Source organism: Homalodisca vitripennis, chromosome 2 (genome assembly GCF_021130785.1).
Source record: "Homalodisca vitripennis isolate AUS2020 chromosome 2, UT_GWSS_2.1, whole genome shotgun sequence".
Lineage (NCBI taxonomy): Eukaryota > Metazoa > Arthropoda > Insecta > Hemiptera > Cicadellidae > Homalodisca > Homalodisca vitripennis.
The window spans coordinates 25,287,405-25,359,493 of NC_060208.1; the positions used below are offsets into that span (position 1 = coordinate 25,287,405).

Here is a 72,089-nt window from a genome sequence, read left to right on the forward strand (position 1 = left end):
AAGTTAGATTAATAGTTAAAAATCCATAGTCTTCTTTCCAAATTTTATCACACAATTCATTAAAGTGGTTAAAACTCATATCAGATCCCACATAATTGTTATAAAATCTTTCTCGAATAGTGATCATCTTGCTTAAAAACACACAACATATTCAAATTATTTCTAATAACTTGTTTATCAACCTTTGAAAAGCATTGGGAAAGATAGATACAAGATATGTTTTTGTGACGAGACATTACGAAATATTCCTTAATAAACGTCTTGATTTTCTAAAATACAATCATCAAAAACGATTAACGAATTGGGTTTACATTCGCTTAATGGAACTATGTCCTCAGAAGCATTGTAAAAAATGTGATAATTTCTTTGCTTAAGTTCTTCTCAATATTTTTCAAATCTTTCTTGTAATTTTTTATAGGCGTCTTGTTCTAAAGATTTACTAAAAACATACAAATTGGAATAAGGAATCAACCTATTGTAGATAAAATTCAATAATAAAGTTGTTTTTCCACATCCACTTGAACCAACAATTAACAATCTGATTGGTTGATCTTTCTTATTTTCTTCAAACGTTTGAAGTTTTATCTGATCTTTTTGCTTTAAAAATTTCTCCATTTAAATAGAAGATTTTCATCTTGAAGCAACGCTTGCGAAAATGAAGCTGTTCAAGTTGACTTCAGAAAGCTTAAATTAGTTTTTAAAACTTGGAACATCCTATACACTTAGAGGAAGAATCAAATTATTTTATCGTTTAAGCGGCTTTTATTCTGATAATTTTGTAATAAAATATTAGTGAAAGTTCTCCTTATTGTATAGGATTTAGTGAGAAGAACGTAACAAAATATTATGGTTTAAACAAAGGATATTATACTTTCGATCAAATAAAAAATTCCCTTAAAAATTATCTGAAAACATTCAAACAATCAGATAAATCTTTTAAACTTTGACGAAAACAAGTTTGAAATGCAAAAAAAATTATCTCTCTAATAAAATTCAAATAAAATCACCAGTAAGAATAATGTTTTCAGCAATTATTGTAGATTTATTAGGGTTTGTTCAAGAAACTATTGAGCCAAATCAGGTATATTTAGGAAATAAAACGCCAAAATTTAGACCGTTCGATGTAATTGAAGTGCACTGCAATCTCGTTGAACCTAGTTTGAAAATCATACCGAACATTTACACAAAGAATCTGAAATTTTGTACACTTTTTCCCAAATGTTGCTTATGGATCAAAAATCAGTGAAAAAACCGAATGAAATAGACTATATTCCAATTAGAAAAAATATTAAAAGAATTCAAAAAATCGTTCTAACTATACAAGGACTCTGAGGAAATTTATTAAATAATGAGAGTAAAACAACAAATATATTTAAGATTTTTGAAAGAATGATGAATCAAGGGGAGCTATGAATAGCTTACCTTCAATTTTCAAGAAAACAACTTTTGAATGTATAAATTACAAGAGTCTATGCCATAGACCCTTTCAAAATCTTCATCCTGACACTGTTTTTATCAAATGAATCTGGGCTTTATTCTCGAAATAAAAATTACTAGTTAAATTTCTTTTCTATCTAAATGGAAGTCAGTTGTGAATCTACTCAAATTCAATAATAAAGAAATTTTAACATTTGTTGACGAAAATAATGAATTTTGGTTTAAGGCGAAAGATGTTGCAGAGGTGTTAGAATATAAAGATACGAAGAAAGCAATTAAAGAACATGTCAAAGAAAAATATAAAAAAAGCTTCGAAAACATACATTCTGAAGGTAGGGGTGATTCGCCCCGCCTTCAAACTTTCAAAAAAACACTGTTTTCATAAATGAAGCAGGCATATATTCTTTAATCTTGAAATCTAAAATGAAAATAGCAGAAATGTTTCAAGATGGGTTTTAGAAGAAGTTTTTACCAAGTATTCGTAAATTTGGTGTGTACAAACTTGAAAACGAAAATAAGCAGTTAAAAGATGAAATAAAACAGTTACAAATTTCAGGTCAAATGAAATCCTTGAAAATAGAGAATCAAGAATTGCGAATGGAATTAATGAAGAGAGATATGATATGTAAAAAATTTTGATAAGAAAAAGCACATGTTTTTGTGTTAATTAAGAAGAATCACATGTGGGAATGGCCTTATTACGTTATCAGAGCTCAGAAACGAGAAATACCAAACCGATTAAAACATCTAAAAATAAATTATCCTGAATTAGAGATTTTGTTCATTGATGACGAACCAAATTCTATCAATCTGTATAACCAATGAAAGAATCTTTGAATATTTTATACAACGGAAATCATTTTACTACAAATATGGCAGAATCTCGACTGATTTATAGAATATCTAAATTACACGATGAAAATTGTTTCTAAATTTTTACTAAAAAACTCTCGATTTATTATATTTTGTTTGTAAATGTTTAGCATAAACTAGGTAACCATCGTAGAATTTTTTTTTTCATATTCACAAGGCATTTCGTTTTTATAACTTTCGCTGAAAATTTTTTTAGCACAATCTTTGCAAAAAAGCATCTTTTCTATCTTTACTATACTGCAGTTTATTAAATTCAGAAATATTTTTAATTTCTTTACAAAAGTAACAATTTTTTTTCTTCTAAAGTTAATTTGTCCATTTTAAACGTATAATTCCTTACAATAACAGTCTTTTCTATTCTCTTCTTGACACTTTGTACATTTCTTTTGAGACTCCATTTATATAGAAAAAATTATTTACACGATGAAAATGTTAAACTCTTGAATTATGATATTTTGTTTGTAAATGTTTTTTGATAATTATTTAACCATTTTATAGTTCTTCCACATTCACATTGAGTATCTTCATAATATAATCTATGGTGATTCTTCTTTACACAATCTTTACAATATGAGTCTTTCTTATCTCTACTATAGTGATCACTATTAAACTCTGAAATTTTTTTAGTTTCTTTACATTTAAGACATTCTTTTATCTTCCAAAGTTAATTTTTCTATTTTATCATATAATTCTTTATGATATTCCCTTTCACAATCTCTGCAATTATAATGCATTCCATCTTTCCTATTTTTATCTTTATAAAATTCATTTAAATCTTTAAATTCTTTGCACTTTGTACATTTCTTTTGATGCGCCATTTATATATAGAAAATTTATATATTACAGTTTTGACTTCTTCAATTCATATTCATAAAACTTTCCGGTTATTTCTTCATTATTTAAATCTTTTATACTATAAGTTTACAGGATCTGTGTTATTAATTTGATAAATCACAAACGATTTCTCTTGACCAATTGTTCTTATATTTGTTCGAAAATGTTTGTTTTTTACTAACAATTCTTACATGATCATTGACTTTAAATTTAGTTTTCGTGTGAATTTCTGGTGGAACATACTTAAAAACCGACTCTAATAACTCTTTTTCTGCATCATTATTACGTCTTTAGGCTTCATTTTGATTGTGCTATGAACAGTATCGTTATATTTCTTTTACGATTTCTTGAAGAATATCGATCCATTTAAATGTTTTTATTAATCTCAAAAAGAACCTTCATTCTTTCATTTTGTGTTCTGTTATATCTCTCTACAATACTTGATTTCTCTTCGTTTTCAGTATGATAAATCTTTAATGTTGTATTTCCTCAAAACATCGTTAAATTCTTTATTTTTAAACTCTAAAACCCTTATCTGTATGAAGTAGGTTAGGAGGTTTGTGATTGATCCTTATGGCTTCTTTTACTATATCTTCGACAGCTTTTGAAACATCCTTGCCGTTTTTTTCTTTTGATAGCTCTTGACCAAGCATATTTTGAGAAAAGTATCAATAACATTTAACATATACTTGAATCCATCATTTTGATCCGAATAGTTAGACATTATAACTAAATCTGCTGCCCATAAATCGTCAATTCCTAAAGTTATAATTTTTTCTCTTTTTAAACTTTTTTCGTACTGGTGCATGAATTTCTCTAGCTTCAATCTCGATTTCTTCCTTATTCTTAGATTCTTTCTTTACTTGTTTTTCATTTGGATTCTTTATAAATTTACTCTTATGTGTCTTACATTTTGAACATTTTGCTGCAATTCTATACAATCCGTTTTGAGTTTGAACGATTTTAGAATCTATATTTTTCGTTTTTTTCTTGCATTTGTGACAGTGAATTAAATCATCTTCCATTTACATATCAAAGTTTCCAAGTTTATTTAATTCATCTAAAATATCTGTTTTTATATCCATTACGGTAACTGTATCGATCTTATTTTCTAGGACAATTCTCTTATTCATCTTTAGCGTTCAGTGCCAGCTTGTTTATGGTAACAGTGTACAACTCATGTTTATAACTTTTGATGACTGTCATCTCCCTAAATTCTTCTTTATCTTCGAACAAACATCTCTTCAAGTTTTCGATGTTTATTGTTTTATTTACAACGCTTCTCTTAATTCCTTTACACCTAACTGGGTTTTTATCTAGATATTTTGTACGAGTACATCTTAGACCTTAAACCACAAAATTCTTCTAAAACTTCGCTATTTAACTCATCTTTGAATTTCCCTATTACCTTCTTATTTTTAGTAGTGAAACATTTCATGATCTTTTGGATAATCACTTGTATCAAAGTCATCTATATTTTTTCTTTAATAATTTTAAAAGGATCTCGTTTCAATTCTAGAAAATAACTGTCTGTATCCATGTAACACAGATTCAAATCTGGATCAAACTTTCTTTAATTTGTTGTAATAAAACTCGTACATTAGCAATTTTGAGGAGGTCGAGAACTGAAAAAAATCCTATGTAAATCGGTTTGTTAAATTTAACCTTTTGTTTGTACATGTGACTCACTATACAGTTGTCGTCAAAGATGTTAAAGCATTTGAAATTTGTTTTTCTTAGCTTGTTTCATTGAAAATTCTTCATTTTCCAAGCTTAATATCACATCTGTTTCTCACATTTTCCATAGATTTTCCAAAAACTGAGTTGTTCATCAGCTTATAAAAGTCCTTTTCAAAGTCGCTTGTAGCTTTGGTTCTCATGTTTGTGTTTAAAATCAATGTATTCTTTCATAAAAGGCTTCTGATCGAATGCAATAACTCTATTCACATGTTTCAAAATCATACCTTGTTCCAAATAGAACTTCAAATTTCTCGAATGAACAACGTATTCAGTTTTATCCAGTAGAGTTGTGCAAAGTTTGTTTTTAAAATGTTCTGGAGCAAGAGGTAAATCCTTGTGATGTTCGTGTAAATTTGTTGGATATCCAAGATCGACTTCGAGAATATAGCCATAATCTTCGTCGCCAGTGAGTTCTAAAATTGTTTCTTGCCACTCTTCTTTTGTATACGTTTTAGGATCCATCCACTTGATATCACTAAACCGGCAGTTTTTGCATAAGACCATACCCATAAAGGTTGTTTGCATCGAATAAAGTAAATAGTTTTCAGGTTTTTGTCTTATCAAAATCTTTTAAATATTTGTTATTTGCTTTCACATATCGTTTAATACACTGGAGAAATGCCTCCGCGAATACCTTTTTCGATCATCAAAATACATATTATAATCACTAATTAATTGTAATTCTATCTTCGTTAATTTTAACATTGCGTCCCATGCGAGACTGGAGCTGTTAGATAGTGTGCCAGATCGAGTTTATAGCAATTCAAACAAATATTCCTAAAATTTTCAAAGATATCAGCGAGCAATAGAACATCTTGAATGTTATAGAGATCAGAGTAATTTCCAAGATTTTTCTCTTTTAATTTGTTCCAAACATTTAAGTAGTGTTGAAAATCTTTCTCAGATATGCTCTCATTTGTCAAAAGTGAATAGAAATCTTGAATTCTCAATTCTTCTGTGTAATCAAGTTTTTCAATACTGTCGATAAATTCATAGGGAAATATTCCTTTTCCAGATAGAATTTTAAAAAATCTCGTCGTCGTCATTTGGCTGTCTTTGTATTATCTCATTCAGTCCATCTTGTATAAAATGATTTGTATGTTTAAAGTCTTCTCTCTTTAGATTTTTTAGCTAACTTTTCTATAGACGAGGCCATGAATCTGAACGTGTCTATGAAACGAAAACTTGATGAATTTTTCTTGGCTTATCACCTTCGAATTCATATCCATATCCTGAATTTACTGAATAATTTATATATTTTTCATCTGTGTTTGCAATCAAATCAACATTTCCATATTGTTTAGCCATTCTTTTATGTCACAAATGAGTATCGTAATTTGACATATTGTGGCAGAAAACGGGAATATTTCTGAGGAAATTTCAAATTTAGATTGCAACATGATGAGCTGCGCCTCGAAACTTGCCGGTTAAATGACAATGATCTCTCACTTTATTATAACTCTTTATCTTTCCAACTATCAGGAGTAAAACCATACTGAATTGACCCAACATCATAAGCAGACCATTCACAGATATGACAAACGTTTGAATTTTGATACGAAATTTCTTCTTCTTCTGTCAATTTCATAGGTTTCATGTTCTTAGAATTATATTTTTTTCGCTATGTATTTCGATAATTTATTGAGTTCTTCAAACAATTTTGTCGGGACGTTTTTCAAATCTTCTTCATTTTTTGGCACGATAACATATCGGTTTGTACATGCGATTGGTCACATTCGACACTAAATATAGAGTAAAACCATAAGGAATGTGCCTCTGGATCTTGGTTGTAAGTCGATCTTTGTGGATTGTTCTTGCATGTCGGAATTTTTTCTAATATGCTCTCAAAGTCCATATATAAATTTACGTACGGATGGTTAAATTTCTTTTGATAATTAGTAAATTTAGTTGTTTGACCGGGGAAATGGGCATAATTGGCTTACAAACTTCATGATTTTTACAAATTTCTAAGTGATCTGTTAAATCTCCAGATTTGTAAAAATGGCTTAAACATCTTCTACACAAAAATTTTCTTTCTTTATGTTTAGACAACTGCGAAGAAACAAGCTTATTTAAATCGGTTATCAAAACATAATGAGATTTATCATCTTGTTTAACATACAATAAATCAAATGTTTGTTTCAGCGTCATATTTTTCAGAAATTTGTAACGGAACAATGTTAATATTTTCATCAAAACTGTAGACATTGATAGACATTGTTGGATACTTATACTTGGAATTGTAGCTTCGTTTTTCAAATATTTGTATATCTTTCAGAGACATTGGATACTCAAAACCTGAAAATATTTCGTCATTCACAAATTTTTCGTATTGCTTTACACGTTCACAGTCTCTTTTGGTTTTTTCAATAGCACATCTTATTGAGTAAATAAAGCAAAAAAATCATCTCTATTTTTTATATTTATACAAGCTTTTTTATCTTTGATATTCTTTGGTAAATCGATGTATGATCCTGCATTCATCATTTCGTGTTTATTAAGGCTCAAAACTAGTTGTTTGCAGCTTTTAAATGTCCATCCAGAACCCTTATTTGGATGATTTGTTTGTTCACGATGTGTTAATTTATTAAATTGTTTAGAAATAAAGTTCGTTTACATCAAAAATCTCGTCTGCTTTTATAGTAAAGTACATTGGACACGTTTGTGGTTCACCGTTCACTAAAGTTCTTTCGTATTCACATTCCAAAGAGAGATATCCTTTCATATTTTTAACATTCTCTTGAAATTTTTCTATTAAACTTTTAATTTTTGGCCTCATAATTGATAGATATTTGTAAATTGACATGGAATTGTCGTTCAAGTTTGTTAAAAATGTATTGCTTGAAAAGACCGTGTATTGAGGATAAAACTTCTACATCTATGATATTTTCAGGTTTTTCGTTAAGAGTTTTATCAATTTCTTCGATCATTTCAGACTTAGTTTTATCGTTTGTTTCTATGGACAAATTTTTGTATAGTTTTGTATTAAGTGCATGTCTTTAGTGTTAGTGAAGTTTGACAACAACATGTAGGTTGTGATTCCTGACTTAGGCGTGCCACAACGCTTTAGTAAGATTTGTTTATTTTAACCTAGTTTGTAATTATGTATTAGGTTAGTTCTTTACCTGAAGAAGAGATCAGATTGCAGATCTCGAAACGTAGTGTTACTGTTTTCTTGTTTCACTGAACGATGGTAAAAAAGAATGTTATTAAAACTTTTGATTTTCTTATATGGATATTTCCTTAATCTTTACTCAACAGGATATGAACTGCTCCTACTGTCGAACATGTTCTATGCTTTCAAGACTATAAATGTGAAAAAATGTAAAATAATAGTTAAATTATTACTTTCTGTAATGCTTTACGGAGGGAGACCAAGAAAGATTTTTTTCAAATTTAGAAACCAGTGGAGAGTAGTGCAGAGGGATTTTCCAAATAAGAATAGGCCTATATGTTAATCAGGAGCCTTAAGCATGTCCGTGTAAAATTTCATTACAATCAGTTGAGTAGCTTATGCGGGAATGCGTAACAAACAAATAAACACAATTTTGCATTTATAATATTATTAGTATTAGAATGTACTTATATAAGGACAATATATGTAAACGTAAGCTGATAATCAATATCGAGTGGTTTAAGTTGAACTACGCCCACAAGCAATACACATGTAACTTAGCAATGCCCCTATACTTTTTGTATCTCATATAGCTTCAACAGCAGCTTAGCCAGGAACGTGTGGACAGCTTTGACTCAACCCTGTCTATAGACCGGACCACAATAAGCATGAACTGCTCAAGGTGATTTGGTAATTAAAGGGAGTCTATCTCACATTGCTGTCTCTGACTGTGGTAGAAGTAACACTGTACTGAGACGTGTACGTCTTATCGTTAAGACAGTTTAGTTGGATAACAATTATAAGTTAAAGGGAACTGTTGTATTAAACATGTTTTTGAATGATCGAAACGTTTAGTTTATATACTGATAATTATAGCAATTGGCTTACAATTTACGCGTAAATTATTTTACCAGTTTAAACATCCGACAAACTAAATGACGCCTTGTATCCTTATAATCGCTATAAGATTTTTATTATATATAGTAAAATATCCTTTACCTTGAATATAACGTTGGCGGTATGTTTGCTATAATAAAAAATACTACAAACGTACATAAAAAGGTTTTTTGACCGGGTTTTTAAAAAGGTGTTTTGCATCTTTAGTTGATAAATTTATTCTATAAAGTAAAATGATGATTCACATCGTTCTAATTTATTACCGAAACCTTTGAGAGGATCGGGTGGAATTTTATCCATATTAAATATAATGATGACATCCATACTTCCAGATATCTTCACAAACTTTAGCATGCATATACGTATATACGGGGTGTCCCACAAGTAACCCAGACCTGTAAGACCATCCATGTCTGAGGTAAAATGAGGTAAAATACGCAAAATTCTACTATATAAGTCTCAAAAATGATTCTTTGTTTAAATTTAAAATACATGAAATTCATTAAAAGGGCGATTAACAAGGAAGAACATAACACATTAAAATATTAAGGAAAATAAAACATTAAAAAAAATTTTCCTCTTATCTATTCAAAACCCATGTGCCAAGTTTGATTTCTTTTGCTACAATAGATACTAACTTTAGAGATAATAATTTGTTAATACAAAATACAAAATGGCAGCTATCGGCTAAACCAAGTTCAAATTGGAAACAAGTTATTCTTCATGTTTAGCTTAGAATCACACACAGAATTTTAAAATAATTAACTAGCCCAACCTTTTTGTTAAACCCTGTATACTCGTAATATGGGCAAAAATATTTGTAGCAACAAATCTGATTTCCATAATACAAAAACAGACTGTCTAATGTTTTTTTTAAAGAGGGTATCCAAAACAACTTGTTCATAAACAATTAGAGCATCTAAAACAATTCCAGTGCTATTATTTTTAATTATCCCAAATGTATTACTCATTTTTTCCTAATCTTCATAAATTCAAAAAAAGGTTTATTTTCCCATTTTGAAATGTTACCCTGTAACTATAAATATATTCTATAATTCCCCTAAATTAATGTTTAAAACCTCAAAATTTTCAAAACATTCTCTTTAGACCGAAATTAAACTATGAGGGTAATTCAGAAGGATAATAACATTAAATGTAAGGTGTGCAATCCTAGTAACAAGTCAAGATGCAGCATTTGTAAGATGTTAATAAATTCTAAATCTTTTAAAAGTAGTACAACTGAAAAAAATCCCATTAAAGAAAAACATCGATGTCACCACAAAAAACTTTAATTATCAACTAACCTGCAAATTCTATCACAAAAATTAAATTGGAAAACTATAACACCATTAAGAGTGAGAATGACCAATCTTTGGTTTGAAGTTTTCCACCTAAATTATGATTATTTGTACATTCGATTCAATACAATCCAAATAAATTTGAAAATTGCTTCGACCTAAAAGGAAGCAACCATTACCATTGAGAGCCAAATCCCCACCAAAGTACTAATCTGATCAATTTAAAAAAATCTTCCTTTGAAATATAACTAAATTATTTTTGACCCAAACTTTCATACACGTTTACACGTAACGATGGCATCTTGGATGTCGAAAAGCCTTGCGTCTTAATTTAAAATTATTGGATAATTGTTTGTTTCTTTTAAATAAAATAATGAAAAAATAAATTTAAACTGTTTTATAGTAGACTGCCACTCACAAAATCAAGCTGTATGTTACAATAAAGGTATGAAGCCCCAACTGGAGATGTAACTCTACAGAAGAAAGGCTAAAATTAAAAACCTATAATAAAAGGTAATTTTTTTATTGGTGCGGTTTTTAAAACTAAATAAAAAATGAAAAACAACCTGCATTGACATAAAAATGCATTTATTTGAACTACAGTGTCATGACATTAACGTTTAAAAATGATTTCTGGCATATGGGCTCCATTTCGTTCGCGTAGAAAGCCCAATCGAGAAGTCCAATTTTCGAATACTCTTTCCAGCAGCTGTGGTTGAATTCCGCCAATAACTCGACGAATGTTAGCTTCCAAGTCATTTAAAGTTTGTGGATTGACAGCGTATACTGACCAACTGCACCAACTGAATCTTGTATGGATATAGGCGTAGATCCTTAAGTAAAATATTCCATAGAGTTGAGTAGCAGATCGCTAATTGCTGCGCACGATGCCGAATCGACACAATTGGATCCTCTTCAACACTATGAGCAACAGCATCAACAGCCTCTTCGGTCCTTACTGTGCGGCGTCTCTGCCGATGCTTGTCAACAAGAGTGTGGGTATTACGAAAACGATTAACCAAAGCTCGAATACCTGACTCTGATGGACGATTATGAGGTCCGTAAATCGGACGAAGAGCTCGGTAAGTTGCCCGAACTGAACTGCGGTTTTCAAAATAAATTTGCACTATTCGCAAACGCTCTTCTTTTGTAAGTCTGTTCATGGTTACTATACAATACATAATACGCACTAGACAATACAAATATCGAAATGACATAAGATAATAAACAAAGATCAGCTGTTTTATTCAAATTTAATTGTTGTGTTTAATAGTGGTGCCAACTTAAAAACCACACCAATAAACAAATCACCCTTTATTATACCTATAATATATTAATATAAAAAGTTAAAAACCTTTGATAATTGTTCAACAGGACACCTGCTCACGCACCTAATAAGCTGAAAATAAAAATATCGAAAATAACAGATATTCGCCCCCCAGATATTTTAGTTTCAGCCCCCTGCTTGAAACTAAAAGAACAGCGTTTATTTCCATTAAGTTTACATTAATTGGTCTCAACTTAACCAGATAATAATCAAATAGTTTTCGTGTAAAAATAAAAGTAAACTTTAGGAGCTATGTCTTATTTAGAGTTTAAATATTAAAACAAAGTTAATAATTTAACAGAGAAAAGTACTTACTCATAGAGAATACTTAGAAATTGGTTCCCTTTAATTTAAGTGTCAGAGAAGACAGAGAGAGGAAATTCCCTGGGATAAACAGAGAAAGACAAGAAGCAGATTATGAGACTATGTCTCCCTGTAATCAGTTTAGCTGAAACCTTTAAATTACTCTCCAGTTTCATCGGCCATTCCTGGGATTGAGCACTTTCATTAGCTGTCCTCATTCTTTAATTCGTTACAGCTTAAACCTCTAATACAAACATCACGGGTAGCTACTAACTCTCTTTGACGTGCTTATCAAAATGTGATAAATAAATATGAATACATTTTGACAAATGATAATTAATTTATTCGTTAATAGATTGTGTAGCTTCCTTAAAATAAATATATTTTTTTAATTTTCTTTGCACAATTTCGAGAAAGTACAACAAAAAAGACGGATAATTTTATTTATTGTATCCAAAAAATTTCAAAAAAGTGTATATTTTTGTTTTGAAATAATTTTTCTTCGTATTCTATAATTTAAAACTTATTAAACACCAACTCACGTTATAAAAAGTGAAACATTTACAATAATACAGCTACAAACAGTTCTGTATTATCAGCATCAATTAGAAGATAACATTTACTCTGTTTAAATGTTCCCCTAATTTTAGGCGTCTTTACGATAACAACTGGGCTAGATTTAAAATATAAAGTCACGAATTACGGTTAAATGTTACAACGGTTTTGTAATGATCACATAGGAAGTTGAACGTTTGATATTTTTATAATTCATTAAACTTATCTAGGTCACGCTGCCGAGTCACCTTGTAAAGTTAAGATAAAGAACTACGGTAACATGGTAGGCTACTAATATTATAATATTTATAATGAAAACATCGGAAATTATATGCTTCGTACATACTGTTTATTAAATATACGAACAATGTCTGGCTGAGTGATACTCATAGACATTAACAAGATTTTTATGACACGTTGACATTTTTTAAAGAAGTTTATAGAGAACTCAATAGTTCTGTACAGTTGACTGACGAGCAGGTACTAGTAGATCAGATCAGTTATCAAATGACTAACTAAAAACAGTAGTTATAACGAATTAACTCATTAAATATGCATAAAGAAAAATTACGCTGATGAGATATTTTGTCATGCAAAATTCCTATTTTAATTAAATTCATTCATTTCCAAGTTATATAGTCTGTTAATGACTCTAAAGTGTACTACTCACGTTTCCTAATCGAAATGTGAACAACCAACCCGAATTATTATTGTAATTATAATCCTTACATCGTTTCAGCATAACAGACTACAATGTATAAGGTAATTTAGGTAAAGTGTTACTCTCATTGTGTCTGTGTCATTGTGTCTCTCACCTGATGTGCACAATTTCGTACACTACGATGTTCTAGACAGGATTGTTAAGCATGGTGGAGTAACTGACTTTTCATCACATAAAACACCAAAACACGTTTTTAGTTAGTCATTAGATAACTTAATGAATCTGATCTGCTAGTACCTGCTCGTCCGTCAACTGTACAGAACTATTGAGTTCTCTATAAACTTCTTTAAAAGATGTCAACGTGTCATAAAAACCTTGTTAATGTCTATGTTAATGTCTACTCAGCCAGACATTGTCCATATTTTTAATAAACAGTACACTACTTAGCCAATACATCCGAATCTAAGGCGAGAAATAAATTTAATATCTTGCTGCAATATCCTAATAATATACTTTTATTTGTTCTTGAGACCGATTGATCCGAAGTTGGAAGCACTTGAGGTAAACCGAGCAATAAAAATTGATCTTTTATGCAGTGTGTTACATGCATTTCGTAAATTTAAAACCGTTTTATCACAGACATACCGGATTTCTTAGGACGTAACGATTTTGTTCAAATGATTTATTGAAATTCTGTGAACATTTAGGTGAAAACAGGAATTTCCTGGATAAAACCTTACTTCTATTCACATAAAGTCACCATCTGGTACGTATAATAGTTATGCTACATATATCCGAACATTTTAATAATTTAATAATGTAAATATAATTTATATATTTTTATGGCAGAGGAAATAGCTAATAGGCAAATCCAATTTACATTAGAGCCACCATCGATGTCTCAGGAATACATAGCTTCAAACAGCCAAGTAGTCAAACAGGATATTGTCTGAGAGTTCTCAGAGACTGTTCCCAGGAGGTTCCCATATCCTTAAAGCTTTAGGAGCTTCTATTTCCGTACCTACTGGGCATATTTATTCCTGAATTGCTCCAAAACATGTACTAAAGCTAAATGTAACTACTAAAGCTAAATATAGCCTACTATCAACCGGTAAAAATAAATGAAAAAAATATATTATTAATACGTATATAGTTTATATACGTATGTGTATAGTGTTTTTGCCACTCCTATTTTGTTTTATGTAATCACAGTAGTTATTTTTGCATGTGCTGTGACTTTTTTATATTTTGAAATGTTTTGGAGGTTTTACACAAACATCTTAATTTATATTATTCCACAAAATGTTTAATTTATATTTTTTCTAGTATAAGTTAAATATTGTCGGGTTCTAGTTGATAAATATTTTAAACTGTATTTTCTTATGTACGAGGAAAATGTTACATTAAAGGAATTTTGGATACTTTGATTTTAGTATAGATTATTATATTGTACTTTATAATCATATGAGGACAAAATTACTTTAATTTTAAATAAACTTTAGAACCTCAGTCTGGTTTACAGTAGAATTGGTAATTGAAGAGTGAAAAACCCTTACTTTTAGGGAATACTTTTTGGATTCTTCCTTTTAATTATATGTTTCAGAGAAGACAGAGTGGTGAAAATCCCAGAGATAAACATTTACAGAGAGGAAACAGATTATGAGAACATATTCCCCTGTAACCACTTTAGCTGAAAAATTGTTAATTATACTTCAGTTGTACCAGTCATTCCTGAGATTGAACACTTTAATTAGCTGTGCTCTTTCTTTATGTCGTTACCTCTAAAGCGTCTAAAAACATTCATGGGAATCTAATAACTCTCTTTGACGAACTCATATGAATTTTAACATGTAAATTAAAAATATATTTTGATATACTGTAGGTAAATGTTATGTATAAGGAAACTAAAACATATAGATGAGTACTTGTTTAAATATTGTATTAAAAAAGTTCCAAAAAGTTTATTTTTTATTTGAAATATTTTTTTGTTTTAAAAAGATTATTATAGCTCGTCTTATCGTTTTAAAAAGTGAAACATTTCGTTTTGTATGATTCGTTCCTAACAGAATGAAAAAAATAAAAAAAACATTTCAGGAATTAACTGCTGCAATTTGTATGGTTTTCCACACAGTTCTCTTTCATTAGGATTAATTACAAGATAAGATTGACGATAATATGCTTTTATTTATTTTATTTTATGTACTTAATTGACTGGTAATTTTACCTTTACTGAACTATTATTGTAGTGGGTGTACCCTGTTTTAATTTGCTAGGAAATCGAGGCATTTTGTGACATCGAGGGCAGCTAGATTTGAGTGCCAAGGTAAAGAATTACGGTAAAAAGTCACAACGGCTTTATGCCCTAGTAGTTTTATAACTTATTAACTTTATCTAGGAAAAGGACACGCTGCTATGTCACCTTTTAAAGATGAGGTAAAGAATTATAGTAACATGGTAATCAGGTTTCATAATTGCTACATCGAAAATTATACGTTTCTTTCTTTTATAACGAATTAACTCATTAAATATATCTAAAGAAAAAAGTACCTGATGAGATACTTTGTCACGCACTATTAATATTCTTATCAAGTTCTTTGAAAAGTTTTAATACCTCAACTCATGTACATTAATCATCTTGTATGTACAAAAATTATGTTATATATTGGAAAATTTTAATAATGCAAATACGGTTTATATCTTTGTATGAGATATGGAAACCCAATAGGCAAATCCAGTTTATATTAAAGCCACCATCGATGTCTCAGGAATACATGACTTCAAACAGCCAAGTAGACAAACAGGATATTGACTAAGAGTTCCCAGAGGGTGGAGATTCTCATATCCTTAAATCTTTACGAGCTTCTGGTTCCGTATGTACGAGAGATATTTACTCGCCAGTTACTCCAAAAAATATATTAAAGCTGAATGTATCAAGATATGACCCATCATAAACCAGTAAATATAGATTTAAAAATTACATTATATCCGTAAATAGTTTATAAGTAATGTTTATCGTGTTTGTATTTTTTTTTATTCCGCTGTGTTGTGTATAATCAAAGTAATTATCTTTCCCTTAGTATGAGCTCTTTTTATATTAGATTTGACCAACATAAAAACTAGTCATATCCATCTCAAATTATTTACAATTATTTATAAAAAAACTGCAAAAACAGTTAAAAACTGAAAAGACTGGGTACAATTAAAAATTCATTAAAAAATTGTATTAATAAATTTATAGCCTGGAGCTAAAAATGTATAGTTTTAACGCTTTAAGAAAGAACTTAATAAAAGACTCAGTTTTAGTATTAAACAAAAGATAGTTCACAAAGCATTACTTAATTCTTTAAAATACAATGACAAAAATAGCTAATCAAACTTTATTGAAGAACTTCATCTTATGCTGGCAGTTTTAAACCTTGTAGTACTTCGCAATCATCGTCCTCATTGTAAACGAGTTTTTAATTCTGTTCACTTGAAGTAAGCAATTATCTAAAGTTATTCAAACTAGTGTGTTAACTCTACAATTATCCAAAGTGAAGCAGTAGCAATGAGAGAATATCTTTTTTCTTGGCTAGTTTTTCTTCATTGCCTTTTGGCACCTGTACTTTCTCACTTTTTTACCAGTTATTACCAGCAAAGTATTTCAATTGACCTACCTCAAAAACATAATAAGGTTCGTCTTTAACTAAAGCACTCTTCTTATCCTTAGATATTGAAGTCACGATTTTTTGCCTTTCTGAAATTGAAAGTGCTGTTTTGTAGTTATCTTCTTATGTGTTGCCTCAATAATTTGCTTCTAATCATGTACGTGATATTGTTGTTCGAGATGGTTAGTTGCACAATATTTTTACATACATTTCTTACCATCATCAGAATTTAAAACTATACACTAGTTGATTTAAAGTATTTTTCTAATATACCAAGCACTGGGTCGAATAAAGGAATTTCCTATCATCGGAAAATAAAGCATCACCCTTTTTACTTTCCAGGAGCTTCCGTAAACAACCATTGAGAAATAATCGCAATCGTGGCAGTATTCTTATTTTGGTTACAACGGCCTCCTGAAAACAGTTTGACTGTGGCGACACCAGCAAGTTGTGAGTTTTGCATATGATGCACTGCTGACACTATTTGGTTTGATGCCTTCGGATATGCATCCTTAGTCCATACGTAACAAAATGTGTGTTTTTTTTTACTGAACTAGGAGGTTCCTTGTATATTTTAATATGTTGCTTTGTCAGGTTTTTTGGGCATTGGAATGTTTTTGGCACTCACAACTAAGTACGAGGTCATTACTATTCTCTTGCATTAAGAGTTCATAAAATGTGTAAGCACAAGCTTTGTGAGCTACAATTCAAAATGTTCGCTTTTGATTTTATTATCCTCAGCATTTGTTTTTGTTTTCAAGTCTTGTCCACATAGAACATTTACTTGTTAACGTACGGTTCGTTTAATCCTATATGAAAATGTTTAGTGAACACCTTTTGAAAAAACTCAAATTTTAGTCTTAGTTCTTCATTATTGATAGCCTTATTTTCCCACACATTTTCCACATTTTAGTAATGCTGAGTTCGATAGGGAAGTATAATCGAACAATTATTTTTAACCTGCAATATTGTGTTTTTAAAGGTTTGAAAGATTTAATAAAATCCATTACTGATTCCTTTTTCAACCGATATTTTTCATTGTTCCTCTATCCACCTCTTGTTTTGTGAATTCTGTTTCTTGCTCCATGTACTTTTGGCACAGGTTTTGTACCCGATTCCTGCTCTCCTGCTATATTAGGAACATTGATTAATTTACATTTAACTATTAAAAGTTATTTATATCTTACGATAAAGTAAAATACGGTCGATTTTCAGTTGCACAATATTTTTTAACGTGTATTTTCAAAACTATGAGAAGAATTTCACCTTATAGGGACATGCACCATCATCGAGCGACATCACCAAGTGTGGCTTGTATAGAAATGTAGCTTAAAGCAAAATTTCTGTAGGTTAGTTCATTTTAGAAATTTCGAGCGAACACTCAGACACTCAAAACCATAATGAAATTGTTCCAGCAAAACTTCACTAACGCATAGCCTATTATTGATTTTGTTTAAGCGTCTATCCAATTCACGTTATGTACCAGTCATAACATCAGTGTATACATTTCATGTAACAATGAGTGTTTAGATTACAATAATTCAAAATATGAGACACAAGTAACATTGTTATTATTTAATGACTAAGGCTGATGGATATTATCTTAACGCAAATTCTTAGCCTTATTTAATATTATTTCTAATAATACAATATATTTCAGAACATATACCGTCTTTGTATACATAAGTTGTTTGGCTATGATGAGACATGAGTTAAACATTATATGGTCCATTATCGAGATTACGTCCTTCTTCATATTCAGTAAAGATAAAGTACATACCTTAAATAGTTTCAATGAATAAGATGAGAATTATTCAAAACTATCAAGTGTTACCGTAGTGTACGATACCTTGGTATAAGATACATCCGTTTGTACCACTCAAAACGTTGCATATTAAAATAACATTCCATATGGTATGACGATACTCAAGAAAGATAGCAGGCACCACTCAAAACTTTGCATATTAAAATAACACTCCATATGGTATGACGATACTCAAGAAAGATAGCAGTCACCACTCAAAACCTTGCATATTAAAATAACACTCCATATGGTATGACGATACTCAAGAAAGATAGCAGTCTATGAAATAATTAAGCTTGACTTAAATGGTTTGAAGTTGAATGGTCGTACTAAAAAGTACGATACGCCGAAACAATGAATAATTCTAATGAATCTTTGCCATGTACATTACAAGCAAATTACAAATGCCAGTGATTTAATTGCGAATATTCTCAGGAAAAGTGATATAGCAGGTAAAGTTAAAACTGTATCTTCAGTTGCGGTTCTGTATAAAGCGGAAAGACACTACCTTGCTCAGTGCGCGCCCAACAAAGGCGATATTTAATTAAGCACTCTTCTTTGTGACTGGTACTTAATCAAGTTTCGTATTCTGTTTAAACTGAACATCACGCTTTGATATTTAATGGAGAAAGTGTAGGTGGTATAAATAGAAGTGTTTGAATTAAAATAGAATATCTGCTAATTATAGTACACACATACTTTTTATTAGGATTAACTTATTTTCCTTAAACTGAATATTTATTTTCAGATGTCATTGTCATTACTTTGGTTCAGGTAAGGCTGGTAAGGATGTTGATTTCCGGAGAACAACTGGTCATAAGTAGGCCGGGGTCGGTCCAGTGGTCCAGGAGGGTCCTGCACTGACGGTCCTACACTAGTGTCTTGGGGGTTGGTTGGTGGTTTCTGCACAGGGTAGAAGATACTGTCATCGTGTTCGTTTTGATTTCCCCCGTTGTTCTGATCTTGTCCGTTATCATCATTGTACTGCCCATTGTTTCCAGAATTCTGGCCTTGTCCATTGTTTCCGTTATACTTTTGACCTCCATTGTTACCATTGTATTGTCCTTGTCCAGAGTTCCCATTGTACTGTCCTTGCCCATTGTTCCCATTGTACTGTCCATTGTTTCCAGTATTTTGACCTTGTCCACCATTTCCATTATACTTTTGACCTCCATTATTACCATTGTATTGACCTTGCCCATTGTTCCCATTGTGTTCTTCATTGTTCCCACTATCTTGGTATTGGCCATTGTTACCGTTATACTGTTGACCTCCATTGTTTCCATTGTATTGTTTATACTTTCCACTTTTCTGTCCTTGGCCATTGTTGCCGTTATTCTTTTGACCTCCAGTGTTGCCATTGTATTGTCCTTGTCCAGTATTACCATTGTATTGTCCTTGTCCAGTATTACCATTGTATTGACCATTATTACCATTATAATTCTGTCCGCCATTGTTCTGCCCGTTGTTCTCACATTTTACGTTGTACGGCCAGTCACACACGTATGAAGTGGGGTTGTAAAAGAGGCCACTAGGACACGTGAACCTCACAGGCCGCCCGTTGTCACATTTGTAAAAGTGGCTGCAGGATTCCGGATCTGCACGAATGTAGTAGTTGCCGTCATTACAGTTAATCTTGGCAGTGGGCGAGGCAACCTACGAAACAAACTGATAATGTATGACACAATAAAACACTATCTCCCTTAATAAATACTTAATTAAAATGTACCATATTTATATTTGCCTAATAAAAGAATTCCTTAATAAATATAGTCATCATTTTAAATTCTTGTCAACTTATTTTTTATTTGTGCTATTTTTACCCTATAATTATTTACTTCATATATAACTAAAACATATAAATAGGTAACTTATTGAAATTAATACCAATTCAGGAACATAACTTAAACAAACAATTCATGCTATAATAAGGTTAGCTGAAGAATTTCTTTGAAATTAAAAGATAGCCGAGTAAAATCTGTCCATATAGGCATCTGTTTTAGAGCATTCACTTGAGGGGAAAAAGTAAGAATGGTCGCGGATATCCTTGATTCATTGTTAGTCATCATAATGATTTGATCATTATTTCATTGTTACTTTTGATTTCAGCATAGGTTATCTGATAACAGTGAAAACATATTCTCACCTAATACTTCATATTTCACGAAAACTATTTCACAGGGGTAAATAGTACACAATTTATAGGTGAGAGTTGAAAACTAAATCGTAAATCAAAAAAGCTTGCAGTAAAAAAATATTTAGACTGTAATATTGAAACGGTCTCTTTTGTAGTTCCCACAAATTTATCGAAGGAAACAAGCTGCAGCTACCCTCTAAGTAAGGGTTTTTTAATAGGTGCAATTTCAACTACAAAAAATGATGAATTTATAACAATTAAAGAAATTTAGATTTCAATATGTCAAGAATAATGATGAAACATTTAACTAAAAATTCGTCTGATTGAATCCTGCTCGAGTAATATTTGCACAGTGATTAAGTGAATGTTTAATGCTATTTGCAGACTTGCATAATTAGTATTTATAAAAATATAAGGTTCAAGAATTATAATAACTTACTGTCGTTTATTTATCAAGTTTTATTGTATTTTGTTACAGACTGCCGTAACTTAGGAATGGAACATCTCGATATGTGGTAAAACCGTTATTGCGCTAGAGCCCTCCCTGCTTTTATTTCTTTAGCTGTGTTAAAATAATTGACTTGTGCAAAATACCGTTCGGCAATGTTCCTTAGACCTCATCCCTGATATTTTTTCTATTGGATTACCTTAGATATACGGTTTACTAGCTTAGACGATTTTATAACAGAAATCAAAGATGTTAACTTGCATTCTTTGTGTGGTAATAACTATCAAATATTCTTCCTAAAAATGTACTAACAATAATGAAACCCAATTGCAAATAAAAACTGTTTTCAATAAGTTTAAAATTTTTAATAAACATTTACTATTTTTAGTTTTTCGGTTTTTAGTGGTCTGTAACATATTATAGGTCTTATATCGTCCCCTATAATATTCTACGGCACTTACTTAAAACTGACTTTGTCGCATATTTTACAGCATTACAAGTTTTTTATATAATTATTGGACTTCTACTTTGATTTAATAACTTTTACTGATTCATAAATACGTATAATTCATTTCTTAGCTTAAACATTGAACTAAAAACTTTACTTAACAAGTGATATTATTGATTTGGAACGAAATTAATAATACAGCCACTTGATACATGCTTTTAAAAATAAAATGGGCATTAAATATGCAGATGACCAAAGAACATAAATCTATCAGGCCACTAAGAGAGAACCCAGCCTCATTTATTTAAACAAATGAGTACTAGAAATTAAATTTAGTTTCATATTTACTTTTACCTTTTTCTTCTCTTCATTGAACATCCACATTGTCAGTCATAGCCCATTCCTTTATCTCAGTTCTATTTCATCATTTGCATTTTAAGAAGGTGTACTCGTATAAGGCCTTCAATTCTTCTGGATTTTAGACTTGTGGTAAATGGTTTTTTCTTGGATTTAATAACGATAGTGACTAGGGAAATCATCGAGGTGTATGTTTTATTTTTACCAAATAGTAAAAGATATAAATAAGTCGTCTTTCATTTAAGGAGCTTTAGAATAAGTTACAATAATGTGCTTGTTAAAACTCATAGTGTAGTTATACAATCTGACACTATGATTATATAACTACTGTTTTACAAGGTATGTAGATATAAGAATTACCATTACGAAATATATTATGTGTATAATGTAAGCTAAACTTTACTTATAATATATTCTATAGATTTTGAGAATATAAAAGTTATCAAGACTTACAGCCACCAGAAGAAGAAATATGCCACAGATTTGAGCAGCTGCCATGACGGAGTACTCGACGGACTGACACAACCTCTGACAATTGGTAAGTGACAAGCGTCATTCAGTGTCAAAGAGGTACAAGTTTACACACAAGAGAACAAGTCTTCCCAAACACACGGTAAACCTTGTGCATTAGTGACATACCAATGTGTAAACACTATTCAAGGTTTCAGTAAAGAGGGCTTCTATTCTGAAGATTTATATCTCACAGATTGGAATTACTTGCCCTTCCTTATAAATACCATGTCTACTGCTTTTAAACATTTTCAATTTGGACATTACAACATAAATACAAATACTCATTTTATTCTCGAGATGTTTTGCTGACAGGTTGATAGACAAATCGTAAAGTATAAGTTGACAAAAACATGAAATCATTATTGTAGCAATAAAATGTGGTGCAAAATGTGAAAGCTAAGTTAATATACCACAAGTTAAAATCTCCATAAATATACGAAGTTTGTTCAAAAATCTGTGTTTTACTATTTTCGTGTTGCCATCATGGTTATCTATAGACACCCTTAGCAAACTCCCACGGAGTGACTTACACCATTATCGAACTTTGTGTTTCTCATATAGAAATTAAGATCGTCCATAGGTCAGTTTGTCTTTTGAGGTATCTTACGGACAGACAAAGAGAAATTACATTTTTCAGCCTCACGAGTATTTGGCTTCTTTAGGGAATAATGACTAAGCTCAAACATTCATAATTTAATGATTAGTTTATTTATATTTCTCTCACTTCGGGAACCGTAGTTTAAGTCCAAAAGTAAACACGAATTAGAAAGGTAGGAGGAAATTATTAATTAAATGAAAGACTGTCAAGAAACCACAAAATTACAAATTTTGTTAGCATAAGAAGGACAAAAACTCAGTTGGTTCAAAAGATAAATAATAAGAAAGAAAATTGAGAAAGGATTTCTCCTTGAACTTCTCTACAATCTATTAAAGATTCTAAACTTTACAGCTATCAGAAACAGGAAAAAACCCTTTCAGACATTTGTGAAATGCCTAAGCCTTTTTTCTCTTTGCCTTTCTATCCAAAGCCGCAATCTTAGATTGTAAATCTGTTTCTTTTTCTAATATTTTTCTTCAATCATCTGTTAAAAAAATTAAAATATTCTTACACATAATAAACATAAACAAAACTGATATATTATGATAATAATATAAAGCAAAACACGCATATTGAGGTAGTGAGACAAAAACTGTTTACATTTACAACATTAATTCTGCATGTATATTTATTCTAAATATACATGAAGAATCGTGTTAATAATGATATTTTATTATTAACCTCTTATTCATAATACAAATTCTTCATAATACAAATTTTTTATCATTCTAATAACTTGTTAAGGATGAAATTTGTACTTTAAAATTATAACTTTTTTGAAGTTAATTTATATTTTTCCACTACATTTCTGACTATCTTCACCGTCAGTTAAAAAGTTCAGTACAAAGTTTTACAGCAACTGCCCATAATTTGGTTTTAGGAAAAGCAATTCCAAACGTAAAAATATCTCTAATTTTTATTTGATTTTTGTATTGTACTTATATTCCCACTTTATTTGTACAGGAAACATGATTCTATTTAAGTTGGGTTAAGGAACCATTATATTTTAAAATCTTAAAGTTTATTAAATTAACCATTGTATCTGGTATTAAGTTTCATACAACTTACCTAAATATACTAATACCTAATGATATTATAAATGCGATTGGCCTTTTTTTGTTTGTTTTTATTCAGCCTGTGTGTACGTTCTATATGTGTCGAAAGACGTCACCAAGAGGATTGTAAATTTGATATGATCTCTATCCTTTGTAATTCTACGACTTTACTGAAAATGGTAAATAACGGTGAAGTTAACTTATTGGTGTCATACTAAGATTGACATTTGCAATCAGACTTTTATAACGAACTAAACTGTAAAGAGCGTTTTTACTGTGATATTTAGGCTGGGAATACTGAATAAATCTGGAATATATGGGGAATGGCACGTCTTATACATACATTATTAACTCATCTGCTTGTCTGTCTGTAACATAAAAATATTTTATTGATTGTAACCTTACGATTACCAAGAGCGTTGAAAAATGAAACATATCTCTAAAATGGATAACAGTGTAATAATATGCAATTTGTTGTTTACGTGGTAAATAGTGCTTGCATATTCCGAAGGTAATTCCTTTAAAACAGAAGGACCTACTTCTTCATCATTGAAAATAAAAGCCGTTTTTATTTGTTTGCATTGGGTTCATTTTTCGCACTGCAGTACAACCTGAACTAGCTTTGTTTCTGTTTGTGTACAGAAGACATAAAAGGAATTTTTACAATAAATAATTAACTTTTAAATCTATTGTTGCAGTCTTAAATCATATTAATAAATTTAAATCAGCCACTATAAAGTTTATATATCTGGGCGCTCATTGAAATCTTTCCCATCAGGTGATGACGAAACCAGATTTCTGTTTTGTGTGTGTTCGTCTGCATAAAAGTGTGTCATTTTTGGAAACATTCAATGGGGGTAATTAAATTTGGTTTTAAACTCCATTTATACTAAGTATTTACCTAATTTAAAATGGTAAACATTGGTCCATTTGGAGTCATTCTCCGGGCCAGAATATTTGATCACCATGCATTACAAAATACAAATACAAAATTTGTATTAACGCGAAGCCTCCCTGTTTCGAAATCTTGGTGCGTTCGACCTGGGTATAAAATATACTACCAGTTACTCGCGGCTTTGCACGAAATTTCTTAGGTGTTGCATCTGTATAATCACTTCTGGGTCGTGTTAATTATATTTACGACGGAAGTATTAAGTTTGCCTTCTTCCCACGGCCAAGAAAATATGTTTAAAAAGTGTATATTTGTGGTCATTGCAATCTAATCCGATCTTTGTATTTTTGTTCCATAGCTGATTTTGTCTCTTTCTCAAGCAAGAAAATATGTATACATACACAGCCCTGAGTAGCCTACTTCTGCCAAAAGACTACTACTTTGGGTTTCATAACAGTCTTTAAATATATAGTCAAAGTTATATTACATTGCCTCTTATATCTGCACTGCTAGCAGTTACCCGTTCCTTTGCACGCAATTTAGTAGGCCGTGCACGAGTATGCCAACCGCTGGTTCGAGTAAATTATGTTTCCGAGGCCTATGTTGAGTTTACCTTTTTGCCACGATCAATAAAATACTGCAAAAGATTCATAATTACGGTAATTGTAATTTACTTCGTTCTTAGAATGTTTTTTTTTCATAGTTGATTTGATTTGTTCCCTGACTGAGAAAATATACGAGATATATATGTGATATACCACAGATCAGAAAAGCCTACTTCTGTCAAAAGTCCTAAATAAATAGGGTTTATATCAATCTTTAACTTAATATTAGAGTTTTTAAAATATTTTAAAACATATAGAGCTGGAGATGGTTTATTAGTTCAAAAGAAAAGTCGAGCGAAATTGCACAAAGCATAGTTCTTGTGGATTGTTTTAAAGGGAGTCTTCTGATTAAATTCTGACTTTCTTATGTTTTATAATATTATCTAAGGTAGGTTAGTATTTACTTAATCACTAAAATCTAAATCGGCTTAAAACATTATGGTTACTCTTTTCAAAATGTACACACTATAAATGTAAACAAATAGGAAATAATAAACAATGTTTACACAGAACAGTTGATTACATTTGACAGGGTCATTGAAATAATATTACACAACTTCAGAGACCAAAATGGTATTTTCGCTACTTTAAAGACCAGTGGGGCGTTGCCCGAAGGTATTTTGGAAATAATAAAAGGCCTATATTCATTTCAGGAACCCAAGGCTTGTCCATACAAAGATTCAGTACAATCGGTTATGTATTTACGGGTGAAAACAAAAAACAACAAAAAAGGCACTTTCGCATTTATAATATAATTAAGATGATAATTTAATAGCATTGATATTTTATACGCACTCAATCAGGTATATAATAATTTACATAATGTATCTACAGTAACTGAACCCACAACGGTAATTTATGAAGAATATTAATTTAAAAACCCAATTAAGGATGAAACAAAAGGACTTAGAAAATTTTTATATGTAAGTAATAAAGTTTTTACAGTAATGTCGGACTAATTCATCCAAAGCAAGTAGATTAAAATAAGACATGCCTCATCCATATAAGCAGGGAAACTTTCTACTCTTAGTCACAAACACAGCTTTAATGCAAAAATGTGCTTTTAGTGTTGGTATACCATTCATTAACACTTTTTGAATATCATTGAAAATACTTATGACAAAATAATTGACTGCCATTATTAATCATGATGAGAGGTTGGAGCCAAATTGATCAATTTGCATCCTCTCGGTTTACGGCAGGAACACAGGGAAACATTGTTTGAAAAGAAATATAAATAATTTCTACAGGGGAACATTCTTTTAAGAGACTGACATATTTTAATTTTTAATTATACTTTAAATTTTGTTACTGTATTTTGGTTTTAACTATTTTAAAATTAATAATAATTTTACAGTTTTTACATAAAACTGCTAATTATTAGACAGTATTAAGTTTAATTTTGACGTAACCTGTACTGGTTGTATATATGTAAATGCACATGTCACGTTATATATAAATATATGTATAAATATTACATTAAACCTATTTGGGCTTTAAGCATACCGTAGAATTAAAGTGACGTATGCTATGAAATCAAATTTATTATTTATTATTAAAGACAGTTTGTGTTTCATAGTATTACTCTTAAATTAATTCATAGAGGTAAAATTTAATTGATCAAATATATAACAGGACTATTTTACTGGAAAATTGTCCCGTAAAAACTGTGTTAATGTTAATGAAGAATTTTGGTGAATACTTAAACAAATTTATCCCACTTGTGCTACAGTTTTTTTGCTTATTTCATCATATTATTAAAACCATAAGAAAATAAAAAATTAATATATTTTTTTTAAACAAAGCTTTGAACTTTAATGTCACTGAAACAAATGTAAATACGAAATACAAAAGTGTCTTGCAATAATAAAGAACGAAATCTCAACTCTTCCATGAAGTTTAGACACGAAAGCATTACTAAATTTTCAAGTGGAGCAATATATCAAGCAACAAGTTCCAAATTAAGCTCAAGGGATAGGGAGGCTCGAGGGCTCACTTTAACTTGAAACTGTTTCAACTCTAGTTCACAAATTCGTAATCACATACAGCACAGGCTCGCAATCCAAACTTAATGTGGAGCTGCGCATTTGTCGCTCAATTATTGTACATTTCTTATTAATGTAAATGCCTATTAGTTCTCAAATAAAAAGAAGTGAACAAACTAAAGAGGAGTATACATTTGGGAATGTTTTTATTTAATTCAAATACATTATTGCAATGTAATAAATAATATTTCGCTTTATTTACTGAAAGAACTTTTTTTGAAAGCAAATTAAAGTAGGCTACAATATACACTTATACAATATAGCACTTAGAAATGTAAAATGTTTTGTCAATTTATCGGAAATAAAGGATTTTCGAGCTGTGAACTGTGTGAATATGATTGGCAGAGCCTCATCACCTGAATGGTCTGCAAATTTTGATTTAATATGCTAAGTTCATTTCTAGAAGTTTTCTTTCAGGAATACCGTAACCAATACAGAGCTTTCATCGTTGCAAGGAAGGATTACGTCACACCACATGTCTCATAAAAGACTTTCCTGAGTTTTTATTAAAAATTTAAAGAACCGGTATGTAGCTCATTTCATTCTGATACTTCGGCTAAATGTTTTCCTATGTCACATGTTCAAATGTAATATGGCTGTGTTCATTTTATTCATTGTAATGTTTTAAATTTAATTACTACATTGAAAACACACCAACTAGTAATAATAACTTTTTTATTTTGTGAAGCCTTTTTAATACCAAGGGCCTTCTTCATCAGACACACGACAAAAGTAAAAGCAAAAAATAATTTATTTCTATTTGACCACTGTATTATTACTGAACTTACATTATCCTAATATTACTAAAATACGTTAACACACCTATATATTTAAATGGATGGGAATACTATTAGATAAATGAAGCAAATACGAAGATTTGTTAAATGAAGAAAATTTTATATTTCACAAAGAGTACTAAAATAACTTGCAAAATTTATATAGTTTAACTCCAGTAATGAATTTATTTTATTTTACACACTACACCACACAGGACAAATTAATATTAAAATCACACATGTCTAACTATTATTAAACACAAATTTACTTTTTGTATTTACTTTTGTTGTGTATCTGATAAAGATAGCCGTGCAATTAGGCCTTTCGATAGAAATGCCTAACAAATTATTAGGTTATTAGTATTGATTGGTGTGTACTCAATGTAGCGATTGTTCTCGTTGCTATAATGGTTATCCATAATACCGATGTAAAATGTTCATTAACATTCATCCAACCCCCATGTAGTGTCACTCATTAAAATATACCTCAACGTTGCTTTTACAGAAATAAAGCTTGAAGCAAAATTCAATATATCAGTTCATTTACGTGATATCGTGCGAGCTTGCCGATAAATAGAAAGAAATTAAGTTTTTCCATACCTTTGAATAATAGGCTTCGCTAACACTCAGCGAATGATATGAAATATATACATACAGTACGTTACCAAACAGTAACCCCTGCTGAAAGCACGTAGTATTTCTCCAGTTGAGGCTGTAACTACAGCGATAAAAGCCCATTGGCTGTAAACGTCTGCAACCATAAAACTCAAGAAACACACTGAAAGTATGTCATGTGTGACCTATCTCAGTTCGTTTGACAATGTATCATAACACATTTATTACAATAAATTCTTTATGAGTCAGCTCCACTTTATGGCACTTTTATATTATAAATTGTGTAAATTATTTCAATTGTGAAAATTAAATTGAGATATGGGCATTTGAATGAGTAACACTTTTATGAATAACATTTAATGAATCATTATTAATGATTTTAAGGCTTGGAACGAATTTAATCAGTTTAACTTTCCCAGTATTGAAACAAGTTTTGGAACATTCTAAGATTATTTTAAGCTTAAAGAACACCTGATGAGACAACGAGAACACCTTTGTTCATCTAGATTACACTTCATTTTTATTTAGAGTGAATATATTATAGCGCTAGGACCTGCCCTGTGTACTTTTATAAATCTGTGTGTAGTACTTGTAAGTTCCGTATAACATTTGGCTCTTATTTCTTGATTATAAGTACTTTTGTAATGTTTATTGTTATGTCAAATAAGAAAACCCCCATAATCAGTCATTAATTGTTAAACATTGAAATACAAATTGTATTGCATGATTGGAAAGTTTTGGGAGAAAGAAATATTTTAGATCCAGTTTTAATACAGTATTTTTTTATTTCGTTATATAAAGTAAAAATATATATTTGACAGATTTTTAAAATTGTTTTGTATAAAGTAGTAAATGTGAATATAAATTATCCAAAAACATTATAGAAGACCTGCATTGGCTACTCTCGATTCAGATAATTTAAATAATATTAATTTAGAAAATAAGTTCTAGTACTTTGGTACTTTATTACGTCATCCGCAGTGAGAAACGTAACCCAAGGCGATATTGATTGTTTCCTGCCAGGTGTAAGGATGAGAGGCAAGGAACCGAGCTTGCGGCGCAGAAGCTTCTAACATTGTTACGGGCTTCCTAATGTCAGAGTTAACTTCTCTCATCACGGTTATGAACCATTCAACTCTGGCTAAGTGGTAAGTAAGACGACAATTTTGGTTTTGCCAAGTTTAGATTATTTTATTCTAAACTCGAAACTAATTTAAACATTATTTTCAATATGGTCTCATGAATGCGTTTTTATTAACTACGAGAACATCCTGCTGTTTCTTGATGTATAGACTGATACAATATTGCCAGTGCTGATAAATGTTTAAAAGTGTTTTTGCTACTTTCTTACAGTACTTATATCAGTAAAAATTCATACAATGCATTTAATAAATAGGAAATATCTCCAATTTAATCGTGAAGATTAATTTAGAGCGTAAAAAGTCCAATGAAAAAGTATTTTCTTATAGTTTCTTGACAAGCTCCTTAATTAAAAAATGCTATGCACATTTGAATTACGAGCACTGAGTAATGTATAGAAAACGTTCCAGAGTCTATACTAATATTCCTTAGGATAATATCAAATATTTCTGCTGTAACTTTTTTTTGCATAAACTTTAAGTATACAGGTTCTGGTTAAGATAAATCTCGATTATGCGCATTCGTTTTTTGCGTTTTATTATTTTTGAAATGTATTGCACATTTAAGACAGACACAACGATGGCATATTTAGAGTGAAGCATTAATATTAATAATACATACTGGAAATTTAGCTGTGACATACAACATTTACAAGTACCGTTTATCATTACATAAAATCTAGTAAAAGAACTGCACATTGTCGTACATTCAATTTTCTTTTTAAATAAAACACCAGTTACATAGTTTCTCAAATTGCATTGCTATCAATGCGTTATTAGTGTGGGGAAGAGCGTCTCAATCAATCAAGTAGAAGTCTACAACAATCAACGAACGATCCATCATTACGTGTGCCCTACTGACAAACAAAGGTGAAACGCCAGACCTGCAGAAGTGACGTCTGGGCTTCAAGTTGTTTCCGACCTGGCGGATGAGGATGGCTTGCCTTAATCTGGCCATTTTAACCGTCCTGTCTCTTCTATTCGCTATTGCTGTAAGTCTGCATTCTTCACAAATTGCATTTATGGATTGTCAACTGATTTCATTTATAGCTAATTTTATCTCTTCATCATGTAGTCTATACATGTCCAAATGTAATATGGTTGTGTTCATTTTATTCATTGTAATGTTTTAAATTTAATTACTACATTTAAAACACACCAATTAGTACTAATCACCTTTTTATTTTGTGAGGCCTTTTAATACCTTGCGCCTTCTTCATCAGAAACACGACAAAAGTAAATACAAAAAATAATTTGTTTTCTATTTGACCACTGTATTATTACTGAACTTACATTATCTTATTGGCTAAGCTAATATAGTAGCAAAGTATCACTGGAAGGCTAGAAAAAGTCAGTTTGTCGTCTGTCAGTGCGGTATCGAGAAATAACTGACCCATATATTTGAAACTTGAATGAAGCTTCAACTCTATATAAGAAAAACTGATTCCAATGACTAAAATGGGATTTGGGTGATCGTTAATATAGGTCACAATGATGGCAACAAAAATGTCGCAAGTTATATACATTTGCCACAAACTGAATATAATCATTGAGCATTGTAACTTTGACGTACTAACACATGTTGCCCAACTATCAGATTGAAATTATCTGTAAACTTTTATTTAATAAGTACACGTTTTTAAATAGGTCCTATTTTACAGTTAAGTTTATTGTACATCAACTAAGAATCAGAGATATCTCAAAATAGTTCTTCGCTGATAATAGAATTGTATCCAATAATAAGAGTTTTTTATTGTATTTTAAGAATTGGGCAATTTCACCCTTTTATAAAATTGACTTAGACTAGGGCATGTAGAACGCCTAGTCAACATTGCATGCTCTAACATTATTTTTTCTTATGTCTCGCTTAAGCATGGAGTAACGTGCTTAACCTCAGATCAAGAATATTCAAATGCTCGAACGGTCGCGTTTAACAATGATAATTGTCCGTATCTTCAATTAATTATACTCTCGAATCATCCTTCGTTTTAAATGTGCATTAGACTGCAATTTCAACAAGTTGACATTCACTTGGCCTGAAACAAATTATTATGAGTCAAACACCTCACCACTTTAATTGTACTAAAATATAGGTTTTAATCCTAGTAATTGTCAAAGATTTGTCGATGATGATATTACACATTACATCTCTTGTAATACTTGTAATAGCTATTACTCTAAGTTTTCATTCTTCACAAGTTGCACTTGAGAGATCCATTACTTAATAGACTTCAACAAAATTCCCTCACAAATAGATTTCAATTCGGCCACCCTGGGCCAAAAGATGTTTATGAGAACACGGAATGCAATGGAATAAACTCGCAGTTTCTTCCCACAAATCCATTACTTCCTCTATAATAAGAGAAAGATAAGATAAGATAAAATAACCGAAAGAGTGTTTCAGGTTTGCCAAAAATGCCCCAAACATGGCGAGACCAGGAAAGCCGATCCCAACAACAACTGTAGGTATCTCCTCTGTAGAGAAGGAAAGGGACGGTGGTACACCTGCCCGCAAGGGAAGATCTTCAGCGAGAGCGAACAGTGCTGCGTGTGGCCGAGCAAGTAACTACTATAGTCGTTTGTAGTAATAAGTAGTTTGTAGTAATAACTATTTTGTAGTAATAACTTGGTAGTAACTACTATGGTAGTTTATAGTCTAATACTTTGAATACATTACTTTACTTTACTTTATTTTCGTACTGACACATAATTTTTTATGACGAAGTCAATGGTACTAATATCTATAAACTAGTCTATTTTACATACAAACGTGTTGTATTAAAACTAAACTTAAACTGAAAAAATTTTAAATTCTTAAAATATCTAAAACGTTTTAAAATAAACGAATCTTACGTCAAATATAAAATCAAAGTTACCGACTAGTTAAAATAGGATGAAATAAAGCAGCAAAAGAATCCAGATAAGAATCAAAACACGCCAAATCTTTAAACTAGTGTCAAAGATTTAACCAACTGGATAAAATTCTCCCTGATCAAGAATTCTTTCAGTTGAGTTTTAAATCTTGTTTCTATGGGTTATTTTTCTTATATTTCGGGGCAAACAAGATAACAACATCGCTCCAACATTTGTTTGGTAAATTGCTAGCTAAAGTTAAACGATGAGGAGTCTGACGTAAATTAATGCCAGCTCTAGTGTTGTGCTCATGAATTTCATTCCCTGTCAATGCATTTTGGATTTTTAATTTGGAAAAAACAATAGTTTTATAAATGTACAAAGCAGGTAATGTCATTATACTTCAATCCGAAAAGACGTTTCTACATGAACTTCTTCTCCTGAGTCCAGCTATCAACCTAACCGCACGTTTCTGAAGCACAAACACTGTTTTCAACAGCGTATGAGATGCTGAGCCCCAGACTATCAGACTCGTATCTCATCCGAGACTCGATCAGTGCGTGGTAGATAAGTTTCATCAGATACTTATTCCTATATTTTGCATTCTGCGAGAGCAAAAATACTGAAGAAGCCAACGAGTTACAGACAACACTCACATGAACTTCCCACCTTAAACATTAATCACTTTGAATTCCAAGATATTTTACAACAAGAGCCTGATGTACATCATCTTACTAAGTAGTTACTGAGTATTCAATTTTAAATAGTAAAATATTTGACTGGTAAATGATTTACTATTGCTCAATTATAACTTGTGTTTAAACAGCAATTAATGTTCTTTTTCACACTTCAATATTCTATTCTAATCCATTGTATACAGAACTTTACACCCTTGAAAATAACCATGTAATAACGTGAACTCATATTACTACAATTATAACTTTTCCTAGTTTGTTTGAAACTATGTATTACCCACTGCTAATTTACGTTGTTTTAATATCAATATCTAAAGTTTGGATACCTCAATTTTTGTTTTTGCTATTTATACTCTGCAGCTTACTTAGTGGAAAATACTAATGTAGTTAAACCACTGAATATAACAATTTAAGGGGAGCGATAACTTTAATGAGCGACCTACACTCATTATTCGATTGTTATTATCGAACTATTCGATATGTTATCAAAATCCGATGATATATATATTTTCATGCGAAACAATGATTATAATGCATTTATTAAAAAAATTAACATACAACAATAACATTACTAAATAACAAATCCAACTATAGCCTACATACACATCAGAAATACGTTAGAATATTTAAAGATTTCGCATATAGCAGTGAATAACCGCTTTTGTGAACACAGTAGCCAAAGTCACCTGTATATCTAGAAATTTATCACATAATTTCCTCATTTTTATTGACATTTTCAAATTCTTAACATTAATTACTTCTTTCTGTTTATTATTTACATGACGAATGAATGTAACTAATAATCATGAATCATGTGTTTTGTTAAATAAATTGTAATAATTGATTTGTATAAAACAACCATTCGATAAAAACAACCAAATAAAAAGTTTAGTCCGCTATTAAAGTCTACCACAATTTAAATAACCTCTCAGTAATTATAAAATAGGGTGTACTGAGTATTATTCTTACAAGTGCCTGATGACAATGAGCAAATTTGGAAAGCTTTGTAAACGGTTTACATAAATCATTATTTTACATGTTGATAGGCTATTTATCTGTTATAAAAACTGTTGCAGGTCTTCTTCTGTAACTAAGTCAAACAAGAACTCTGGAAATGCTAAGAAATCGAAGAATGTAAACAGTGGAAATAGCAAGAAGCAAAACTCGGGGTCATCCTCTACTGGAAATTCCGCATCTGGAAATGGGAAATATGTGGCAGATTACCATTGGTAATTGTGGTCACAACACTTTGGTCTATAATTAAAGAATATACCAATATAGTTCTATTTTTTCAGAGCTCAAAATATGATTGATTTCCAAATCCATTCAAAGTTACTCCAGTGTTTATTACCAAGTGTTTTAACACCTTTATTAAGGCTACATATGAAGTCATTCTTAGAGCCAGAAATTGTGGTAAGTATAGGTAATGTTCAGAAGTAAAAGAATTCGAACATTGTAAAATCCAAGAAGCAGAACTCGCGATCATCCCTCTACTACAAAGTCTTCATCTGGAAATGGAGGATATGTGGTAGATTACCATTGATAATTTTAGACTCTTGTGGGCTATAAATAAAGAACAATGACAATATGGTTATATGTTTCAATTCTCGAAATACGATTGACTTCTAAATGCACTGAGGATTAATCATGTTTATGAAAAGTATTTAATAATTTATTAAATATTATTATTGCTGTGTATGAAGTCATTCTGACAGGTAGAAATTATGGTAAGTATTGTAAAGTTCCTGCGCGGTGTAACTGTGTTAAATAATATCCATAAATAAATATTTTTGGAGATATTCAAATCCAAATGTATCAACTTGAATATACCTTTATTTGTAGGATATAACTAAAAGGATTAATAATAATTTTATCTTATACAGTTCATTATGATAAAATTAGTGATTAAAACTTCACTAAACAGTTTCAATTATTTATATTTAAAACATGAGAAATGTGCATAAGACATGATTTAGAGAGACATAGCTTTACGTGGATAATTCAATAGCGTCAGTGAAAACATTGTGGTTATATTTTAAAGATAATGGTAATAACGAAACGAAAATGTAAAATGACGTATTTAAATGGTCTTTATTGGTTGAAAATTAGCGGAGCCTATTACTCGAGGAGCTGAAAAGTGTCATTTCTGTGGTGTTATCTATGTTTCTGACTGTTCACATGATATCTAGAAAACTGACTGGCCCCTAGACTTTACATTGTGCGTGAAGCTACATATGCACATGAGGAACACTGAGATCTCTGATAGTACTTTCCCTCCATAAGGTTGGGCTAAGCGTTAGCAAATATTTTTAATTTGCCCTATGAGTAACTGTGATGTCAACGAGGAAGTAACAGGATAAATAACTTTATAAATAAACTTAGTCCTAACATATGATATTTCAACATTTATTTTTTATTAATATGGTTAAAAAAGTAATAGAGCGGAAATCTATGTTTAAAGTTAGTTAATACTAGATTTCAGTACACTCATGTATTTAATTATGTTCCCTAGTATCCCAGCAATATTATTGCTTAAAAACTCTGTTATGAAACCAAACTTAATGAAGAAAAATGTGAATTTACGAAAAGCATTAGTGGTTAGAAATATCGGGAAATATTTCATCAGCAGAGGAAAATATTGTGCATAAAACTTCATATCTACATAGGGAAGAATGGGTTTTATCATGGTGCATTTCCCGCCATGTAATTTGACTATGTTATCACTAATTATATCACTCAGTATGCTGACGAAATTTCTTATTTGCCCACTGTGGAGGTCAAATTGATTGTATTATAGTACGTCTATCTGCAGATATCTTAATAATCAAACACAACTAATAATTTACTTTTAATTTGATGCAAATTTAGCATATCTGTTATGGGGGGAAAATTAGCGTGGTTACGCCTACCCTTACAGTTTAAAATATGAAGAGACTTTAATGTAATAAATACATTTTTATCAACAGTTATATTACTAAGATACTATCTCAATTTTTTATTTGAAATTTTAACTTTTATAGGATAGATATAGTACATTCCATACTTTACGTCACTAAACAATTATTTTAACATTAAGTATATATAACTGCACGGCAGCAAAAAAATTCCTCTTTTGTATGGGAATATTTGACACTTAATTTTAAATTCAGTATATTTAGTATTTTTTACATATTTTTTGTAACTAGATTGTTTATTAGGAGTATGGTCACCCTTCCTGAATATCTAGGGAACTAATCATGTGAAAACTTTTGGATTGTTTGTACTATGTTTTATACTGATGTAACTCTGATATTCTTCCTAAATCATATATTTACTTACCATTAACGTTTTAACATGCAATTTTATATAGAAATATACATAGTGTATATTTACGCGTTAAAGAATTGCTAAAGACACTGTAATAATAATGTTTGGTGCTATTAACTTCTGTCAATTTGCATATACGGCATTTCATTAACTTTGCATTCTTGAAACTTGCAAATGTCTTATATTACCTGATCTTTTAAATGAGTTTCATCGAGAATTTACATAGTATGCTACGAAAAAACAGGTTACAGTCTAAGATTATAATATTATGTATTGCAGTGTTTTTCAGATTAATTATGACATAAATTTGAGAATGTAGCATAAAATGTTACCTCCAGCCACTACATATATAAAGACTGGATGGAATGTTAGTTGAAATGATTTACTTGGCTTAGTTAACAATAAACTACCATTGCTATTAATCTCAATTATTTGAGGTATATATAGTCGTTATTTGTTTATCTCTTTTTATTATTTCCAGTTTAGGTTATACGATAATTTATGTTTTATAAATTATACTAAAATACATTAATGTTAATAAATTTAATTTAATATGTGTACATTACATCTCCTTGTAATAAAAAACATCGAAATAATTTAAATATAATGAAATTATTCTGAAGCACTGTAATAATCCCGGGCAAGGAAATGACGTCACTAGTCTTTACATGTGCACAATAACAACAGAACTACTCCCATTATGAAATAAAAGCTGTTTGTTTTCCATCTTTTATCTCTAAAAACACTATGAAAAACCAACAAATGAATCGATTTAAACGTGATAAAAGCAACCCGAGTACATAACAAAAGCAATGGAAATTATCAGTTTTATACAATACCAAGCTGAGCAAAAGCCCCAGCTTTAGTTCCTCTTGATTGCTTTCTTTCAGTGTTTTTAGTCTCAATCGATACATTCATTTAATATTTTCATCAATAAATAGATATATCGAATGTTAATTAATACACCAATCAAGAAGTTCATCGATAGTTTTTCCAACTAAAGTTACATTGGTGGAATATATCTCAAAGATATACCGAGTGTCGCTTTTCGGATATACCATTCTATCGCCCTATAAATGAAATAATGATCAATCATGTACAAACCAACTCAAAGAGAATAAATATTTGTTATTCTGTATTGACTAGAAATGGTAAAGAGGCAAAAATTACACAAAACGTTGTGGAGTTCGTTATTCAGTCAAATTAAAAAAATTAAAGCCAGCGGCCTTTTGAAGTTTTGAGCAATAATTTTAACTCAACTAATTCCCAATATATTAGCAAAACAAAAAATATTTTCAAAATATTACTTCCTTGTAAACAACTTTTCTTGCACTTCGATAGTCGATAGTGTATTTCTTATCTTTTCAAGATGGCCACCGTTTGGAATAAGAATGAGTGCACCACAATTATTATCCTTCATAGCGCAAAACAAAAATATTAAGGAATTCTTAGATTATTTACATTATTGTTTGTTCTTAAGTGAATTGGGTAGTATATGACATTGCAGGAATAAGTGTGGATACGGTAACTAATACTGTAATTTGTAATAAATTCGGAATAAAATTGGTACTAAGAGTATTGCTCATAGCTTCAATAAGTGCATTAACTATTCTTAACCAATCAAAATATTTCGTATGGTGGCGCTTTACATTTGTGAAAAATGTTATCTCATTTGGTTTACTACATAAAAACTAAATTGAAAGTTTTAATAAAATTGACGTTCTATTCCAAGCAGCCTTTAATCTTATAGTTAAATCGTCATAAGTAAAAATTTTCACCAAAATAACTTGTTTATTGATTGTTGCTAAATCAAGTTAAAGTTATTATGAACAAACTTATATCTTTAAATCTGCACGATGATGAGGTTTCTAAGCTTTGAAAGTATCACTAGTAATTATATTAACGTGCGCAACCTTAAGAGTTATCGTTGCATCAGTGTTGTGAAAATTAAACAGCTAAACCAACAATGCATCTTGAATTTGACATTTCAAGGTCACAACCACGCGTGAAGTCTACCTTTCCTCCGCTTAAGCGCTTAATAATTAATTTGTTATTATTAAACCCACACATACTATAGTTAATATTATTAATTGCTATATTTTTATATTATAATATTCATAACTTTTTTTATATAGAACTTTATATCTAAACAAACATATTTAGAATCCCGAACTATTATTACCTAGAAACCGAGAACCATGTACGCTGTATACGCACACAATCTCGCTTTTATTGGATTCAAAAAACGAGTTTTACCTGTGAAAGAAATCAATTGTTCAACAGGCTATTTTTGCTGTTCGACAGATCTAAATTATACTGAATTACAGGAGTACATTCAGTACAGGGTACAATCAATTATACCTACCCTTCGAAGCTGACAATCAATTATTGTAATACTTTGATGTTATGTACAGACATTTTGTCTTGGACGAATATAGCTGACTGACTTTAAAATTACACACCCTTTATAAAGCATGGTCCAAACCGTAAATACTTTTTTATGACAACGGAAAGTTTACAAATAATTTTCATAATTTAACCTTATAGCTTTTGCCAGTTGGACGATTACACATCTTAACTCCACGAAATAAGGATGATTTCCATGAATAGTCATGACCACGAAATGATGCTGGTTTGAATTTCACCACGAACCCTCGCAACAACATTCAAACTAATTAACCTTAAGCCTACATATTAATTAATGAAACTAAAACTGTTTCTCTGGAAGGGTTAATCGCGCGGCACTTCATTGCTGGCTGTAATCATCAAAATAAAGAGATAATAAATTAATTAGTTATATTATTTACTTTATTATTGATTAATATAAATATTTGCAAGAAGTTTTCTCTTAATAACCATTATTATATCAATTAATACTTCAGAAACTGCTCGCAGAAATTTGGCTCCGTTGCTAGGACAGGGCAATTGGTCTAACGATTACCACCACACAAGTGTCAGGGGTGGGTGTTTATCTTAGCCACGTATAAAATAATCTGAGATTTTTTTATCGAAGTATAATATATCTCTAATATAATATACTATATAGGGTAGGGGAAGGATATTAAAAGGGTTAAAAATAATTATAAAATTGTAAATTATTTATGATATTTATCAAACCTTGATACACTTAGACCCGAGCGTCAGATACCTAATTAATATAAACACATAATTAGTATTACTGTTTAAAAATGCATAAAGAGAGTGGAATTTATAACTGCAAGGGGTTGTATTGTTTTTAGCAGATGGTAATTTAATATTTATTTACCCTTTTGACAATTTATTTACTCATGTCACAATTATACAATATGACTGAAAAAACGTATTTCAACAAAATCTGACGATCAATTTATTTCTTAGGGGAATGTTTAAAATCTATTACAAACCATGTTGAGTGAAAATAACTAGAGGATCGGTCAGCTGATGAAGTATTGCGTAGGCGTATTTGAAAGTTTTACAACTAGTCTCGTTATTTAAGCAGTCGGCTGAAATAATATAATTATATAAAATGTAATGAACAAGTAACTTGTTGCGCAACACCCTTCCAACGTTTTTCCATAGAATGAAACATCTGCCCACACGGATAAGTTTGTCAGATATTAGTTTCTTCCCCTTTAATTTAAACAGTCACTCAATAGTTATCTCCAATTAAAGTTTAGAAACTGATCTCCCCTTGCTGTCTAACCAACTGATTATTTATAGATCAATTTAAAAAATAATTAAAATTATGTAGTAAATTTATAAGTGTTATTAGAATACTTTAGTCTGTTCAGTATATATTACAGGTATGGTCAACTTTAAATTTAGTGATTATTTTAAATAATAATATATGTACAACGTACTGAGTAACATCTAATAAAATACTGTATTTAAATTAATTTTACACAATACAAATACATTCCAAACATTTGTACTTATAAAACAAATCTATATAAGGCTTAATGCACCCCCAACCTCCCTCATTGAATAATCTAATTAGCGACGTCCATTGAAACATTCAGGGTCTAATGACCAATAAAAAACTGCATGAGATGATCTTCTATCTATAAATATAAATTTCTATACATAAAAATCTATTATATATATAAATTTACTTATGTTTTACAGAGCTTTGCTTTAAAGTGAACAAACATACTCAAGTAAATAAATTACGATTGTCTATCTCACCTTGTACATAATATGTTAGATCTGAGCACATATGGGGAGGATTCTGTATTAAAAAGTCGCAGAATTTCATATTTCACCAGGCATATTTTGGGCTAAGAAGCCCTTATTAATACAACCTTGGGACCAACGGCTTAAAGGTGGCTTCCAAACCATAATCCGATCGGGTGGCAGGCTGCTTGCAAGGACAGGATCGCTTAGCGGTTACCCATCCAAGCAGCAGCCACGCTCGATGTTGCTTGATACGGTTATCTTGCGATAACCGCCGCACCCGCTACACTGTCGTGGTCTTGAGATATTCTCTGAGTCTGCTAAACATGAACTTGTAATAATCTGCAAACTCTCTTACAATATGTGCCTCAAATATGCCTACTTTAGTTTCTTAAATGCAGAGATCTACCATTTATTACATCATAAGTACATCAAACTCATCATCATCATCGTCAGACGTTTCCGTTCTCACGGGTCGTCGTACACAGCCTCTTCCACTTTAGTCTATCGTTCCAGGTCTCCTCTTCATCCACCTGTATTTTCTGTAGTCCCCATCTCTCTATGTCTTTCCACACTTGGTCCTCCCATCTTCCTCTCGGTCTTCCTCTTGGTCTTCTTCCTCCTTCCTCCTTCTCCAGTGCTATTTGTGCTATTCTAGGCATTCTATTATCTCCCATCCTCTTCACATGCCCCATCCACTGTATTCTTCTTCCTTCCATTGTCTCTTGCAGTGAAACTACCTTCAATCTTTCTCTAGTTATTTCGTTCCTTATTCTATCTCTTCTTGTAGTCTTCTCTATCCCTCTTAAAAATCTCATTTCTGCAGCTTGCAATCTGCTTAAATCATTTTTAGTCCACGTCCACGTCTCTGCTCCATATAATAAAATTGGTTGGAAATAAGATTTATACATCAATACTTTTGATTCTTTCCCAATGTTCCAACTCCACACAATCTTCTTTACCATATTGAAAAACTTTCCACTCTTCCATATTCTGTTTCCTATCTCTTCTCTTATTGTGCCCCTATCTGTTATGATACTTCCTAAATAACAGAATTCCTTCACCTTTTCAAGTCTTTTTCCTTCAATGTTTGGGAGAATTTTAAGAATTTTAGTAGTAACTTTAAATAATTACTGTATTCCATTATTTTTTCCAACAAATCGCCTATATATAAGTTAATACACTCCTGATTTAAACAATACATTATGTCCCTTGCAACACAGTTAAGGTAAGGTTTAGAGAAACCCAAACTCATATTACAAAATGTGTTATTTGCCTCCCTCATTTCTCTATGTATTAAGTCAATAAATACTATATATGAAAAAATAGCTGTTTCGTAAAGGACTTGACATTTCGCCTTAAAATTCTTAGCTGCACAATGGATTTCTTTATGTAAACAGTGTAAAGCAGAGAACTAAGTAAAATGTATTTTTAATGTCCATTGTTAAACAAGTGTTATTAAATCTAAAAAAGGTAGCTTGGTGGATTTACTTCTCACCCTTATAAAAATAAACAGTTGTATGTGTAGGTCATGAAAGTTTATACAAGCAAATACGGTGAGGTTAACATAAATATCAAGAATGAAAAATGTCCAATAAGTTTGCCCCATATATCAAGGGAGTGGGAGCATGTGTGGGTGTAGCTGAAAGGCCCATGGGACCCGATACATATATCTCTTTGTCACTAGAAGATCCCTCTAGTCTTCCCAGATCTCAACAGTTTTATTCCTGTGTTGCGTCAGGAATAATATCATAACTGGCAAGAGCCATGAGACTTCGTGACGATAAGTGCAAAAAATTTTATTTATTATTAGCGTGAATATTTTATTAAGTATTAAATTCACTTTGTACCCAGGAGTGTTTCAACATGCCAGATGAACATACACTGAATACAGCCAAAAATGATTTGTTACTTAAATCTGGACAACCTTATGGATGTCCAGGAGTGGCGCATCACAAACCTCAAATTTCGAGATATTGGAGTGCAGGGGCAGATAGATAGGTTTAGTCACGGCGGGAGATAACTGTGGGAATTGGTGGGGCTCCTTAAGTGTTAAGGGCTGTTGATAGCCTATAAATAAGGGAGTGCAATCCCCTGACTGCTTTAACTGGATAGGCTGGTAAAAAGCTGTCTTCCCTTCTTCCAAGGAGAGTTACTGAGATTAATACCCAAAATCCTACTCCAAGGGCCTTTACAGGAGGCAGCCCCTACCACCAACTTTATACTCCAGAATATCCTGTCACTCCAGAAGCTGCGCAAAGTTTCTTTTTAGTACTAAGTGAAATATCTCATATTCCTGTTCTAAGATAAACCACAGAAATATAAAAGAGGTGTATGTATCTTAATGGTACATATCTTAATGGTTCCTACAAGTGCCGTGGAACCAAATTACTTCCTGGACAGAATTGAAGGGGTTGGGGGAAGAAAGTGCTAACCCACACAAAGTTGTTTTTGAGTAAATGAGATTTTAAAGTTTGGCTAAATCTGTAAATCACATTTTATAGTGAAATAACATAAAACTATTTATTTTTACTTCTTTAGAATATACTTCATAAACAACACTTAACTGTTTTAATTAAAGTATCACTATATTAAAAAAATATATATATTATACATGAATAATGTGGGTTAGCACTATCTGCGTAAAGAAAAGCTGTGAATTGGTTACTAATAATGAAGTTTATTTTAAACAGTAGAAATACAAAAAAAACCTTGATTACATTAAAAATAAACTGAAAAAGAGCAAATTAATTGGTACAGTATACAGAACAAGCCTTCATTATTCTATAATTTCTGGTCCATCGCCTTTCTCTTCCTCCGTAGCTCTAAGATGGTTGTAATAATAATGGTGCACTTGTGGAATATATGGAAGCAACTGCTTGATGTCGCCAATTTTTTTTTTTTTTTTTCTGATGTGCTTCATTATATTTTTGTTTCAAAGCAGAAGAACTTATGTTAGGCGACTTCCCTCTTTTTTTAAGAGACACTTTTATGAAGTGTTGATTTATTATGATGTTTTACCATCATTGTCATTGTCATTGGTTCACTTATTGAAAACTTAAAACAAATTGCATTTTTGAACTTCAAAGGAACTTCTTTGAAACTCATCACATTTTTGTTTGTTGGTATTTAAACTAATTTTTAACTCAGCAAGATTATATATATATATATATATATATCTTCTTTTGTCATCTGTGTGACGATGAATTTCTTATTTTTTCCCACATTTTGTAATTAACATCCTCCACTCTTCTGGAGAGTACACATTAGACTCTTTCTTTGGATATTTTTCTATTTTTGCAAAATCCTTATCTGAAGGAAGATATGTGTGTCCAGTAATCAAGTAATAGTGCTCGATTTCCTCAAACATACCGGTTAAAATCATATAGTTATAAAGGGCAACCAGATTGTAATTCTTGTTTTGCCCAGAGCAGTTATCAGAAAATATTACTAACTTTTTACTTTTAATGTTCATGTTTCTTATATATTTTAAGAGACAGCTTCCTATTTCATCGCTACCTCTAGCTGCAATGGTTTCATCCCAAAGAAACATATAGCCGATGTAATTTCCACAGTCATGGATTCCTACATTATAGGTCCAAAGTTTTCTCAAATAAAATGCAGGACCACAGGAAAGCTTTGGGGTTGGTAATGTCTGCTGTAAATCAATACTGATTGTGTGTATATCATCAGGATTTTCCTTACATGTTATGGATAGCTCGTTTAGCGTTTTTCTCAAAGCCTCCGCTTTTCTTAAGTGGAGTTCCCTTTTAGTAGAAGCTTCATTTTTCTCCTGTTCAGAACTAGCATTGTCTGTTAATAAAATATTAAGATGGTCACAAATCTTACAAGTGTCGGATTTAGGCAATTTAAACCCAATGTTGTAACATTCACAAAAGGTTCGTCTATAAAAGTCAGAACTAACAGGGTTGATGTTTCGCTCTTTACAGAAGGACAAGTATAGGTCTTCATATAGTGATTGAAAAAGTCAAATTACTGTCAAAAAACATTCTTTGTGGATTCTGAGATCTGCTGTAATGAGACTGATATGTGGGGATTGATTTAATATGGTCTTGAACTGACTGTACTCTATCCTCAGAAATACGATGAGGACGATTTTCATGCTTACCCCTTGTGTCTGTTTTTGGTGTAGATCCTGATTTAATTTGTTTTAAAATGTTGTTGAGACGTCCTCTACTATTTTGAAGGCCATGAATAGCTAGAAATGATTTTCTGCAGATGCGTTTCATTTCGCCGTTAGTATTAACATTAAAATAATATGATTTCTGACGACGTGATGTTTCTGGAGTGGTATTACCATAACGTCTCTTCACACTAAAAGCCTCAATACATCCAAACAAATAAGCATTTTGTTTATCAAAATTACTAAGGTTCCAAAATCCTTCAAATATCTCTTTCTGAACAGCATCTGAAAGAATTTCTTGGCATTTCAATGGGCAGTGACAGAGTTCGCCAATACACCGGCCAGAAATAAGTTTGCCTGTACTATCTTTATAAGGCCTACCTTCATTTCTTCTTTCCTTGTTTCGTTCCTTGCTTGACTGACCTCTTTTTCTCCAACGAGATGGTAATGCCTTTTCTGGAGTAGGATGTGGTGACCTACTGGTAGCTTTGGAAGATCCAGGATGCGCTGCTAGATTTTGTGGCCGTCTTGCAACTACCTGAAACTAAAGCCGAAAATAATTAGGCCTATTTTACAATAATTTTGATGGAAGACAATGCTAACCGCAAAGAAATATTACTAGGGGTAAGACAATGCTAACCCTCATTTTGTTTTTATACGTTATTTTATTTTATTACAATAATAATGGAATAGTGAGTTGACTATTGTATTACCTTCATTATTAAGCATATTACAAGAGAATGTTGAATGTCTCAGATGAAAATTAAACTTATAAAAACAACAAATGCTAAACGCAGTGTTTGTAGGTTATGTTTCGGTCAATATAGTGCTAAGCCATACTTACATTATAACCCTCTTTTTCTGATGAAGTTGGGAGAATAAAATCTGGATCTGCACCACTGTCATCTCCAAAGATGTCAATTTCACTCGAACTGCTTTCAAACAACCGTTTATTGACACCTTTACTCCGATCTAATGATTTCGCCATTTAGTCTTAGTGGGATAGCACTTCCTTCCAGCAAAACATTAAACACAAACAACATGAGGAAACACAATGCATCGCTTCACTGGCACTACCTGGCGGAAGTTGTAACTATTATCAACACCAACATGTAGTTCATGCAAAAGTACAACAGGTAGCTCGCACAGTCTGATTTCAAGACTTTTGTGGGTTAGCACTTTCTTCCGCCAACCCCTTCAATTCTTAGATATAAAGATCAATTAACCTTCGCATGTTTTTAGAAACAGGGTAAACCTAGACACAAGTGGTTAATCGTAGGATGTAGACCAAGATGAAATCAAAGGCGAAAGATCCAGAAATCATGTAGTTAGTCTATATTGTGGGCTTTTAGAGATAAGGTGGTTTGTACACTAAGAATTGGGCTTTCCAGAAATCACTTGGTGCAGTGGCAATTAGAAGATTTAGTTCTCTTATGACCCATGTTGTGATTAATCTTAATGTTGTGGTTAATAAGCAGGGTGTAAATAAGTCCCGATACTCCTCGATATATTCCAAACGGATTGAAATATCGGTGTACAGTCATCACCATACTTATTAAAATATAGTTTTTGGAACTTTCGAAGGATAACACATTTTACCCCCTCTTTAAGGAGTGGTAGAAGGGGAAAACTTAATTTTTCACATTGCAACACCAATCTTGTTACATGTCATTTTAAACATATATTCAATAGTTAGATACTCGACTAAATTTTAAGTTAAGTACAGATTTCTTATTTTACCATGTGGAGTTAGGGCTAAGAAGTTCTCTCTAACACTTAACCTGGGGTCCAACAGCTTAAAGGTGTCCGCACCACCACCAATGACCGGGTAGGCGATTTGCTTTCATAGACAGGATCAATCAGCAGCAGCCACGCTCGACGTTGCTTGAACTGGTTATCTTATGATAACCGTTGTAGCCGCTACACTGTTCCATTGGAAAAGTTTTATTTAACGTTTTGAAGCTATACCTATTTATATTTAAATGCAAAGAAAATGTGCGTTCGTAATTGATTATTTGAAAAATGAAATGAGACACTTCTTGGATCGATGTCATATTATCATATAAAACTAAAAATTAGGACTGCATTATAAAATTCGTACTTTACTTCACTATGAAAAGTTATGTGGCTTTATTAACTCCATGTATATGACTCTTATTTCAGACATATATCTGATTATAGTAAAATAAAAAAAATACCTATCTTAACCAATTTTGTTGTTGTTTTTCTTAACTTCTATCAACCGCCTATATTCCTAAAATCAAACAAAAGCCCTGAAAATTTATGATAATTGTTTATTATTTATAGAGATTACGTAAAGTATTAATAAATCATTCAAAGTTTTAAACAGTTGAATTTATCCGAGAAATATTCAACTAAAAAACTATGATTTTAAATCTTTTTAAGTAAAGGGCTGGTAATGTTTTGAACCTAAAATTTTAGCTACTTGTAATTGCAATACCATAAATATTAGATGACTATAATCTGAATAACGTTCTTTAAACGAAAGAAACACATATAAAATACGCAGTCTGGTATCCCTGAAGTACATTTCAGTTGACATAATAAATCCAAGTTTTTCTGGACTAATTCATAAAATTAATGTATGCGGTATTTAACCTGCCAGTACAAACCTTAGGATGTTAATGAAATAATTTAAATTGTAGTAGTTTAATGCAACAAAGTTAACATTAAGTTAAACAGGAAAGAAGTTCCATTATTATGTAAGTTTTTATAACAAAGTTTCATTTTGTTGATTAAATAAAATATTTATTAAATACTTTCTTGTCTTATATTTCCACTCCTGGATAAAGTTGAATATCACCTAATAAATATATAAATTTGTATTAAAGTTATTATGTGAGAGGTTTTGTTATACAAATCTTTATTGTTGTAAATATTTTTTGTAACACTTAAAAATAATCTTTCATACGTTACAGATATAATGGTACTGTGGTCTAATTAGTAGATCGATTGGATATTGACAAGTTTAGTTTTATTGCATAGCTTAAAACCATTTCATAAGCCAAGATAGGTATTTTATTTAGAAATCATATCAACTTTATAATTTATATATTTGTTAAATATTTGAGGCTTTTAATTACAATAAATATAAACTTTAAAATACGTCATCTATCAGTTTTGTTATTTTGACTTCACATTAAAATAGTTATTTATACAAAAGCACTGTTTTGCTTATCTACAATTTATTTTCTATTAAATGTTGCTAATGAATAAAATATATCAACACTAACTAAAGTTTCAAAGGTTCCACATATTTCTGCGATTTTCATGTGATTCATTAGAATAAACCTGAACTAAGTCAACATCAAAGCACATAGTAGGCCTACTCTACACAAACACGAATATCCTAAATCAGTATATATTTTAATATGCTTTAAATTAAACATGTTTACCAATAGATGGATGTTTTATAATATCATTTTGAATTATTAGGAATTAAAAATCCTTTTTGCTTCTATTGAAAATCTGTACTGATGGAAATTACTTTTGAGGTAAATAAAATAACACATACATGATGCTTCATAATGTTTCGTATATGATGTTACAGATTACAGGTTATTTTTTATGACTTCCCATTATAATTATATGTCAATACGTAATCAAATGTCAGATGTAAAGTTCATTTCACTGAACAAGACTATCGTGCGATCATGCTGGTGATAAGATGGTGTATGTTTGTCTGGGGCGCCCCAATCAACTCGTAGACGTAGCAATTAGGTAATCAGGAGTAATCACGTAACATTAATCTTTACATGTGCATGCTGACACGTCAAGGTGAACTGCGGCACTTGCAACTTGACGTCTGCGGTGAAATTCATTTCCTACCTGGCTGGTGGAGATGGCTTCCAACAAGTTGCTTTTTGTATCCCTGCTAACCAGTCCTATTCGCTATTTCAGTAAGTTATAATTTTTGGGATTTTTATTTAATTAAAACGAACTATTAACGTTGTGTGTTTCCTCATGATAGTTTTGTTCACTTAATAATTGAATAATACACTTGATGTTTGACAATTTATTTTCAATTGTTTATTGGGTCACGTAAATGTAACAAATTATTTTACTAAAATGATATCTCAACGAGTACAGCAAATCAAAACTATCTTAGGGTGGACTGAATATCTCTTATAAATTTTGTAAGTAGGCAGATCTCCTAATTCCTTCGTCGTGTACTTCAGACCCACCCAATCGTCGAAATCAGGAAACATTTTTATATACTTTTCTAACAAAAGATATGCTTTTACCACATTTATTTTATTATTATTTTTAGATCGTGGTCCCCGAAAGCTTACATTTTACAGATTGGGTTCTGCACTGACCATTAAATCAGGAAAACCATCTTTACACCATTAACCGAAAATAGTTAGTTAAATAAAATAACATGAGAGCATTAAAAATTTTACTGAAAAAACGTATTTTTATGTTTTGTCCAAAATGTTAGAAAAAGAATATATATTTGCTCACACGTGATGAAAGAAAAGTGACCACATGGTACAAAAAGAAACTAAATTTTCTTCAGTACACTATGGTACATTATTTTAATCATTACAGCAGTCAGTTCTTTCTTCTTTCAAGGACTCATTAGTTAGTAACAAATAGTATGCCTAATATGCTAATGCATTAATACGTATCTAAAGAAAATAAATGTGGATAAATCAATAAATAACTGTGAGTGTAATAATTTTACATATTCATGGGTCAAGTAAGTAATTTACTGGTAGTATTTAACTATTACTTACTGGTAGTTCCAGTATGTAATTTTCAAATATTAAGATAAATTATTTAAATTTCATATAAGTTCACGTTAAATGAGTACGATAAACATTGATTTATATATTATGAATAATATGATATAATACAGACAATAATTTAATTAAAACCATAACACAAAAGGTTTGGTTCTCTTTTTTGTATGCTACTACAAGTACTACAATTCTATATGCAATTTTGCAGCTCAAACTTTTAAGCTAGAAATATGGTGCTTAAGCAACAGTCGAAGTTTTCGTTTCAGTTTTCCTATCATGGCTCTTCAGTTATACTTTTTTTTAGAAAAACATTTCCAAATTAGATTGAATTTCTTACAAAGTTAGCTTTAATAGAGCTCAATACTTTTAATATTTTTGTGTATAGCCTCTAAAATATCAAAGTTTAAATTTTTACTAACTTTTATACTTAAATTCATATAAATCTGCTTATACTGCAATGAAAAGTATATAGTATAAAATTGCATGAATTTTAATTTATATTCTATTGAAATTAAGGTGGACATCAGTAATTTAGTAGATATAGTTATTTACTATATCTATTTATTACTATATATTTATTTTTATTTGCATTTTATACAAAACATTTAAAGAAATTATATGGTAAACTTTGCGATTTAAGAACACTGATAGTAACTGACGTTATTATGGTTATCCAGGATATGGGCCACTAAGTACACAATGTTCATTTTAGTATCCAACACAAAATTCACAGCAATATAATAATTTATTTCTATTAAATTTGAAAACAAAATTTTTAGAGAACGTGCAACGAGTCATTTTGTTTTTAGACAACTGCTCAATTGTTTGTACTTGCATTAATTTCTTCACACAACTTTCACTCTCATTTTCGCTCTGTTTCCAGATCAAAGTATGAGTCAACAGTGCAAAGATACTACACGATAGCAATAATTCATACAGGTTTTTCAAGGGTTTTGGCCAAGTTATACCTGATAAACCTAATACTGAGACACTGTTACAGGAATGTTACAACTACAAAAGGAAGGCTGACCCCTACAACACCTGCAAGTATGTCGAAGATGGATGCTCATACAGCTGTCCGCGGGGTAAAGTCTTCAGCGAGAAGGACCAGTGCTGTGTAGCACCTCGCAAGTAATTGATTATAGTTTTACTTCCAAACTAAGCGACCAGATTGATTAAAATAATACCCCTAATTAGAATGTTTTAAGAAGTTAGGATTTCACTACTATTTGGAAGTAAATAACATTTGAAGACTCAATCGAAGTCCAAAAACCTCAATAACTTTTGATCAGTATAAAGTATCTTTTAATTTAATCGTACTATAAATATTTCTCTAAGGCTATTGTAATTTGTAATTGCTTCAGAAACCCATCTTTACTTCTTGCAGAAGATTTTTATTCTGTGTTACTATTTATTTCTAAGATTTGCGTAATCTTTTATGTTTGATATACTATTGTATTTTACACTGTAGTATTACACTTTCTAATTCAATAATGTAAATTAAATATTAATTTAGCGTATGGTCATAAAAATATTAATAAAATGCATCCATTTCAAAATGAAAAGTGTACTAATAATAAATTTACTTGTTTTTTTAATTCTTTAGGTACTTTAGTTATTTATTTATTACAAACCAACAATATATTTTAAAACAAAATAGTTCTATACCATAACTGTATAGGATACCTTTCACATTTTCTATCCACTAATGATACTGTTGTTCTTTGTTTAAAATTTGTTATTGACGATGGGAGGTTTGAAAGGATGAAAGGATTTCGGACATTTGTAACACTTACAATACAATACACTTATAAGATATGAAGATTTATCTTAAGATAGTTGAAACTAACAAGTCAATCTCATCATTCATTTACTTTCAACGAATTCATAAAATGTTATAAACTTTAACATCAACTACTTGTATCTGGAGCACTTTACCGTAGCCTGTGCGATTCATTGAAAACTCTCCATTCGATACTGATTTTTTCTTAATATCATTTCATATTTTAGTTTTTTTCCGTCAAAAAGAGTATCACCTGACATGATTACCTGGACTGATATTGTCCCATACTCAATAATTGTGAATACTTCCAGGAAAAATTTTAGCCTCTTCCTTATATTCACCTTCATTAAGCCAGGTCTCAAAATCAACTAAAGTCATGAATAGCTTAGGTTAAATTATGAGTGAATGAAATGTAGCTCGTCCAATTCTACCTAACCACGTATACCGTAGATCACTCATATTATTGGTGTCTAACTAATTTTGAATGATTTAATAATGTGCAAATAATAATAATAATAGTCAGTTTTCCTATAACATTTTTTAACTAAACCGTAAAGGTTTATCTTAAAACTTTACTGGCTCGAGAGTTACATCTACCACATCCCGCGTTACTTAAAATTACAAATTGTAATAATTTGGCACAATCTAGATTATATTGAGTATTACTTGTTTTTTGCATGTCATACAAGTGTCAGAACATCGTGTCAATGATTTTATGGACAAATGCACTATAACCGATGCTCCTCAGAAGTGCATGATTATTACCAATTTGGTACCAACTTATGTACAGTTTCGACTTGCGATTACCGTTGGCTATTTACATGCAATGTGCACTGTGGAGTTTACTCTTTTTGCGCACAACTGAGATTTTCCCATATGATTGCATAGTGTAAGATACGCGCGAAGCTATTCGATTTAAACAGATATACATACAACTAGTTTAAAATATACAATGTTCCTTCAAATTATTTTTCATTAAATCCAAAAATTTCTAGGTCTTGTCGATCTGCTCCTTCATGTAAGAAAGACTACGACTATGACACCTGCGACAGGCACTCCAACAGGAACAATGGGAAATATCAGAAAAAGAAGTCAAGCTGTGATGACGATTATGATTATGACAGCTGTGACAGGAAATCTTACAAGAACAACGGGAAATATCAGAAATCAAGGAAGTCCAATCCCAAGAAGTACAAGAATTCCAAAGGAAAATACGACTCTGATTACCATTGGTAACCTTGTTCCTACATATAGCCTTTCGTTGCTTTAAATAAAGGCGGCAGGAACGTTTGTCTTCTTCCATTAAACCCTGATACCAATTTATTTAATAGCTTTTATAGGGTTATAGTGTTGTGGTTTAATTTAATACCACTGATATACTCATGGTATACAAAACGCTATAATCAGTTTCTAACAGTACAATGTTGAAATTCTCTAATACATTCAATAATTTGCAAACATAGTAGATCTAATCATAGCATTTGAAGGTAAAATAACTCAAACAAGCTAATTGGTAAAGACCGAACAATTTAGAAGATAGCGCGGCACGGAAATGGTGACGTCTTCCATCATCTGCAAATGGCGTACTCCTTTTGCGGCACTTCCGAGTACAGCCCTCTACAAAATATGACAGAAACGTTATCCTATAACAATACTAAATTTCGTTTGGACTGTACCACGCCTTTCATGTAAAACGGAAGGTGCTCGGCTTATGCTCATGTGCTGACATGTGCTTCCTAGATGGCCCGGTCTGTAAAGATATGCTTAAATATAAAAATTACAGTAAATTTGTTAGTCATGCAATTAAAACATTTTATAATTTTATTTAAGCAATTCAAAGTCCTAAAAATGATTTATTAAGTATTTTAATACGTGAGAAGTGGTTTTACGAGTGGAATGTACAGTATAAAATTACTAAAATAATAGCTACATCATAATCACTTTAATAATTGATATTGGTAATAATAAAAATTGTTTAGAGTAAAACAATTGACAAAATTGTCAAACGTCGTTTCGTAATATTGATTAAAAAATACATGAACTACCCTATCTTAATTCATTGCAGACTCAGTCAGCAATATATTTATATTGTCCACGTTTCGTATATTAGTAATAGAGAAATACAATTATGATCAAATGCTAATTTTCACCCCGGCGGCCATTCGTAAACACATCAATAGGGTAAAATATCTTTGAGAACAAAATGTTTCTTAATCGAGATTTCGTTTTTTACACTGGTTATTTTCAGATCTTCAGGGAGCTAACAATTATCTTACCTCTAACTTGTAAAGGCAAGTGGTCGAATGCAATCGTTCTATTATGATATCATATTAGTAGGCTTCCATTTCCTAAACCTGTTCGAACTTAAATCGGCAATACAGGGTGACACCGAGAAAAGTTGGGTTAGGTCAATAGTCGAAGCCCCCGTAGATAATTTTATACGAATATCTAAGTGTTCTAATACTCTTGTGAAATTGTTATTTTGAACAACTGAACAACAACCCCATAGTCTCAAACAGTAGACCAAATGTGGATGTACTAGGACTGAGTAGGCTGCATTCAGTGTATCCAACGAGCAGAATTTGGTTCGATTTGATGATGAGGCAAGCTTTAAGCAAAAACCGTTGATGTGATCACTCCAGGTCTGTCCTAGGTCCAAGTACATTTTCAGAAACTTGATGGATTCAAGTTCATCAAGTACAGCTTCTTCCGCGATCACAGTTGGTCGATATACGTCTTCTTGTTGGCAAAGACAAACTTGGATTATGTTAGTTTAGGCCCAATTTGCTTTCATTTCTACTTTAAGTGCTCGATGCATGCAATAAGTTTAGTAAAGCCTTTGATTTCAAGAGTTTGTTCGTTTTTTATACATAAGTTGTATCACCTCATATTGACACATCTCTTTATTTTAAATTAATGACTTCAATCTGTTGACATAGATAAAAAAGGTTGGCCCCAAAATTGTGCCCTGAGGAACACCGTAGGGCATTTTTACTTATTCGTGATTTGCACACACTTCTCTCTGCCACTAAGGTATGACGAAAGCCATTGAAAGACCTCGGACACCGCTTGTCCATAAGTGATACAACAGTGATAACACGTGAAGTGTTTGTAACGTCCTTCATTATCAAAGGAATAATTCTATATGCGTACCATACCTCTATTTACTCCGAAAAATGCGTTGCCTTGTTATAACGGAGATAATTGGATACTCTTAATTGGATAACATGCTGTCTCCATAATGACTTTATGGTCAGTAGTGATCTCTGGCAGAAATAAATATCCATAACCGTATCTAAGTCAGAATATTGTTAACCTAATTAAATAGCACGCTAATAATGTTGAAAAATATATACATTCATGCAATTTTTAATAATGAAAAAAAGAATAAAATCTTAACCATTGCAGTTTCTAAGATTTATAAAAAATATTTTGTACTTATGACAGAAACAGTGCATTTTGCTTTTACTTTTGGTACAACTTCTCAACAATATTATAAAGTAAGTACAATTTATTTCAAGTTTTACTACAAGGAAGAAACGATCTGATAGTTTAAATGATTAATGCATATAAAGCAATGTTATACTAAAAATTTATTTTTCAGTTTTTACAAATATCAATATAAAATTGAGGAAATATAATTCGATTTAGGGAAACACTGAAAGAAACCAAATATTTCTCTCCTTATAAGAACTGTGGTTATGGGAATAACTGCTTCATTTATTGAATATATTGTTCACACAATCATCATAAGCACTTATTCAAAAACTTAGTTTTAAAAATGGTAGTAAAAAGCATTAAATGGCACAGTTAAATTTTAAATCCACCCAAGGATGTAAAAACAGAAGCTTTATCACAATTGATGAAAAAGTCAGGATAGCTGAGATGTCAAAACTGAAATACGTAGCACAGTATTATACGATATATCAAATACGAGGGAGCCAGTGTGATCGTGGCTGAAGGTCCTAAGGGACCCAACATCGATCTTCAATTGACCACCCATATTTTCTATTTGCAGTCTGTACATTTTATTCCTGTCATGCGGTATTACGAGAGCTAAAAACTGTTTTAATTATTTTTGTAGCATATTTCTCCTCCTATATTCCACGATACCACTTGTGGTATACATAATCTTTTGACTGATTGTAAAAACGTTACCTATGAGGAAGAACTTTTTTAAACATGTAAATATGTTTTCATCTCTAAAAATTTTTATCTAAGGAAATTGGGCAATGCGCAATGTAAAGAAAAAGTTTTATCTCAAGCAAAGTTTAAGTTACTTTCTTAGATATTCTTCTAAAACATACTGTATGTGAAAAATTATGTTCAATAACAGTTAGACCTTCAAAATATAAAGCATTCTGTAAAATATATAAATTTGATATTATAAAAGCAAAAGATAAAGTTTATGAATATTTTAGGTCATAAACTTTTATGACTTTACTCTCTAGTGCAGGGTAGAGCCATAAACAACACGAAATACATATTTTTGATGTTTCACTTCAGTAAACATGCATGAATAGAATTATTATTCGAACCTTCGTACAACAATGCCAAAGTAGGTTAAAAACATCAAAAGCTATGTGAAAATCATTTTTACGTGAAGCATAGAGAAATTTAATTTAATAATATATTCACTTTCAATGAAAATGTGATATTTTTATATAAATAAAACGTACATGTAATATAAAAATGTATAAATAGGTATATTGTAAACTTTAATCATTACTAAATAAAATCTCAAATTGGCCTAAAGATGTTTTAAAGGAAGGAGAACCTTTCCTTCCTTTCTTAGAGCCCCTTTATAGTCATATCCAGTCCGTTCCCATGAGTCATTAGCCAGTACGAATATCTTCAAACGGAATAAGGAAGTGAGTTGATACAGTTTGAGGTAGACAATACTGTTAACAAGTACTCAAGAAGAAGACTGTTTTATTTACTGAATTCTTGAATTATACTTTTTAAGATATATGGAATAGGTCTATAGTGGGTCTATTTATAATCTAGTAAAATGTTTTGTTATTTTCTTTTCTTGAGTTTATATTTAATTATTTATTATCGAGTTTAAAAAAAATACTTTACATTATTCATTTCTTAAGACACGCGTTTTTGTACTGAAATACGATGATAAAAGGTAAAATAATTCCAGTAAGTTTATATTAAGTAATATATACGAAACAAAAATAGTAATAATCTACAATTATTCATTAATTATATGGTATTAATATCATTAAATCAAGAGAAATTGTGTGTCTGTAGTGTAGATATCAGTGTTCTCATAAATACTAGTAATAGTTTTAATGTCAACTGTTGCTCTCGACAGCTCATTATATGTTTTATATATTTGGCTGAGCTTTAGGGATTACTCGTGTGGCTGAAAAAACTTTACTTCTGTTTGTTTGTATTCAAGATATATAAAAAACGAAATGACCTATATATAGGCTTACATTCGTGCATGAAGATTTACTAATATATGAGAAATATTGAGTTAAATGATGATGCATATTCCTCCATGGGATTTTGTGTAGTCCTACCTTGTCTTTATCTATAAATATGCTAATATAGAGGCCAAATGATAAAAAGAGGTTATTGAAACCAGTTTAAGTTAAAGGAAAATTTTATACTGAGTTACCTAAGCTCATGTTGGTGGTGATTTATAGAGGAAAAGGGTCTAGGTGTCCTTAAGGGATCATGAATCTTACCAAAAGACATCCAATGTCTAATTATTCGCTTCTGTGAAACAGACCATCATAGGTGTCAGCCTCTTTTCGAAGCTGAGAGTAGGGAAATTAAAGGAGCAGCTATTTCGGCAATGTTGGATACTTTTCCTTCGTTAAACAAAGCAGAAATGCTTGTTGTTGAGTAAATGAGGAAATGAATTCATAACTTGGCCTTGAATCATCTTTGAGTAAGACTCGTGTCAAGTTCAACTCTGACATTGACAAGGGACTGACGTTTGACTGTCGTCGTGAATTTCTTTAACTGGTCACGGACATCAAAAACGAAGCAGAGCTTAAAACATATATCAGGATTTGTTTCACAGTCTTTGGCGTTCAATGTAGATCATGAAACTGAAACTGATTTGGATTCTTTTTTTCTCGCAGCTTGTGTAAGTTTTCAAATTCTAATATCTGGAAACTTTTTCTATTGTCTATCTATGCATTGTAGTTTATACTGTTATTTAATTTTAGAACAGCCATGTAAAATAGTTTCAATCATTGAATTCGATTACAAAACAAATAACTAATCTCATTAGAGTATAAACAGAGAATTCAAACAATTATATACGTGTTAGATACAACTTATCAATAATTACACCCAACACACTTTTTCATACTTTCTACTAGAAATAGGCTGAGTATATTAATTCATATGTACTTTTACATTATATGCATATTTATTTTAAACACTAGGAGAAAGAGAATTTAAAATGAAAACCTTGAATTGTCAAACAGGAATCTTAGTATTTGAATGTCCGAGGTTCTTCAAAGATTTCAAAAGACGATTATTATTGGCTGTTCAGAAATAATAACAATGGAATCCAAAAAAATAAAGGTCTTTTTCCATTCACCATCATCTTAGTGGCAAAGCTCTTAATACTATTAAATAGATGAATTAGTTTTACGAATCCACGCTACCTTCACGAATTCACTAGGATGTGGTTCATTTAAATCCTTATCAATGTAGAATAAATGAACCATTTCAGGTATGAGTGATTATTGTATTCTGGTGATTAATGTAGAGATTTTTATATGATTTGCATAAAATTGGTGGAAGTTAATTTTCAGAACACATTTCATCCGTAATGACAGACATGAAAAAAAAACATATTGTAGTTTGATGCACTCATCAATCAACGAAAAGATATAACAATGTGAACAGTCAAAAACATACTATATTCTTTATATAAGAAATAATAAAATTTTATCCAGCTATCAAGGTATTATAAAAATTCATAAGCAGGAGGTTCCCTTGAAATCATCTCATGAGGGAACTTGTCAAAGGCTTTTATAAAATGACTATCAAGGGTAGCAATCTATTCTGGCCGCTCATCTGCAAGATCAGCTAAAACAGTCGAGAATATATTGCCTTCAAATGACTTCTCATGAAGCCATGCTGGTATGTAGAGATAAAGCGTAATTCTGTCATAAATCTCACTTCTCCCAACCTTCTCGAATATTTTGGGTATGACACTAAGGAACACAAAACTGTTTGAATTATAAAGAGACTGAATATTCAAAAAGAAATGTCAATCACTCAAAATAACAATGTTTTTTCACTGAAATTTCTTTTAAATATAAATTCTTATATATGTGTAAAATATATTCAATACATTTTAGGAATTTCTTCTACTTTTCCACCAAATCATGCAATTACTAAAATTTTAAGAATCTAACCAGTCTTTCTTATGATGATTTTCACACAGAAAACTTTATTTCTTTACATAAACAACTACCCTCTTTTTTATGCCGTGTTACTTACAAACTAAAGCGCTGATTTCAATAAATAAATAATGCTATTTTGGGAATATTTAACTAAATGGTTTTATATATTATATGTAATTGTTCAACCCATAAAAAACCATTTTACTACAAACTATTAGTTAGTAAAACAACACTTTTCAAATATGATTTAATTTTTTTGGTGGGACATTACTAAACATAAGGTTTCATCGCTATGTGACTAAAATAAAGTCATTATACATTTTACTACAATCTGAAGTTTAAAAGAATTATTAGTGAAAAACTATGTGTTTAGTTTTTGGTTTCCATCGTTTCCACTATTTTTAGTCATTTCATTCCTCAATGTGGTTTTATTGTGTAAACATGTATAAAGAAATTGGATTGCGGCTTAAAAGTGTTGGTAAACTAAATTGATTAATATCTTTTCCCTCCCAAGAAACTAATTGCACCTATATACTCCTAGGCATTTTATTCTCAGACAGTACTTAATAGAAAAGCTATATTGACAAGTGTGTACTAGTGTACAAATAACCCAGTCTTATATTATACTATCCAATTTAGTCTAATAATATCCAATTTACCGTATAATATAAGCGAAAATGTTGAATATGTTGTCATCAAACTTGTTCGTTTAGACTTTTATTCATTTTACGACTAACTTTTCTAAATTTACAAGTCAATTTCAAGCTTCCAGTAATAAAGTAGATTACATTTTTCTAACTAACGGTGTATTTAAAAATCATAACAAGACATTAAACTAATTATATATTTTAGGTACATGCTACATTGTTATTATTATTGTTTTATTATTTTAAATTGGAAATGAAATGTCTAAATCCTGTGTATTACTAGGTGAAAAGTCTATATCTCAATACGTGATCAATAATAGGTCCACTGCACAGGTATTACTGAATTTCTGGGGTAACTATAAAATATTAATTGGATCAGTGTTATACTTTTTCCATTCACAGTACTTAGCCTTACGTGACAATTCTTAATTAAGTTCTTAATTAACATCAAAGTAATCTGGTTTCTACCGCATCAAACTATTGCTTAAAAAATAATAAAAAGTTTTAAATAATTACCAAGTTTTACATCCGATATGTCTCTACATAGCAAGTTTAAAATATTTCAAGAAAATAATAAGTTGGAGTAAGAAAATTTTCTACGCATTGTGAACCAAACATTCTTTGTATTTTTGCCCTAAAATCGTATGTTCAGAATCATTCAGTTGGTTACAAGTAAACCAGTTAGATTACATGTGTTTTAACTTTCTGTATTTAATGAAGTTTTTTGTATTGCGTTCACAATTTTTTAAAGGCTGCCTTTATAGCCTGTAGTTTTCAAATTAAGTACATTAAAAGTCAATATATCTGTCAAATAATAATGACATATGCAATAGAAAGGTTTAATACACTGTAACTGTAGTAAATGATTAAGGATACGTGAGCAGTTAACTACAAATGAGAAGCGGGGTAAGATAATTAACTTCCTAGCTTACGCATTGTTGCAAGCTGAACTGTACGTAATCTGAGAGATGCCTTCACCAGACTTCGCCTTAGTGTAACCATGTGTGTTAAATTGTTCCTGCCTCTCTCCGTAGTGATTTAGTTTACGATGCCATTCATGTCAAAATTGCTATATTGCACAAAATTGCTTATTATTTTGCGTTCACGGCTGGATTTTACAAGTTCCGACGTTTTTTATATTTAGAGAGGCACTCACTTTGTTGTGGATAAATAAAATGTGAAGTTAAAAAATCTCGTTCTACATTAACGAATGTGAAGGTACGAGCACAAACCCTTAAGGATGTACTGATATTTTAAACTAGACGGTTTTTGTTTTCTTTTTTAAAGTTTTTTATTAACGATGGAAGGTTCACATTTTTGTTTATTAAGACGCGTGTTTATTCATATCAGTGTTTAAGCAATAAAAGTGTATACACCAAGTTACCATTCAAGTATACTGGATCTGAGGATATAATTAGGCTCCATATGTTAATTCGTCATATTCTATGATATCTTTTAAATATACTGAGTTTAATAAAATATTTATTTATTCCGTTATTTTATCGTTGCCATCATGGATACCCATAAAAACAATGTATTGATATTCCTTAAAGATCAGCTGAAACCCCATGGAGTGAGATGTACCATTATCACTCAAGAAAGTGTGTTCTCATTTCTATGTGTGTTTGTCATATAGAAATGAAGCTTCATGCGCAATTTCAAATCTATATGTCTGTCCTTTTTTAGATATCGTGCAGACAGAGAAATATGAAAATTTTCCAGCCCCAAGGGCGATAAGCTTCGCTAACGCTCAGCCAACACAAATTCTCCAAAGTTTTATCGATACGTGAGATAGCTAAAAGTATCATAAAATAAAAATTAGTCTACAATAAAACAATTTTCTTATGCGCTCTACACCTTGACCTTGACCAAAAAAGGTGCGTGCCGCCAGTGAGATAATAAACCTTCCCCAATTTTGATAATTATCTTAATGTAAAAAAAACATATTCTACAATATTTACGGTAATTTCCCCTAACGATAAAAGCGGCAGCTCGCTCAGAACAGGTGGCCCCCGTTTAATGAGAAAGTACCGAACAGAACAATTCACTCATATTTATGAGACTCATTTTGAAAGTATTAAAACCTTGGCTATTGATAGAATATCTCATATATATTTATATCATAACAAACCTCAATAACTTGGTTCCTGATTAGTGAAATATCAGACTCAATTTCTTAGATCTCCCAATGGTATTTCGTACATGATCATTCAAACTACTACATCAATCTAATATTTAATTCTGACTTAATAGCTTTACTTCTCCGTGTATATTATTGCAACTCTATATAAATGATTGTCATATCATTTATAAATGAAAAACTATATTTATAACGTAATGTAGAAGATGAGCATTAAATATACTACATTCCAATCAATATTTTGAAATTAATACAAATCGGTGGAACTAAATATTTATTTTAAGTCTTAATATATGCTTTTCTTCAACACATTTGAAAATGATTTCCTGTTAGAATGTATAAAAAAGTAAAGGAAGCGCCTCGGTTCCAATTTATAGTGAATGCCTCATCATTTGGCCTTTGATAAAACATTTCAAGAACAGGAACGCGGAAATGAACACCCTTTCACACACTGACACTTGTATCGAAAGTCGTCCCCGGTTCGTGGTGACATTACAGGGCATATATTTGAAGCGGTTAAGCCAAAGCACGCTTCACCTGATGTCCGGGACTGTACTGGCAGGAGGTTTTAAGTAAAATCGTGAAAGAGAAAAAGGAAATGTGATAAGATTTTGTTGCGTTTCCTAAGTGTATCATTATTTATTAATATTGTGAAAAATACTAATTATAATTTTGCAGTGTCTAGTATGATACTATTTCGCTGTTAGATTTAAATTCTGATAATACGAGGCATATTCAGTTGATGGCTCATATGATTTTTACTTTATCTGCATAAATAAGGAGTCCTCTATCTAATTTAACCAAAATAGTTGCAGCTCCCTGAAATCGAATAAATATTTTGTATAGTAAAAACTATTTTCAATGACATTAATAATCTTAGTTTTGTTTATTTACACATGTTGTAAACTAATATAGACGTCAAGGGCTTAAAATATTATATAGCAGAACTAAACTTGCTTAAGTGCGTATTCTTAACATTCTCAGTCCCAATATTTTTGGGGTATTTACACTTTCGCAGCGGTAACATAAGACGACTGGGGCTGAACGTGTAAAAGTACTATATTTATCTACAATCAGTTGTTTAAATATAAGTTCAATTTGTCAACTCCATGTAAGATTACATGGTTGTCCCCGATCAAAATTGATTTTAATCTAGTAAAAATGTAGGGTCAATATATGAACTATGATCTGAAATTAAGAAGCTGAAATTATACTTAATATCGTTTATCAAACTCCGGAATTACGTAACTTATAATTCTAAAGATCAAGTGTTTTTATACTATAAATTCTTTCATCGCTCTATTGTTATTGAGTTATTGAGAGCCTCAACTTATAAATGAGAAGATAAGGTTTCGCCTTCCCTCCATTTGATAGTTAGCGCATTGAAAAATGAAACCTAATGAATTGAAAAGGAGGATGAGTAGGTCAACAAGACCAATTGTGTGGTGTAAAAGGTTTTTATGACATATTCTGACAGTTAAAGTCCTACAAGTCCAACTAACACATATTTTTAATAGACAAATTTTCTGGAACGTAGAACAATTCGTTTGTACAAAAATTGAAAACATTTGTGTTTTATACATTAAAAAACAAACGCTCAGGCAGGCGAACTGCTTGCAAGGGCATGATCACTACTTTACATAAATTAGTTTTTCGTTATATGTGTTTTTCCACAAATTGTATCCAAACCAGTGCCTATGGCACTCTTCAAAACCTTGGAGAATAAGATAAAACACAATCTTTTACAGGAGGCGCAAAACTGTAGAAGAGGCTCAAGAAAATACGGTAGAAGAAGAGGCATTAACGGAAGACAAGGAGGGCCAAGAGGGCTGGACGAGACATTTCCTGGCTTCTGGGATTCTCATGAAATAGACTTCCTCCCTCCACCTAGACCATTTTCCGAAGAATTTTACTTCGAAAGGCAATACAGACCTTCAGGGATTGATGATTCTCTACGTCTAAACCCATCACCTAAAAGAGATTCTCGGAGGAGGAAACAGAAACCTGCGGCTGGAAGCAGTGATTTCAGAAAGGACAGCTCAGCCGAAGAATCATCAGACGTTGAGCCTTATGTCAATACAAAGACCAAGCCTAATCAATCAGGCTCATCCAAGACAAATAAAATATCGTCAGCTGATAAATATTCTTCAACGACGTCTAAATCAGCAGCGGAAACATACCAATGGACTATTCAGAAACCGGTGAAGCCCTCGAATGATGATTATTCTTTTTACATCAGAGACGATATTGATGACGAAGAAGATAACGATGATAACAATATGGACGATACTAAAGATTATCGTTGGTGATTCATCATGATCAATCAACAGAGAAAATTTTAATTTAAAAATATATGTTATATTTACTTGAAATGTATACAACCCTTGCACAGAATGCAAAATATTACAATGTTCTCTTTATGAATTAAGGATAGTTATAGTTTAATTCATATTGTATACTGTGAGTTTCTTCTGAACAAATATGGTTCATTGTTTATCTGCACATTGCTACCTCAGGTACTACGTTCAACCTTCCTACATTCTAAAGTATACTTTTACAAATACACTTGAATTCATTAATATTGTTCTGATTAACACGCTTATTTTTCTCAACAGCATGTATACACGAATATATCTGAAATAATTATTTTTGATAAAAATATATTAATCAATCATGATCACGGCTTATTGTATTTTCCCTTATTCATTTCATATGGTCATTAATGTAGTAGCATTTATTGAGTTGCATGGAGGATTCACAAAGTAAAAAATAAAGCTTCAAATTTATTTACTAAAAGATATAAATTCGCTTAATTACGCGTCGCGTAAAAGGTTGCATGAAAATTTTCAAGTCTATACCTCATTTTATTGACGAGAAATCCTCTAGGAGATGGAAAAACAGACAATCAGTGTCCACAGAAAAAGGTTTTTTTATATCCTCTAGCAGATAAAAGAGGAATTCTGACTGTCTACTGAGTGGGTAGTCTTTAATGGTGCACATCAAATTTACATGGTTGGATTCATTGAACCTTCGTGGAACTCAGTTTTGACTGTGAAGAAATTAAGTTTTATGTAAAATTTAAAGTATATAAATGATATATTTCTGTTATTCTGTGACATTTTTGTTCGTTATGTTAGATTTATGTTTCCAAGAACAACCTTCCTTATTTAACGTAAAACGTATTGTTTCTAAATAACAATAGTGATCCATATTAAGAGGCGTAATACTTTTTAAACATATTCCAAACATTTTGGTGTTAAGAAACAACACTTTCAATTTTTTAAACTGTTATATATTTCGTCTAAAATCTATTTGAATCGAAACAGTTTTTAGAAAATTATGACTTATAAAGACAATAAAATGTATCATACCTTTCTTCTAATAGGGTTTATTAAAATACATTAAGTTTCAGAAGACAACATCACGAGATAAAAGTCAAAATCTGCCAATTTTGTGACTAGTTAGTGCCATAATAGGATTATGGTGTTGGCAATAATTTGTTTCAGTTTCCCCTGAACCTGAACAACACTTTTTGGAAAAAAGCTAGTCGAAAATGTTTACTAGCATAATACATATACCGTTTTAAAGTGAGGACCCTCTATAAGGTTAATTGTGTTTTAGATAATAAGAGAATAAGGAGACAATCCATAAACATAGTATAAATAAAAGCTGCGTTACCACGAATAAGACGTGGCAAAGGCAAAGTGTACTCTTGGGACAACAGAGAAATATTGCATGTGTTACTGTAAATATGAGAATGTACGAGAATACTTTATCATACCAGGTTTTGAATAAAATGTTTTTGTTGTATTTACAAAACAACTCGTATGGTTCCAAGTACATCAGTACTGATTTGACCATACTTTTGTAACAGGTAAAGTGAAATAAACTATTTAAATCATAATGATAGGCTGATAGCGATTAAGCCTAATTTTTCCGTTCCCATGGACGTTTGGCTTGTGAGAAGATCATATAATACAGAATAAGAAGGAAAGTAGAAACTGTACAAGGTTGAACGTACTGATTAAAAGTGCAGTGGTCACAAACAGGATTCGAACTTGCCCCAATCTCTAACTCAGATCCAAATTCCAACTTCTTAAACTGCTCGTTTATCGGATCTCCCAAATGATATTTATTGTAAAGTATAAAACAATATATAGATAATTATATATATTTAAAGTATTTCTTTTTACGTAACACGCACATTAGGGATTACCTTAAATTCTCCTCTTAAGTTAAAGATGTGCTGAAATGGGCTTTTAATAGTTGCTACTCTAGTTTCATGTGTTAATTAATTTTTCTCAATATAAGACGTACAGAAATGACAAATTTGTTTAAATGGCTAGAATTCCTTTGATAAGCTGTGTTATAGGAAGATATCTTCACCTCCAGGTCTTAATAATATGGTAATTAACCATAAATATGACCTATGTGGTTGGACTGTATAAATATTTATGGTCAAAACGTGTAATGGAATATGATAGAAAAACTGGAGCAGTTTGTAGGAAAATAGTCCAATAATAGTTTTTGCGTCTGAATTTTCTTGTAAATCCTACACACACTCCTACTAGTTTTACATGTATAGAATATTATGTTTTCAAGCACCATTCTCAGTCAAGCAGACAGACTTTAATAAAAGTCACGCCAAAGTAGGCTTAGCTGGTAGTAGGTAGCAAAATGGCAGCATCGCCTTTAATGTCATTGGTCTATTTTCGTGCCGGTTTCAATACTACTTGTCTTCTATATATTATAAGTGTCTGGGCAAAAGTAACATTATTTGATTTAACTGTATGTGATGTAATATTTTAAGCTTCAGGAGGGAACAGTAAAATTGGAGAATAAAACTGCAAATAACCGTTATATGGAAAGATAATTTATGTGAGAAACCTAATGTTATTATTTTCCGTGGATTTACAAGGTGATAGTATGGTACAATAGGTATCGTAGCAAACTTCGCTCGCTCTAACCGAAGTTAGGGCTAAGAAGCCCTTACTAAGAAGTAACCTGTGGAGCAACGACTTAATGGTGACTTCCGAACTACCACCAATGACCGAGAGGCGGATTGCCTGTAGGCTAAGGATAGGATCCTTCAGCGGTCACCCATTCAAGGACTTAGAGGTGTAATTCTGTCAAGTGTGTATACATCTTGCCAGTTAAATTGTCTTCCGTTTGAATCTATTTACAAAGCCATAGTTTAGTGTACCTTAATGACCACAAAGAAAATAAATATGCCTTAATAAACCCTCCCTTTACATAAATATGTCAGTCTCGGAAAAAATACTTTGGTCTTGGACATTTCGAGTGCCACTGTTGAGTTTGCTGTTGTGATCCGATCAAAAATATAGCTACACACGTACAATTAAGAGGCTCGATTCGGTTAAAATGTGTGCCATTGTTCAGTTAATGATGTGTTCATGATCAAAAAATATGTAGTTTTTAGAACAACTCTGATCAAAAAGCATCATCTAGTACTTATGATTTATTGGTAGTCTAAGATTTTTTTCCAGTGCTACTGTTTTATTTAAACTTCCCGATGGATAAAATATTTAGACTGATACGTCTACTATGGTCAAAAGCCACCTACTTCCGGTACAACTTTTACTAAGTTCGTGAAATATTGCAAAACTTCAATTCATTTATAATATTCTATGCGCGATTCGCGATATAAGCATTTCGGGCTGTAGTATGGAAAATAATGGTTCACTGAGGCATGTTATGGTTCATTTCTCTGTTTTCCACAATCACAACAATACCACTACACTATCTCAAGGAAGCCAACCAGTTTCGAGTACCTTGTGTGGAATAAACCATTGTGTGGGTTTGAACCCATCACTGATGAATTCTGTAGTAAGAGTTCTATGAGATAGTAACTTTGTCTACCCGCATTACACTACTAATCAATCCAGTGGTTGCTATCTACTTAATATTTTATAAACTTTCTACGTAAAAAAATGTTGAACCTCTTTGGGAAACTTCAGCTGATTGTATTAATAGCTATTTCATATTTTCATCGTGTTACATAAATATTATAATTATTTTCCTAAATTCTTCAATATTCCTGAACTTTCCTATTTTCCTCTTTTAAAAAACATTACTCGGACTTCAACGAATATTGAAAATTCATCCGTTCTCCAGATATATAAGATATATAGATTAATTAATTTTTGTTTACATGTTATATCTGTATTCATTTTTTTTTAACTTCCTGAAGACGGGGTATTAAACGTAGAAGTGAAAAATAGTTTGTTTTATTCCATTCAACACAGTGATTAATATATATATATATATATATATATATATATATATATATATATACATTTAAATATATATAAAACAACCTCTCAAAATTTAAAAACGTTAGTTTGGTTCCGATTTATTGACGATATTTTTATTATTTGGCAACATGGCAAATAGTAATAGTTTAACACATTTTATTCAACAATTAAATTCCTTTTCAGTTTTAAAATTCACTTTCAATATTTCTAAAAATCTTGTTACGTTTTTAGATGTCGACGTGTTTTTAGACCAGGGACACCTAAAAACGAAAATCCATGTCAAATGTTTTTAGAAATAGAGGATATCCTAACAAAATTGTAAATGATAACATGCAAAAATCAAAAAACTCTACTCCTAGGAACTATAAAAACCAAGGAAAATTTATTACCACCTATTATCCAGGGCTATACAAAATTAATGGTATAGTATAAACTGCACACAATATTCTACAAGCTTCACCTGAAACAAAAAATGTATTTACTAATCCACCTAAAGTAATTTTTAAAAAGCCTCAAAATTTGAAAAACATATTAGTAAGACCAAAACTACCCTCTGATGAGCTAAATCAAAATTTAAACAAACCTTTTGGAGGAAACAGGATTTTTCCGGACATTTGCCATCGTTAAGTGAAACAAGAAAACAGTAACACTACGTTTCGAGATCTGCAATCTGATCTCTTCTTCAGGTAAAGAACTAACCTAATACATAATTACAAACTAGGTTAAAATAAACAAATCTTACTAAAGCGTTGTGGCACGCCTAAGTCAGGAATCACAACCTACATGTTGTATGTCAACTTCACTAACACTAAAGACATGCACTTAATACAAAACTACACAAAACACTAATCATTAAAACTAAACTACGGAATACAGGTCACAATACGTCTTCACTCGTCTACTAACCATCTACGACTGACCAGAGGGACTAGCCAATGGTACTCGTGACGGCTGGCTAAAACAAGATGGCGGAAATACAAGGGAAGGGGAACAGGAATGGGCCCTTTCGTTATTATTGGTTCATGCGAGATGAACTTCTTAAAACCATATTGTGACTCCGCAGTGGTTTATTACAAATATCCGATCCGTTTGATACTTTTGGTTTTCTCTTTAGTTCATTTTTTAGAATTGGCAACCAAAGCGGCCTAATCTCGACTGATGGTTGACTGATTGGTTGGTCTGCCAATTTAATGTATGAACATATTACATTACACATACATTAAATTGGCAGACCAACCAATCAGTCAACCATCAGTCGAGATTAGGCCGCTTTGGTTGCCAATTCTAAAAAATGAACTAAAGAGAAAACCAAAAGTATCAAACGGATCGGATATTTGTAATAAACCACTGCGGAGTCACAATATGGTTTTAAGAAGTTCATCTCGCATGAACCAATAATAACGAAAGGGCCCATTCCTGTTCCCCTTCCCTTGTATTTCCGCCATCTTGTTTTAGCCAGCCGTCACGAGTACCATTGGCTAGTCCCCTCTGGTCAGTCGTAGATGGTTAGTAGACGAGTGAAGACGTATTGTGACCTGTATTCCGTAGTTTAGTTTTAATGATTAGTGTTTTTGTATAGTTTTGTATTAAGTGCATGTCTTTAGTGTTAGTGAAGTTGACATACAACATGTAGGTTGTGATTCCTGACTTAGGCGTGCCACAACGCTTTAGTAAGATTTGTTTATTTTAACCTAGTTTGTAATTATGTATTAGGTTAGTTCTTTACCTGAAGAAGAGATCAGATTGCAGATCTCGAAACGTAGTGTTACTGTTTTCTTGTTTCACTTAACGATGGCAAATGTCCGGAAAAATCCTGTTTCCTTCACAATCCTTCCATCGTCAAAAATAACCTTCAAACAAAGAAACCTTTTGGCTGTGAACCCTGTTTTAAGCCTCGCTGCAAAACATGTAATTTAATAATAAATTCTAAACATTTCTGTAGCAGCACAACGAAAAGAAATTATCCGATAATTGGTAAAATGACTTGTGAATCCAGCAATGTCATTTACCAATTAATTGTCATGTAAAGACTGTCCGAAAGACTACATTGGTCAGACCATAACTCCATTGCACCATTAGAATGAACAAAAATCGCAGCGATACAAACCTTAAAATTAAATCAAATCCTATTTCGGCCCATGCAATGGAGCATAACAAAAAATTCGATGAATGCTTTTCTCTAAAAAGTATTAAGAAAATTCAGAACCCCCATAAACTTAAAATGAATTATTTACAAATAGCTCATCAGAGGGTGCTACAAACTAAACATCCGGATGGTCTAAATTTAAGATATGGATAGCAGTATGTATAAATTACACTTTACAATTTTAATTTATAACATTACACATTTAACTACAAATTTCATTTATAACTTTATACTCCTTGTATTAAGCAAAATTATTTACTCTTTGTACGTAATTCAAAATTAGTTTTATTAACATATGATGTTTTTTTTGTTTATTATTTTTAACACGCTTTTTTTGTTAATATACATTACTTATTTACCTATCTCTTGAAAATTTCTTAAGACGAAATATAGAGAATTTTTATGTTCTTTTTTTCTATTTTTTGTATTCTTATTGAACATAAAAATTCTCTATATTTCGTCTTAAGAAATTACCTAAAATTACCTAAATTATATATATTAGTAAATACCCGATGGGAGAATGAGAAAGGAGAATAATTTTAGTTTTATCCATTGATACGTTTCTATGTGCTCCTTCATAATAGTTTTTTTTATTATAATATGCAGAATCATTGTATAATATGAGTCGATTTATTATATTCATTGTTTCAATGCATAGCTGCATACTTAGCGTTGTGGTATTCATTGTACTTGTTCTAAGAATTACCTTTTTTAACAAATAATTTCAACCGCCAATCATATAAAAGATAATAATAGGGAATATTAAAAACACTATTATAAAAATCTGATATTAAATATTGTTTACTATTTTTGCTCTATTTTATACAGAATGTACATTGAATTAGATCTACATTACCTACCTGTTTACTGCTGCCCCTAGCGGACGCGTCTGGAAGTACATACAGGTATTCTGAAGGCAGAACAAGGAGTTTATCATTGATTTTTGTCTCCAGTGTGAAACTGTTTATCTTCAGAGCCCTACTGCATAGTGGCACAAACTAGTAGAAAATGTTGGAACTAAAGTAACTAATTTTGACATTAAACCCCTATGTATACTAGATATTTGTAAATTATAATATTGACCTGGTGGATACCTTCAGAGCATTCTGGAAACAACGTGAACTCTCTTTCTAATCATCATAAATCAATGCATGGAAACAATTAGGAAATCTTGTAGTATTTCACTATCGAAATACTCCATCGTCATATGGGCGAAAAAGTAAGTAAAAAATCTCAAACACTTTTATTGCGTAATTTTATATGTCTAAGAATGAAAGAGATATTAAAACCGTATTTAAATACGGTAATGTTAAAATATAATCATAAATAAAATCTATTGAAAATAAATTAAAAAATGTTGAGATAAATAACAATTCTTTAGAGAAAATTGCTGTAAAATCTTTAATAAAGAAACAACACTAAGGGAAATTCATCAGTCTACAAAAATAATCATAATACATTACTTATCTTTAATTGATAATTTTCCAGCAATGAAATGCAAATTGTATATTTTTTAATTTCTTTAATCTTTTTATCCTCTAAAACACTCAAATAGTAGATAATTCACTTTAATATCTTCTAATTAAACTTTAATTATAAACACAAATTTAGTTTTATTTCCCTTTAAATTACAAGTTGTTTCTTCCAATTCATTTAACTTCTTATATTTTTGTAAGTA

The 72,089-nt window shown here is 31.1% G+C and overlaps 2 protein-coding genes and 1 long non-coding RNA gene across 3 annotated transcripts; 2 read left to right on the top strand and 1 right to left on the bottom strand.

Moving 5' to 3' along the window:
• Window positions 1-19,173: 19,173 nt before the first annotated feature.
• Window positions 19,174-22,460, bottom strand: LOC124353710 (N66 matrix protein-like). The gene is made up of 2 exons (XM_046803680.1): window positions 22,335-22,460; window positions 19,174-20,147 (listed from the first exon to the last, which is right to left on the bottom strand). Exons 1-2 carry the CDS (start codon window positions 22,377-22,379, stop codon window positions 19,236-19,238), a joined length of 957 nt encoding a protein of 318 aa, XP_046659636.1. The 5' UTR covers window positions 22,380-22,460; the 3' UTR covers window positions 19,174-19,235.
• An 8,494-nt stretch (window positions 22,461-30,954) lies between these two features.
• Window positions 30,955-34,971, top strand: LOC124353711. The gene is made up of 3 exons (XM_046803681.1): window positions 30,955-31,111; window positions 32,524-32,681; window positions 34,744-34,971. Exons 1-3 carry the CDS (start codon window positions 31,049-31,051, stop codon window positions 34,898-34,900), a joined length of 378 nt encoding a protein of 125 aa, XP_046659637.1. The 5' UTR covers window positions 30,955-31,048; the 3' UTR covers window positions 34,901-34,971.
• Window positions 34,972-49,037: 14,066 nt separating this feature from the next.
• On the top strand, window positions 49,038-53,104 carry LOC124353712. The gene is made up of 3 exons (XR_006921618.1): window positions 49,038-49,189; window positions 51,036-51,166; window positions 52,814-53,104. It is a non-coding gene; the product is annotated as an uncharacterized LOC124353712 (long non-coding RNA).
• Window positions 53,105-72,089: the final 18,985 nt, after the last annotated feature.

Excerpts from the sequence above, each read along its gene's own strand:
- LOC124353710 (XM_046803680.1), bottom strand. The coding sequence starts at position 22,379 with ATGGCAGCTGCTCAAATCTGTGGCATATTTCTTCTTCTGGTGGCT. Across the intron at positions 20,148-22,334 it reads TATTTCTTCTTCTGGTGGCT|GTTGCCTCGCCCACTGCCAA; the intron begins GTAAGTCTTGAT and ends TTTGTTTCGTAG.
- LOC124353711 (XM_046803681.1), top strand. The coding sequence starts at position 31,049 with ATGAGGATGGCTTGCCTTAATCTGGCCATTTTAACCGTCCTGTCTCTT. Across the intron at positions 31,112-32,523 it reads CTCTTCTATTCGCTATTGCT|GTTTGCCAAAAATGCCCCAA; the intron begins GTAAGTCTGCAT and ends AGAGTGTTTCAG. Across the intron at positions 32,682-34,743 it reads TGCTGCGTGTGGCCGAGCAA|GTCTTCTTCTGTAACTAAGT; the intron begins GTAACTACTATA and ends AAACTGTTGCAG.